General features: G+C 37.3%; 1 long non-coding RNA gene across 2 annotated transcripts; it reads right to left on the reverse strand.

Annotated features, from left to right (window-relative positions):
- Positions 1-25,276: 25,276 nt before the first annotated feature.
- LOC308386065 lies at positions 25,277-26,337 on the reverse strand. 2 transcript variants are annotated; one of them, XR_013969706.1, is made up of 4 exons: positions 26,127-26,337; positions 25,836-25,874; positions 25,541-25,660; positions 25,277-25,398 (listed from the first exon to the last, which is right to left on the reverse strand). It is a non-coding gene; the product is annotated as an uncharacterized lncRNA (long non-coding RNA). The 2 variants fall into 2 exon arrangements; XR_013969707.1 differs by having other exon boundaries at positions 25,766-25,874.
- Between the last annotated feature and the right edge of the window lie 45,752 nt (positions 26,338-72,089).

Here is a 72,089-nt window from a genome sequence, read left to right on the forward strand (position 1 = left end):
TGAATGGGAAACTCGCCTGAGACAAAGTATAGGTTTTCATTATGTGAATAATTTTAAAATCTTAGCTCAAACGGCTGCAAAACCTGTTTGCCCAGCACGGGGACATTGAGTTCTATAAGATAAAGTCATGAATAGTATATCTGAATCTTCCATCAAAAGTTACAGCGATTTATATGAAGTTGTTCAAAAACGCTTTATTTCGCCAAGACAATGCGTTTCTCACTGTTACATGCATTTGAATGGGAAACTCGCCTGAAACAAAGTATAGGTTTTCATTATGTGAATAATTTTAAAATCTTAGCTCAAACGGCTGCAAAACCTGTTTGCCCAGCACGGGGACATTGAGTTCTATAAGATAAAGCCATAAACATGTTTGTCTGAGTCTTCTATCAAAAGTTACAGCGATTTATATGAAGTTGTTCAAAAACGCTTTATTTCGCCAAGACAATGCGTTTCTCACTGTTACATGCATTTGAATGGGAAACTCGCCTGAAACAAAGTATAGGTTTTCATTATGTGAATAATTTTAAAATCTTAGCTCAAACGGCTGCAAAACCTGTTCTGTTTGCCCAGCACGGGGATATTGAGTTCTATAAGATAAAGCCATAAACATGTTTGTCTGAGTCTTCTATCAAAAGTTACAGCGATTTATATGAAGTTGTTCAAAAACGCTTTATTTCGCCAAGACAATGCGTTTCTCACTGTTACATGCATTTGAATGGGAAACTCGCCTGAAACAAAGTATAGGTTTTCATTATGTGAATAATTTTAAAATCTTAGCTCAAACGGCTGCAAAACCTGTTTGCCCAGCACGGGGATATTAAGTTCTATAAGATAAAGCCATAAACATGTTTGTCTGAGTCTTCCATCAAAAGTTACAGCGATTTATATGAAGTTGTTCAAAAACGCTTTATTTCGCCAAGACAATGCGTTTCTCACTGTTACATGCATTTGAATGGGAAACTCGCCTGAAACAAAGTATAGGTTTTCATTATGTGAATAATTTTAAAATCTTAGCTCAAACGGCTGCAAAACCTGTTTGCCCAGCACGGGGATATTGAGTTCTATAAGATAAAGCCATAAACATGTTTGTCTGAGTCTTCTATCAAAAGTTACAGCGATTTATATGAAGTTGTTCAAAAACGCTTTATTTCGCCAAGACAATGCGTTTCTCACTGTTACATGCATTTGAATGGGAAACTCGCCTGAGACAAAGTATAGGTTTTCATTATGTGAATAATTTTAAAATCTTAGCTCAAACGGCTGCAAAACCTGTTCTGTTTGCCCAGCACGGGGACATTGAGTTCTATAAGATAAAGCCATAAACATGTTTGTCTGAGTCTTCTATCAAAAGTTACAGCGATTTATATGAAGTTGTTCAAAAACGCTTTATTTCGCCAAGACAATGCGTTTCTCACTGTTACATGCATTTGAATGGGAAACTCGCCTGAAACAAAGTATAGGTTTTCATTATGTGAATAATTTTAAAATCTTAGCTCAAACGGCTGCAAAACCTGTTTGCCCAGCACGGGGATATTGAGTTCTATAAGATAAAGCCATAAACATGTTTGTCTGAGTCTTCTATCAAAAGTTACAGCGATTTATATGAAGTTGTTAAAAAACGCTTTATTTCGCCAAGACAATGCGTTTCTCACTGTTACATGCATTTGAATGGGAAACTCGCCTGAGACAAAGTATAGGTTTTCATTATGTGAATAATTTTAAAATCTTAGCTCAAACGGCTGCAAAACCTGTTTGCCCAGCACGGGGACATTGAGTTCTATAAGATAAAGTCATGAATAGTATATCTGAATCTTCCATCAAAAGTTACAGCGATTTATATGAAGTTGTTCAAAAACGCTTTATTTCGCCAAGACAATGCGTTTCTCACTGTTACATGCATTTGAATGGGAAACTCGCCTGAAACAAAGTATAGGTTTTCATTATGTGAATAATTTTAAAATCTTAGCTCAAACGGCTGCAAAACCTGTTTGCCCAGCACGGGGACATTGAGTTCTATAAGATAAAACCATAAACATGTTTGTCTGAGTCTTCTATCAAAAGTTACAGCGATTTATATGAAGTTGTTCAAAAACGCTTTATTTCGCCAAGACAATGCGTTTCTCACTGTTACATGCATTTGAATGGGAAACTCGCCTGAAACAAAGTATAGGTTTTCATTATGTGAATAATTTTAAAATCTTAGCTCAAACGGCTGCAAAACCTGTTTGCCCAGCACGGGGATATTAAGTTCTATAAGATAAAGCCATAAACATGTTTGTCTGAGTCTTCCATCAAAAGTTACAGCGATTTATATGAAGTTGTTCAAAAACGCTTTATTTCGCCAAGACAATGCGTTTCTCACTGTTACATGCATTTGAATGGGAAACTCGCCTGAAACAAAGTATAGGTTTTCATTATGTGAATAATTTTAAAATCTTAGCTCAAACGGCTGCAAAACCTGTTTGCCCAGCACGGGGATATTGAGTTCTATAAGATAAAGCCATAAACATGTTTGTCTGAGTCTTCTATCAAAAGTTACAGCGATTTATATGAAGTTGTTCAAAAACGCTTTATTTCGCCAAGACAATGCGTTTCTCACTGTTACATGCATTTGAATGGGAAACTCGCCTGAAACAAAGTATAGGTTTTCATTATGTGAATAATTTTAAAATCTTAGCTCAAACGGCTGCAAAACCTGTTCTGTTTGCCCAGCACGGGGATATTGAGTTCTATAAGATAAAGCCATAAACATGTTTGTCTGAGTCTTCTATCAAAAGTTACAGCGATTTATATGAAGTTGTTCAAAAACGCTTTATTTCGCCAAGACAATGCGTTTCTCACTGTTACATGCATTTGAATGGGAAACTCGCCTGAAACAAAGTATAGGTTTTCATTATGTGAATAATTTTAAAATCTTAGCTCAAACGGCTGCAAAACCTGTTTGCCCAGCACGGGGATATTAAGTTCTATAAGATAAAGCCATAAACATGTTTGTCTGAGTCTTCCATCAAAAGTTACAGCGATTTATATGAAGTTGTTCAAAAACGCTTTATTTCGCCAAGACAATGCGTTTCTCACTGTTACATGCATTTGAATGGGAAACTCGCCTGAGACAAAGTATAGGTTTTCGTTATGTGAATAATTTTAAAATCTTAGCTCAAACGGCTGCAAAACCTGTTTGCCCAGCACGGGGACATTGAGTTCTATAAGATAAAGTCATGAATACGTATATCTGAATCTTCCATCAAAAGTTACAGCGATTTATATGAAGTTGTTCAAAAACGCTTTATTTCGCCAAGACAATGCGTTTCTCACTGTTACATGCATTTGAATGGGAAACTCGCCTGAAACAAAGTATAGGTTTTCATTATGTGAATAATTTTAAAATCTTAGCTCAAACGGCTGCAAAACCTGTTCTGTTTGCCCAGCACGGGGATATTGAGTTCTATAAGATAAAGCCATAAACATGTTTGTCTGAGTCTTCTATCAAAAGTTACAGCGATTTATATGAAGTTGTTCAAAAATGCTTTATTTCGCCAAGACAATGCGTTTCTCACTGTTACATGCATTTGAATGGGAAACTCGCCTGAAACAAAGTATAGGTTTTCATTATGTGAATAATTTTAAAATCTTAGCTCAAACGGCTGCAAAACCTGTTCTGTTTGCCCAGCACGGGGACATTGAGTTCTATAAGATAAAGCCATAAACATGTTTGTCTGAGTCTTCTATCAAAAGTTACAGCGATTTATATGAAGTTGTTCAAAAACGCTTTATTTCGCCAAGACAATGCGTTTCTCACTGTTACATGCATTTGAATGGGAAACTCGCCTGAAACAAAGTATAGGTTTTCATTATGTGAATAATTTTAAAATCTTAGCTCAAACGGCTGCAAAACCTGTTTGCCCAGCACGGGGATATTGAGTTCTATAAGATAAAGTCATGAATACGTATATCTGAATCTTCTATCAAAAGTTACAGCTATTTATATGAAGTTGTACAAAAACGCTTTATTTCGCCAAGACAATGCGTTTCTCACTGTTACATGCATTTGAATGGGAAACTCGCCTGAAACAAAGTATAGGTTTTCATTATGTGAATAATTTTAAAATCTTAGCTCAAACGGCTGCAAAACCTGTTCTGTTTGCCCAGCACGGGGATATTGAGTTCTATAAGATAAAGCCATAAACATGTTTGTCTGAGTCTTCTATCAAAAGTTACAGCGATTTATATGAAGTTGTTCAAAAACGCTTTATTTCGCCAAGACAATGCGTTTCTCACTGTTACATGCATTTGAATGGGAAACTCGCCTGAAACAAAGTATAGGTTTTCATTATGTGAATAATTTTAAAATCTTAGCTCAAACGGCTGCAAAACCTGTTTGCCCAGCACGGGGATATTGAGTTCTATAAGATAAAGTCATGAATACGTATATCTGAATCTTCTATCAAAAGTTACAGCTATTTATATGAAGTTGTACAAAAACGCTTTATTTCGCCAAGACAATGCGTTTCTCACTGTTACATGCATTTGAATGGGAAACTCGCCTGAAACAAAGTATAGGTTTTCATTATGTGAATAATTTTAAAATCTTAGCTCAAACGGCTGCAAAACCTGTTCTGTTTGCCCAGCACGGGGATATTGAGTTCTATAAGATAAAGCCATAAACATGTTTGTCTGAGTCTTCTATCAAAAGTTACAGCGATTTATATGAAGTTGTTCAAAAACGCTTTATTTCGCCAAGACAATGCGTTTCTCACTGTTACATGCATTTGAATGGGAAACTCGCCTGAGACAAAGTATAGGTTTTCATTATGTGAATAATTTTAAAATCTTAGCTCAAACGGCTGCAAAACCTGTTCTGTTTGCCCAGCACGGGGACATTGAGTTCTATAAGATAAAGCCATAAACATGTTTGTCTGAGTCTTCTATCAAAAGTTACAGCGATTTATATGAAGTTGTTCAAAAACGCTTTATTTCGCCAAGACAATGCGTTTCTCACTGTTACATGCATTTGAATGGGAAACTCGCCTGAAACAAAGTATAGGTTTTCATTATGTGAATAATTTTAAAATCTTAGCTCAAACGGCTGCAAAACCTGTTTGCCCAGCACGGGGACATTGAGTTCTATAAGATAAAGCCATAAACATGTTTGTCTGAGTCTTCTATCAAAAGTTACAGCGATTTATATGAAGTTGTTCAAAAACGCTTTATTTCGCCAAGACAATGCGTTTCTCACTGTTACATGCATTTGAATGGGAAACTCGCCTGAAACAAAGTATAGGTTTTCATTATGTGAATAATTTTAAAATCTTAGCTCAAACGGCTGCAAAACCTGTTCTGTTTGCCCAGCACGGGGATATTGAGTTCTATAAGATAAAGCCATAAACATGTTTGTCTGAGTCTTCTATCAAAAGTTACAGCGATTTATATGAAGTTGTTCAAAAACGCTTTATTTCGCCAAGACAATGCGTTTCTCACTGTTACATGCATTTGAATGGGAAACTCGCCTGAAACAAAGTATAGGTTTTCATTATGTGAATAATTTTAAAATCTTAGCTCAAACGGCTGCAAAACCTGTTTGCCCAGCACGGGGACATTGAGTTCTATAAGATAAAGTCATGAATACGTATATCTGAATCTTCCATCAAAAGTTACAGCGATTTATATGAAGTTGTTCAAAAACGCTTTATTTCGCCAAGACAATGCGTTTCTCACTGTTACATGCATTTGAATGGGAAACTCGCCTGAAACAAAGTATAGGTTTTCATTATGTGAATAATTTTAAAATCTTAGCTCAAACGGCTGCAAAACCTGTTCTGTTTGCCCAGCACGGGGATATTGAGTTCTATAAGATAAAGCCATAAACATGTTTGTCTGAGTCTTCTATCAAAAGTTACAGCGATTTATATGAAGTTGTTCAAAAACGCTTTATTTCGCCAAGACAATGCGTTTCTCACTGTTACATGCATTTGAATGGGAAACTCGCCTGAAACAAAGTATAGGTTTTCATTATGTGAATAATTTTAAAATCTTAGCTCAAACGGCTGCAAAACCTGTTTGCCCAGCACGGGGATATTGAGTTCTATAAGATAAAGTCATGAATACGTATATCTGAATCTTCTATCAAAAGTTACAGCTATTTATATGAAGTTGTACAAAAACGCTTTATTTCGCCAAGACAATGCGTTTCTCACTGTTACATGCATTTGAATGGGAAACTCGCCTGAAACAAAGTATAGGTTTTCATTATGTGAATAATTTTAAAATCTTAGCTCAAACGGCTGCAAAACCTGTTCTGTTTGCCCAGCACGGGGATATTGAGTTCTATAAGATAAAGCCATAAACATGTTTGTCTGAGTCTTCTATCAAAAGTTACAGCGATTTATATGAAGTTGTTCAAAAACGCTTTATTTCGCCAAGACAATGCGTTTCTCACTGTTACATGCATTTGAATGGGAAACTCGCCTGAAACAAAGTATAGGTTTTCATTATGTGAATAATTTTAAAATCTTAGCTCAAACGGCTGCAAAACCTGTTTGCCCAGCACGGGGACATTGAGTTCTATAAGATAAAGTCATGAATACGTATATCTGAATCTTCTATCAAAAGTTACAGCTATTTATATGAAGTTGTACAAAAACGCTTTATTTCGCCAAGACAATGCGTTTCTCACTGTTACATGCATTTGAATGGGAAACTCGCCTGAAACAAAGTATAGGTTTTCATTATGTGAATAATTTTAAAATCTTAGCTCAAACGGCTGCAAAACCTGTTCTGTTTGCCCAGCACGGGGATATTGAGTTCTATAAGATAAAGCCATAAACATGTTTGTCTGAGTCTTCTATCAAAAGTTACAGCGATTTATATGAAGTTGTTCAAAAACGCTTTATTTCGCCAAGACAATGCGTTTCTCACTGTTACATGCATTTGAATGGGAAACTCGCCTGAGACAAAGTATAGGTTTTCATTATGTGAATAATTTTAAAATCTTAGCTCAAACGGCTGCAAAACCTGTTCTGTTTGCCCAGCACGGGGATATTGAGTTCTATAAGATAAAGCCATAAACATGTTTGTCTGAGTCTTCTATCAAAAGTTACAGCGATTTATATGAAGTTGTTCAAAAACGCTTTATTTCGCCAAGACAATGCGTTTCTCACTGTTACATGCATTTGAATGGGAAACTCGCCTGAAACAAAGTATAGGTTTTCATTATGTGAATAATTTTAAAATCTTAGCTCAAACGGCTGCAAAACCTGTTCTGTTTGCCCAGCACGGGGATATTGAGTTCTATAAGATAAAGCCATAAACATGTTTGTCTGAGTCTTCTATCAAAAGTTACAGCGATTTATATGAAGTTGTTCAAAAACGCTTTATTTCGCCAAGACAATGCGTTTCTCACTGTTACATGCATTTGAATGGGAAACTCGCCTGAAACAAAGTATAGGTTTTCATTATGTGAATAATTTTAAAATCTTAGCTCAAACGGCTGCAAAACCTGTTTGCCCAGCACGGGGACATTGAGTTCTATAAGATAAAGTCATGAATACGTATATCTGAATCTTCTATCAAAAGTTACAGCTATTTATATGAAGTTGTACAAAAACGCTTTATTTCGCCAAGACAATGCGTTTCTCACTGTTACATGCATTTGAATGGGAAACTCGCCTGAAACAAAGTATAGGTTTTCATTATGTGAATAATTTTAAAATCTTAGCTCAAACGGCTGCAAAACCTGTTCTGTTTGCCCAGCACGGGGATATTGAGTTCTATAAGATAAAGCCATAAACATGTTTGTCTGAGTCTTCTATCAAAAGTTACAGCGATTTATATGAAGTTGTTCAAAAACGCTTTATTTCGCCAAGACAATGCGTTTCTCACTGTTACATGCATTTGAATGGGAAACTCGCCTGAGACAAAGTATAGGTTTTCATTATGTGAATAATTTTAAAATCTTAGCTCAAACGGCTGCAAAACCTGTTCTGTTTGCCCAGCACGGGGATATTGAGTTCTATAAGATAAAGCCATAAACATGTTTGTCTGAGTCTTCTATCAAAAGTTACAGCGATTTATATGAAGTTGTTCAAAAACGCTTTATTTCGCCAAGACAATGCGTTTCTCACTGTTACATGCATTTGAATGGGAAACTCGCCTGAAACAAAGTATAGGTTTTCATTATGTGAATAATTTTAAAATCTTAGCTCAAACGGCTGCAAAACCTGTTTGCCCAGCACGGGGACATTGAGTTCTATAAGATAAAGTCATGAATACGTATATCTGAATCTTCCATCAAAAGTTACAGCGATTTATATGAAGTTGTTCAAAAACGCTTTATTTCGCCAAGACAATGCGTTTCTCACTGTTACATGCATTTGAATGGGAAACTCGCCTGAAACAAAGTATAGGTTTTCATTATGTGAATAATTTTAAAATCTTAGCTCAAACGGCTGCAAAACCTGTTTGCCCAGCACGGGGACATTGAGTTCTATAAGATAAAGCCATAAACATGTTTGTCTGAGTCTTCTATCAAAAGTTACAGCGATTTATATGAAGTTGTTCAAAAACGCTTTATTTCGCCAAGACAATGCGTTTCTCACTGTTACATGCATTTGAATGGGAAACTCGCCTGAAACAAAGTATAGGTTTTCATTATGTGAATAATTTTAAAATCTTAGCTCAAACGGCTGCAAAACCTGTTTGCCCAGCACGGGGACATTGAGTTCTATAAGATAAAGCCATAAACATGTTTGTCTGAGTCTTCTATCAAAAGTTACAGCGATTTATATGAAGTTGTTCAAAAACGCTTTATTTCGCCAAGACAATGCGTTTCTCACTGTTACATGCATTTGAATGGGAAACTCGCCTGAAACAAAGTATAGGTTTTCATTATGTGAATAATTTTAAAATCTTAGCTCAAACGGCTGCAAAACCTGTTTGCCCAGCACGGGGACATTGAGTTCTATAAGATAAAGCCATAAACATGTTTGTCTGAGTCTTCTATCAAAAGTTACAGCGATTTATATGAAGTTGTTCAAAAACGCTTTATTTCGCCAAGACAATGCGTTTCTCACTGTTACATGCATTTGAATGGGAAACTCGCCTGAAACAAAGTATAGGTTTTCATTATGTGAATAATTTTAAAATCTTAGCTCAAACGGCTGCAAAACCTGTTCTGTTTGCCCAGCACGGGGACATTGAGTTCTATAAGATAAAGCCATAAACATGTTTGTCTGAGTCTTCTATCAAAAGTTACAGCGATTTATATGAAGTTGTTCAAAAACGCTTTATTTCGCCAAGACAATGCGTTTCTCACTGTTACATGCATTTGAATGGGAAACTCGCCTGAAACAAAGTATAGGTTTTCATTATGTGAATAATTTTAAAATCTTAGCTCAAACGGCTGCAAAACCTGTTTGCCCAGCACGGGGATATTGAGTTCTATAAGATAAAGCCATAAACATGTTTGTCTGAGTCTTCTATCAAAAGTTACAGCGATTTATATGAAGTTGTTAAAAAACGCTTTATTTCGCCAAGACAATGCGTTTCTCACTGTTACATGCATTTGAATGGGAAACTCGCCTGAGACAAAGTATAGGTTTTCATTATGTGAATAATTTTAAAATCTTAGCTCAAACGGCTGCAAAACCTGTTTGCCCAGCACGGGGACATTGAGTTCTATAAGATAAAGTCATGAATAGTATATCTGAATCTTCCATCAAAAGTTACAGCGATTTATATGAAGTTGTTCAAAAACGCTTTATTTCGCCAAGACAATGCGTTTCTCACTGTTACATGCATTTGAATGGGAAACTCGCCTGAAACAAAGTATAGGTTTTCATTATGTGAATAATTTTAAAATCTTAGCTCAAACGGCTGCAAAACCTGTTTGCCCAGCACGGGGACATTGAGTTCTATAAGATAAAGCCATAAACATGTTTGTCTGAGTCTTCTATCAAAAGTTACAGCGATTTATATGAAGTTGTTCAAAAACGCTTTATTTCGCCAAGACAATGCGTTTCTCACTGTTACATGCATTTGAATGGGAAACTCGCCTGAAACAAAGTATAGGTTTTCATTATGTGAATAATTTTAAAATCTTAGCTCAAACGGCTGCAAAACCTGTTCTGTTTGCCCAGCACGGGGATATTGAGTTCTATAAGATAAAGCCATAAACATGTTTGTCTGAGTCTTCTATCAAAAGTTACAGCGATTTATATGAAGTTGTTCAAAAACGCTTTATTTCGCCAAGACAATGCGTTTCTCACTGTTACATGCATTTGAATGGGAAACTCGCCTGAAACAAAGTATAGGTTTTCATTATGTGAATAATTTTAAAATCTTAGCTCAAACGGCTGCAAAACCTGTTTGCCCAGCACGGGGATATTAAGTTCTATAAGATAAAGCCATAAACATGTTTGTCTGAGTCTTCCATCAAAAGTTACAGCGATTTATATGAAGTTGTTCAAAAACGCTTTATTTCGCCAAGACAATGCGTTTCTCACTGTTACATGCATTTGAATGGGAAACTCGCCTGAAACAAAGTATAGGTTTTCATTATGTGAATAATTTTAAAATCTTAGCTCAAACGGCTGCAAAACCTGTTTGCCCAGCACGGGGATATTGAGTTCTATAAGATAAAGCCATAAACATGTTTGTCTGAGTCTTCTATCAAAAGTTACAGCGATTTATATGAAGTTGTTCAAAAACGCTTTATTTCGCCAAGACAATGCGTTTCTCACTGTTACATGCATTTGAATGGGAAACTCGCCTGAGACAAAGTATAGGTTTTCATTATGTGAATAATTTTAAAATCTTAGCTCAAACGGCTGCAAAACCTGTTCTGTTTGCCCAGCACGGGGACATTGAGTTCTATAAGATAAAGCCATAAACATGTTTGTCTGAGTCTTCTATCAAAAGTTACAGCGATTTATATGAAGTTGTTCAAAAACGCTTTATTTCGCCAAGACAATGCGTTTCTCACTGTTACATGCATTTGAATGGGAAACTCGCCTGAAACAAAGTATAGGTTTTCATTATGTGAATAATTTTAAAATCTTAGCTCAAACGGCTGCAAAACCTGTTTGCCCAGCACGGGGATATTGAGTTCTATAAGATAAAGCCATAAACATGTTTGTCTGAGTCTTCTATCAAAAGTTACAGCGATTTATATGAAGTTGTTAAAAAACGCTTTATTTCGCCAAGACAATGCGTTTCTCACTGTTACATGCATTTGAATGGGAAACTCGCCTGAGACAAAGTATAGGTTTTCATTATGTGAATAATTTTAAAATCTTAGCTCAAACGGCTGCAAAACCTGTTTGCCCAGCACGGGGACATTGAGTTCTATAAGATAAAGTCATGAATAGTATATCTGAATCTTCCATCAAAAGTTACAGCGATTTATATGAAGTTGTTCAAAAACGCTTTATTTCGCCAAGACAATGCGTTTCTCACTGTTACATGCATTTGAATGGGAAACTCGCCTGAAACAAAGTATAGGTTTTCATTATGTGAATAATTTTAAAATCTTAGCTCAAACGGCTGCAAAACCTGTTTGCCCAGCACGGGGACATTGAGTTCTATAAGATAAAACCATAAACATGTTTGTCTGAGTCTTCCATCAAAAGTTACAGCGATTTATATGAAGTTGTTCAAAAACGCTTTATTTCGCCAAGACAATGCGTTTCTCACTGTTACATGCATTTGAATGGGAAACTCGCCTGAAACAAAGTATAGGTTTTCATTATGTGAATAATTTTAAAATCTTAGCTCAAACGGCTGCAAAACCTGTTTGCCCAGCACGGGGATATTGAGTTCTATAAGATAAAGCCATAAACATGTTTGTCTGAGTCTTCTATCAAAAGTTACAGCGATTTATATGAAGTTGTTCAAAAACGCTTTATTTCGCCAAGACAATGCGTTTCTCACTGTTACATGCATTTGAATGGGAAACTCGCCTGAAACAAAGTATAGGTTTTCATTATGTGAATAATTTTAAAATCTTAGCTCAAACGGCTGCAAAACCTGTTCTGTTTGCCCAGCACGGGGATATTGAGTTCTATAAGATAAAGCCATAAACATGTTTGTCTGAGTCTTCTATCAAAAGTTACAGCGATTTATATGAAGTTGTTCAAAAACGCTTTATTTCGCCAAGACAATGCGTTTCTCACTGTTACATGCATTTGAATGGGAAACTCGCCTGAAACAAAGTATAGGTTTTCATTATGTGAATAATTTTAAAATCTTAGCTCAAACGGCTGCAAAACCTGTTTGCCCAGCACGGGGATATTAAGTTCTATAAGATAAAGCCATAAACATGTTTGTCTGAGTCTTCCATCAAAAGTTACAGCGATTTATATGAAGTTGTTCAAAAACGCTTTATTTCGCCAAGACAATGCGTTTCTCACTGTTACATGCATTTGAATGGGAAACTCGCCTGAGACAAAGTATAGGTTTTCGTTATGTGAATAATTTTAAAATCTTAGCTCAAACGGCTGCAAAACCTGTTTGCCCAGCACGGGGACATTGAGTTCTATAAGATAAAGTCATGAATACGTATATCTGAATCTTCCATCAAAAGTTACAGCGATTTATATGAAGTTGTTCAAAAACGCTTTATTTCGCCAAGACAATGCGTTTCTCACTGTTACATGCATTTGAATGGGAAACTCGCCTGAAACAAAGTATAGGTTTTCATTATGTGAATAATTTTAAAATCTTAGCTCAAACGGCTGCAAAACCTGTTCTGTTTGCCCAGCACGGGGATATTGAGTTCTATAAGATAAAGCCATAAACATGTTTGTCTGAGTCTTCTATCAAAAGTTACAGCGATTTATATGAAGTTGTTCAAAAACGCTTTATTTCGCCAAGACAATGCGTTTCTCACTGTTACATGCATTTGAATGGGAAACTCGCCTGAAACAAAGTATAGGTTTTCATTATGTGAATAATTTTAAAATCTTAGCTCAAACGGCTGCAAAACCTGTTCTGTTTGCCCAGCACGGGGACATTGAGTTCTATAAGATAAAGCCATAAACATGTTTGTCTGAGTCTTCTATCAAAAGTTACAGCGATTTATATGAAGTTGTTCAAAAACGCTTTATTTCGCCAAGACAATGCGTTTCTCACTGTTACATGCATTTGAATGGGAAACTCGCCTGAAACAAAGTATAGGTTTTCATTATGTGAATAATTTTAAAATCTTAGCTCAAACGGCTGCAAAACCTGTTTGCCCAGCACGGGGATATTGAGTTCTATAAGATAAAGTCATGAATACGTATATCTGAATCTTCTATCAAAAGTTACAGCTATTTATATGAAGTTGTACAAAAACGCTTTATTTCGCCAAGACAATGCGTTTCTCACTGTTACATGCATTTGAATGGGAAACTCGCCTGAAACAAAGTATAGGTTTTCATTATGTGAATAATTTTAAAATCTTAGCTCAAACGGCTGCAAAACCTGTTCTGTTTGCCCAGCACGGGGATATTGAGTTCTATAAGATAAAGCCATAAACATGTTTGTCTGAGTCTTCTATCAAAAGTTACAGTGATTTATATGAAGTTGTTCAAAAACGCTTTATTTCGCCAAGACAATGCGTTTCTCACTGTTACATGCATTTGAATGGGAAACTCGCCTGAGACAAAGTATAGGTTTTCATTATGTGAATAATTTTAAAATCTTAGCTCAAACGGCTGCAAAACCTGTTCTGTTTGCCCAGCACGGGGATATTGAGTTCTATAAGATAAAGCCATAAACATGTTTGTCTGAGTCTTCTATCAAAAGTTACAGCGATTTATATGAAGTTGTTCAAAAACGCTTTATTTCGCCAAGACAATGCGTTTCTCACTGTTACATGCATTTGAATGGGAAACTCGCCTGAAACAAAGTATAGGTTTTCATTATGTGAATAATTTTAAAATCTTAGCTCAAACGGCTGCAAAACCTGTTTGCCCAGCACGGGGATATTGAGTTCTATAAGATAAAGCCATAAACATGTTTGTCTGAGTCTTCTATCAAAAGTTACAGCGATTTATATGAAGTTGTTCAAAAACGCTTTATTTCGCCAAGACAATGCGTTTCTCACTGTTACATGCATTTGAATGGGAAACTCGCCTGAAACAAAGTATAGGTTTTCATTATGTGAATAATTTTAAAATCTTAGCTCAAACGGCTGCAAAACCTGTTTGCCCAGCACGGGGACATTGAGTTCTATAAGATAAAGCCATAAACATGTTTGTCTGAGTCTTCTATCAAAAGTTACAGCGATTTATATGAAGTTGTTCAAAAACGCTTTATTTCGCCAAGACAATGCGTTTCTCACTGTTACATGCATTTGAATGGGAAACTCGCCTGAAACAAAGTATAGGTTTTCATTATGTGAATAATTTTAAAATCTTAGCTCAAACGGCTGCAAAACCTGTTCTGTTTGCCCAGCACGGGGATATTGAGTTCTATAAGATAAAGCCATAAACATGTTTGTCTGAGTCTTCTATCAAAAGTTACAGCGATTTATATGAAGTTGTTCAAAAACGCTTTATTTCGCCAAGACAATGCGTTTCTCACTGTTACATGCATTTGAATGGGAAACTCGCCTGAAACAAAGTATAGGTTTTCATTATGTGAATAATTTTAAAATCTTAGCTCAAACGGCTGCAAAACCTGTTTGCCCAGCACGGGGACATTGAGTTCTATAAGATAAAGTCATGAATACGTATATCTGAATCTTCTATCAAAAGTTACAGCTATTTATATGAAGTTGTACAAAAACGCTTTATTTCGCCAAGACAATGCGTTTCTCACTGTTACATGCATTTGAATGGGAAACTCGCCTGAAACAAAGTATAGGTTTTCATTATGTGAATAATTTTAAAATCTTAGCTCAAACGGCTGCAAAACCTGTTCTGTTTGCCCAGCACGGGGATATTGAGTTCTATAAGATAAAGCCATAAACATGTTTGTCTGAGTCTTCTATCAAAAGTTACAGCGATTTATATGAAGTTGTTCAAAAACGCTTTATTTCGCCAAGACAATGCGTTTCTCACTGTTACATGCATTTGAATGGGAAACTCGCCTGAAACAAAGTATAGGTTTTCATTATGTGAATAATTTTAAAATCTTAGCTCAAACGGCTGCAAAACCTGTTCTGTTTGCCCAGCACGGGGATATTGAGTTCTATAAGATAAAGCCATAAACATGTTTGTCTGAGTCTTCTATCAAAAGTTACAGCGATTTATATGAAGTTGTTCAAAAACGCTTTATTTCGCCAAGACAATGCGTTTCTCACTGTTACATGCATTTGAATGGGAAACTCGCCTGAAACAAAGTATAGGTTTTCATTATGTGAATAATTTTAAAATCTTAGCTCAAACGGCTGCAAAACCTGTTCTGTTTGCCCAGCACGGGGACATTGAGTTCTATAAGATAAAGTCATGAATACGTATATCTGAATCTTCTATCAAAAGTTACAGCTATTTATATGAAGTTGTACAAAAACGCTTTATTTCGCCAAGACAATGCGTTTCTCACTGTTACATGCATTTGAATGGGAAACTCGCCTGAAACAAAGTATAGGTTTTCATTATGTGAATAATTTTAAAATCTTAGCTCAAACGGCTGCAAAACCTGTTCTGTTTGCCCAGCACGGGGATATTGAGTTCTATAAGATAAAGCCATAAACATGTTTGTCTGAGTCTTCTATCAAAAGTTACAGCGATTTATATGAAGTTGTTCAAAAACGCTTTATTTCGCCAAGACAATGCGTTTCTCACTGTTACATGCATTTGAATGGGAAACTCGCCTGAAACAAAGTATAGGTTTTCATTATGTGAATAATTTTAAAATCTTAGCTCAAACGGCTGCAAAACCTGTTCTGTTTGCCCAGCACGGGGATATTGAGTTCTATAAGATAAAGCCATAAACATGTTTGTCTGAGTCTTCTATCAAAAGTTACAGCGATTTATATGAAGTTGTTCAAAAACGCTTTATTTCGCCAAGACAATGCGTTTCTCACTGTTACATGCATTTGAATGGGAAACTCGCCTGAAACAAAGTATAGGTTTTCATTATGTGAATAATTTTAAAATCTTAGCTCAAACGGCTGCAAAACCTGTTTGCCCAGCACGGGGACATTGAGTTCTATAAGATAAAGTCATGAATACGTATATCTGAATCTTCTATCAAAAGTTACAGCTATTTATATGAAGTTGTACAAAAACGCTTTATTTCGCCAAGACAATGCGTTTCTCACTGTTACATGCATTTGAATGGGAAACTCGCCTGAAACAAAGTATAGGTTTTCATTATGTGAATAATTTTAAAATCTTAGCTCAAACGGCTGCAAAACCTGTTCTGTTTGCCCAGCACGGGGATATTGAGTTCTATAAGATAAAGCCATAAACATGTTTGTCTGAGTCTTCTATCAAAAGTTACAGCGATTTATATGAAGTTGTTCAAAAACGCTTTATTTCGCCAAGACAATGCGTTTCTCACTGTTACATGCATTTGAATGGGAAACTCGCCTGAAACAAAGTATAGGTTTTCATTATGTGAATAATTTTAAAATCTTAGCTCAAACGGCTGCAAAACCTGTTTGCCCAGCACGGGGACATTGAGTTCTATAAGATAAAGTCATGAATACGTATATCTGAATCTTCTATCAAAAGTTACAGCTATTTATATGAAGTTGTACAAAAACGCTTTATTTCGCCAAGACAATGCGTTTCTCACTGTTACATGCATTTGAATGGGAAACTCGCCTGAAACAAAGTATAGGTTTTCATTATGTGAATAATTTTAAACTCTTAGCTCAAACGGCTGCAAAACCTGTTCTGTTTGCCCAGCACGGGGATATTGAGTTCTATAAGATAAAGCCATAAACATGTTTGTCTGAGTCTTCTATCAAAAGTTACAGCGATTTATATGAAGTTGTTCAAAAACGCTTTATTTCGCCAAGACAATGCGTTTCTCACTGTTACATGCATTTGAATGGGAAACTCGCCTGAAACAAAGTATAGGTTTTCATTATGTGAATAATTTTAAAATCTTAGCTCAAACGGCTGCAAAACCTGTTCTGTTTGCCCAGCACGGGGACATTGAGTTCTATAAGATAAAGCCATAAACATGTTTGTCTGAGTCTTCTATCAAAAGTTACAGCGATTTATATGAAGTTGTTCAAAAACGCTTTATTTCGCCAAGACAATGCGTTTCTCACTGTTACATGCATTTGAATGGGAAACTCGCCTGAAACAAAGTATAGGTTTTCATTATGTGAATAATTTTAAAATCTTAGCTCAAACGGCTGCAAAACCTGTTCTGTTTGCCCAGCACGGGGATATTGAGTTCTATAAGATAAAGCCATAAACATGTTTGTCTGAGTCTTCTATCAAAAGTTACAGCGATTTATATGAAGTTGTTCAAAAACGCTTTATTTCGCCAAGACAATGCGTTTCTCACTGTTACATGCATTTGAATGGGAAACTCGCCTGAAACAAAGTATAGGTTTTCATTATGTGAATAATTTTAAAATCTTAGCTCAAACGGCTGCAAAACCTGTTTGCCCAGCACGGGGACATTGAGTTCTATAAGATAAAGTCATGAATACGTATATCTGAATCTTCTATCAAAAGTTACAGCTATTTATATGAAGTTGTACAAAAACGCTTTATTTCGCCAAGACAATGCGTTTCTCACTGTTACATGCATTTGAATGGGAAACTCGCCTGAAACAAAGTATAGGTTTTCATTATGTGAATAATTTTAAAATCTTAGCTCAAACGGCTGCAAAACCTGTTCTGTTTGCCCAGCACGGGGATATTGAGTTCTATAAGATAAAGCCATAAACATGTTTGTCTGAGTCTTCTATCAAAAGTTACAGCGATTTATATGAAGTTGTTCAAAAACGCTTTATTTCGCCAAGACAATGCGTTTCTCACTGTTACATGCATTTGAATGGGAAACTCGCCTGAGACAAAGTATAGGTTTTCATTATGTGAATAATTTTAAAATCTTAGCTCAAACGGCTGCAAAACCTGTTCTGTTTGCCCAGCACGGGGATATTGAGTTCTATAAGATAAAGCCATAAACATGTTTGTCTGAGTCTTCTATCAAAAGTTACAGCGATTTATATGAAGTTGTTCAAAAGCGCTTTATTTCGCCAAGACAATGCGTTTCTCACTGTTACATGCATTTGAATGGGAAACTCGCCTGAAACAAAGTATAGGTTTTCATTATGTGAATAATTTTAAAATCTTAGCTCAAACGGCTGCAAAACCTGTTTGCCCAGCACGGGGACATTGAGTTCTATAAGATAAAGCCATAAACATGTTTGTCTGAGTCTTCTATCAAAAGTTACAGCGATTTATATGAAGTTGTTCAAAAACGCTTTATTTCGCCAAGACAATGCGTTTCTCACTGTTACATGCATTTGAATGGGAAACTCGCCTGAAACAAAGTATAGGTTTTCATTATGTGAATAATTTTAAAATCTTAGCTCAAACGGCTGCAAAACCTGTTCTGTTTGCCCAGCACGGGGATATTGAGTTCTATAAGATAAAGCCATAAACATGTTTGTCTGAGTCTTCTATCAAAAGTTACAGCTATTTATATGAAGTTGTACAAAAACGCTTTATTTTGTCAAGACAGTGGGTTTTAGAGTCTTTATCATTAAATCTCTGGTTGCTTCATTTTTCTATCCTATATCAGATATTTTAAAGGTTAGCTTAGGTAAAGTTCCATTCTCATGGTGAGGCAAAGTGCTTTATGTGTGTGTGTGCGTGTCATGAACGGCTATAAAAGGCCTATAATTAAAGAACAAAGCGGGGTTTGAGTTTGAGTTGCGGCAGACTGTCACTACTTGTAAATGGAACACAGCCTTCCTACGGCGGACAGCTAATAACAGGAATCGGACGCGGTCCAGCCAAGTCCACAGCAACCACCATAGCAACCGCCTAGCATGACCTTAAAAACATATTCTGTCTTCATAACTATCAAAATCATGAAATGTTTTGCAAAGTGTGAAAGTGTTACAGCTGCAGAGAGCTATGGAAGCTGTTTACATAGCTAATAATATACGATGTAACCATGGAGACAGTCAGTCACGTTTTCTACAGTGAATAAGGTGATTGAGTGCACAGCGTCCACACTCTGCAGGGGGTAAAGACATTACTTCAATATTGTTTTATATTGATATATATTTGCCTTCTGTTGACCATCACCTCAGGTTCACCATTATAGTTTCAGCATACAAATGCACACTGTCTAAACACATTCAAAAACTCATGTCTCAGAGATAAGCACAGCTGTTCATGTTTGTCATTAGAGTTTTATTTGTAAGAAAATTATGAACTTCATATTGTGCATTAAATAAAAGAACATTTCACAACTCTGAGTCAACAGAAACAGGTAACAGAAATGTCTCTAATGTGTACAGTGTAGTGTAAGCATTAAAAGATCATAAAGGAAAAACTAACATTTATGTGAAACTAATTGTAATAAAAAATGAGCAGGTGCTTTATAGATTTAAAAGAAAGAATCTGAAAACAACACTTTTTTGGTCTAAGTGATCAAAGTAGAAAACAGAACTGATGTTCAAGAACAAACCGTAGCTGCACTAATATTACACATCTCGATCGTTGTACTGAACAGACATGTTGCTTTTAAAACCACATGCAGTGTGTGACCATGACTGTTCACTGAGACCATGAACGCCACTTCGCTGAAGCATTCTTCTTCTTCTTCTTGCCATTAAATTGGAAGCAGAAGCAGCACGAGCTGATTTGATCTACTGAAAGGAAAAAGCAGAACATCTGAGTTGAAACCAGTCAGCTGAAATCATTAAGACAGGAACAAATTCAATGCAGTGTCTCAAGTGGCTTAGCCTGTTACAACTGTTGATACAAGCTAAATACGGTTAACACACAGTGTCAGGGAGCTCCAGTGTGGGAACTAGTGGCTTTAGGTTTGTAGTCATTTAACTTTCATCCATTCATTCATTTAATTCAGGAGGAAGAAATGCCAGGTTGGTGCAGGCTGGTTACATGCATTTGGTCCCATGCTGTCTTTAATTAAATGACTTGGTTCATTTTATGGCTGGGCTGTATGTGGGGTTATATCATGTTATTTGGGCAGGAGTACCTGTCCCCTGTTAGACTTAGAAAGTTTCTCCATAAGTAGAGTTTCTAACTCTTCTAGCACATCTGTGGCTGACAGCTTTTTGGTGGCTCTTTTTACCCCACACTGGTTGTGAGTGTGTAAATAGCCCCACTAGTTATTTTGGGTTGCAGTTAACTAGGGAGGAAGGGGTGGGTATGCCATGATTAGGTGAATAACAATTATATGTGATACATAAATTTCACAATGCATGCATATATCTCTATCAATTAAACCTGGCCTGAGGGCTGCCATTTTTTACATTCAGTTATTTCTCTTAGAAATGTTGGAACTAAATAATGAATGTGTTACAGTTAAAGTGAAACACTGGTCAGTGTAAATGGCTCATTGGGACACAGAAACCTTTAAATTAAACCTGATATCTAGTGTCAAACAATATCAAAGCTGTAAAAGATGTTTACATTCAGAATTTATAAAACTATGATTGTAAATAAATTCAAACAAGTGAGCTTTTCTCTTTGTGCTGAATATCAACACTGTGGTTTCTTAGACTGTAAGCTTTACTTTAGTGCAACCAGTTGCAGAAGCTGCCACTCCAAATGTCTTTTGATAACAAGAAAAAAATACCTTTTCAGTACACGGCCTGAAGTTCTTCTCCGACATCTTCTGCAATCGGCTTTGTCTGCTGGTTTGAAGACAATAAACCATAAAAAAGATGATTTAGTCACTTTGTCTGTGTCATGCAGCTCGAATGTGTCGTGTAACGATGTTGAATAGCCGTCGTTATCCCTCTGCTGCGTCAGTAGGATTGTACTGTACAGCATCTCATTGATATGTGAGGAATGCTAATGTAACACGATAACAGACTTACATCATTAAAATATAAAGTGCAGGAGATATTTAGATATTTTTTATATTTATATTACATTTTATAGCTGACGGATATTACTAAATAGATAGAATTTACTAAATAGCTGGATGAACATGAAAAATATGTCTATAATAACAAATGACCATGAGAGCCAGTAGAATTAATTCAGCTGGACACTCAAAAGACGTCCTTAAATGCTCTTTAAGTGGCAGAACAGATGAACAAACAGTTAATCGCTTACTTGAGATGAAATCTGCTCAGCTACTTTGAAAACAGCTTCTAACTGGTTCCTCCTTTAACAGGATGACTGCTCAGGGGTAAGGCCATCATGCAATCCAGCAACCTTTATGGTTCTGCTTTGATTCACCAGGAACTATTAGGGAAACCTTCCAGCGCCTCCTGTGAAAGACACAGGCATAAACACACAAACATTTATTAACATGTTCCACAGTGTTCCAGTTTGATTTTCTTATCCTGTGGACAACAACGTACATGGATGCAGGTTTATTGTTAACTTTTGTAAGGTTTATTTAATGAACATATCCAGCTGCAGCTCCACTGTGATCCTGAACTGGATAAGCACTTAAGAAAATGTGTCAATAAATGGACAAACATCAACTTACTATATTTATCCAAACAGACGGGACCAATAATGCTTCGCTGAGTTAGAGACTTTAACAGACTCTTCTATGTAAGAATGTCTCGTGCTGATATACCTGCAATACTTGACAACAAAGGTTTTTCAGACTACATGTAGCTGTCCTCTATGTCAGCTAACACATTTACATTTATGTCACACTTATTTCTGCTTTCCCATTTTATAATTATTACTTACATTTTGATTAGATACCTTGAGTTTGTAAATGATCAGATTACATAATTGGAATACAATGTATCCAATTCAGGGTTGCGGGAGGATGAAGCCTATCCCAGCTGATACAGGACAAAGACAGGCTGCCAGTTTATTGCAGGGCTAATACAATATGTGTAACAGAAAATCCACTTAAATGTTTGATATTTCTTATAATAATCATAATTATGACTATTATTTAAAGGTTTCTTCATAAATACATTTTGATTTTTTATAACCCCTAAAATATAAACCTGAGCTGTTTCAGATTCTGACCTCTGACCTCAGTGACCTGGCTGTGTCCTCACTGCAGCTCCCTCTTGGAAGTACGTCTGCTTCTTGTCTTCCCCCAGTGTTGACTGCCTGATATCAAGATATCACGTACTGTAACTGAGGAACAAAAAAGGACAAACACTTGCATTCATTTAAAAGTACATTCATACAGAGATAATCTATGGAAACACACTAGTTCACAGTTTGGGAGGAACCAGTTCCTGTGAAACATTTCTGTATATGAACATCATGTGGAGAATGAATGAAATGAGTTCTTCAGGTGACTCAGCAGTCCCACACTGACAAATGAAATCTAGTTAAACTATTAAGCATATTTGCTCTTCTGAAATCTGTGTTAAACAACAACAAACATAAATTAGTAACAAAAACTACAGCTGAGTATAGGCTTTACAAACCACCAGCAGCCATAATGCTAAATTTTAATCTTCAAATGTTTCTGAGCTGTCTTCAACCTGCTTTTAGCACATTAAAGTCTCAATAAATAAAGTCAATGCAGACTCAATCCTAAATGTTCAGCACACAGAGACACAGAGGTACTGTTTAAAGTTTAGTGTTCACATAATGAAAACTTATACTTTGTTTCGTGCAAGAACTCCATTCAAATGCATGTAATAGTCAGAAACGCACTGTCTCGGCGAAATGAAGCCTTTTTGTACAACTTCATGAAGTTAGCTGTAACTTTTGATAAAAGGCTCAAAGCAGAGGGATAACGACGGCTATTCAACATCGTTACACGACACATTCGAGCTGCATGACGCAGACAAAGTGACTAAATCATCTTTTTTGTGGTTTATTGTCTTCAAACCAGCAGACAAAGCCGATTGCAGAAGATGTCGGAGAAGAACTTCAGGCCGTGTACTGAAAAGGTATTTTTTTCTTGTTATCAAAAGACATTTGGAGTGGCAGCTTCTGCAACTGGTTGCACTAAAGTAAAGCTTACAGTCTAAGAAACCACAGTGTTGATATTCAGCACAAAGAGAAAAGCTCACTTGTTTGAATTTATTTACAATCATAGTTTTATAAATTCTGAATGTAAACATCTTTTACAGCTTTGATATTGTTTGACACTAGATATCAGGTTTAATTTAAAGGTTTCTGTGTCCCAATGAGCCATTTACACTGACCAGTGTTTCACTTTAACTGTAACACATTCATTATTTAGTTCCAACATTTCTAAGAGAAATAACTGAATGTAAAAAATGGCAGCCCTCAGGCCAGGTTTAATTGATAGAGATATATGCATGCATTGTGAAATTTATGTATCACATATAATTGTTATTCACCTAATCATGGCATACCCACCCCTTCCTCCCTAGTTAACTGCAACCCAAAATAACTAGTGGGGCTATTTACACACTCACAACCAGTGTGGGGTAAAAAGAGCCACAGATGTGCTAGAAGAGTTAGAAACTCTACTTATGGAGAAACTTTCTAAGTCTAACAGGGGACAGGTACTCCTGCCCAAATAACATGATATAACCCCACATACAGCCCAGCCATAAAATGAACCAAGTCATTTAATTAAAGACAGCATGGGACCAAATGCATGTAACCAGCCTGCACCAATCTGGCATTTCTTCCTCCTGAATTAAATGAATCCTGAATTAAATGAATGAATGGATGAAAGTTAAATGACTACAAACCTAAAGCCACTAGTTCCCACACTGGAGCTCCCTGACACTGTGTGTTAACCGTATTTAGCTTGTATCAACAGTTGTAACAGGCTAAGCCACTTGAGACACTGCATTGAATTTGTTCCTGTCTTAATGATTTCAGCTGACTGGTTTCAACTCAGATGTTCTGCTTTTTCCTTTCAGTAGATCAAATCAGCTCGTGCTGCTTCTGCTTCCAATTTAATGGCAAGAAGAAGAAGAAGAATGCTTCAGCGAAGTGGCGTTCATGGTCTCAGTGAACAGTCATGGTCACACACTGCATGTGGTTTTAAAAGCAACATGTCTGTTCAGTACAACGATCGAGATGTGTAATATTAGTGCAGCTACGGTTTGTTCTTGAACATCAGTTCTGTTTTCTACTTTGATCACTTAGACCAAAAAAGTGTTGTTTTCAGATTCTTTCTTTTAAATCTATAAAGCACCTGCTCATTTTTTATTACAATTAGTTTCACATAAATGTTAGTTTTTCCTTTATGATCTTTTAATGCTTACACTACACTGTACACATTAGAGACATTTCTGTTACCTGTTTCTGTTGACTCAGAGTTGTGAAATGTTCTTTTATTTAATGCACAATATGAAGTTCATAATTTTCTTACAAATAAAACTCTAATGACAAACATGAACAGCTGTGCTTATTTCTGAGACATGAGTTTTTGAATGTGTTTAGACAGTGTGCATCTATAATCTGAAACTGTAATGGTGAACCTGAGGTGATGGTCAACAGAAGGCTAATATATATCAATATAAAACAATATTGAAGTAATGTCTTTACCCCCTGCAGAGTGTGGACGCTGTGCACTCAATCACCTTATTCACTGTAGTAAACATGCACCGCTAGCTCAAGTGACTGACTGTCTCCATGGTTACATCGTATATTATTAGCTATGTAAACAGCTTCCATAGATACCGCCATAGCTCTCTGCAGCTGTAACACTTTCACACTTTGCAAATCATTTCACGATTTTGATAGTTATGAAGACAGAATATGTTTTTAAGGTCATGCTAGGCGGTTGCTATGGTGGTTGCTGTGGACTTGGCTGGACCGCGTCCGATTCCTGTTATTAGCTGTCCGCCGTAGGAAGGCTGCGTTCCATTTACAAGTAGTGACAGTCTGCCGCAACTCGAACTCAAACCCCACTTTGTTCTTTAATTATAGGCCTTTTATAGCCGTTCATGACACGCACACACACACATAAAGCACTTTGCCTCACCATGAGAATGGAACTTTACCTAAGCTAACCTTTAAAATATCTGATATAGGATAGAAAAAATGAAGCAACCAGAGATTTAATGATGAAGACTCTGGGTTCTGTAGTGACCTGAATGACTCTTTGCATACAATTTATTGAAGAGGACTTTAGAATGCACTTTACATTTAGACTGTTGCTGTTTAATTTTTTACATTGTTGCGGTGTTATGTCATGAATAAAGTTCACCTGCTGGGGGTTTGATGGATCAGATCATCATAATCAATGGGTCCTGAGGTGGGCGGGACTGTCTCTGGTGATGTCACCATGAAGGAACAGCATCTGGCACGTGTTGCTGAAACATCCCAGTACACTGGTGTAGTTTCCTCTCCAGCTGTTTGACATTTGACACTTCAACATTAAGGGGAAGCAGAAGAAACAGTGTTAGGTCAGGTGACCACATGGTTTCTAAAGTAACTGACAGGAAGTAACCAGGCCGTTAGAAATGGATGGCATGTGTTTATAGTTACTGGAGTTGGGTAACTCTACTTACCAAAAGCAGAAGCACACAGATGAAGGATCAGATGCTGAATGTTGCAGGAACATGCTCGTGCGGTGGTCATTCAGTGCTGCTCCGGCAGGTTAGACAGTCCAAGACTGATATACTGCCCATCTGAGAGTTTGAAAACACACATGCAAAGATTTATTTTGTATTACAGTCAAAGTTGGATGTTCATTTTTGTCCTTTAAAAATGTTTGTGTATTTGAAAGCGCTAACATTTAAGGATGACTTGGATCGTCTCCTTTAAAGGGGAGACAAGTGTATCCACTGATCCACGTCACTTTACCTGGATGATGACTCCTCTCCCCCTCACTCAGAAACGCTCCTAATATAACCAAGCAAATAAATAATATTGAAGATTTACTTACATCATTACAAAAACAGGAAAAACATCTCCCTTTGATTCTATTTCTCCATTCCTGCTGAACATCAGGCAACAAATATCTCAATAAATCACAGTAAAATGTAAAGCACATGTTTTCTCTGCTTTGTCTAACCTCTGCAGAGCCTCTGTCAAGAAAAACATATCTGTAAGCATAAAACAAATATACATTTCATAACACGTCACTGGACAAACCTCGGTCAGTTGATTTCCTCTGTGCAGTGCAGACGAACATCAGTCAGCAAGTCAAGGTGGTGAGATGGACTGGTGTCCTTTGTGACTCTGCTGGTTCTTCTGAGGAAATACCACCGTCTCTCCACACCGTCACCATCTGTGAGCACAAACTGCTGCTCTGCTCTGCCAGCATGTAGGAAATCACATATCACACACACAGGGGTGAAGAAACATTAGAACTCAACTTTGGATACTTTAGATCTAAACAGATCAAAGTAGCTCTTAGCTTCAACAATCAGTGAACAGACAAACAATGATACCATACTGATTCTGTATGAATACAATATGGTATTTTCAATACAGGTGTCAAATTAATTTACTAAAACTAATACAGATATATGTTGTTGTTTTTTTTTGATAAATTCGTTTGCTAAATTATAAGAATATATATTTTTTCATTTAACAATTGCAACTGAAAGAAATTAAATATTGAACAAAAATATATTGTCACATTCTGAGCATGCTCAGCATGCTGACAGACTTGAAGTTGCTACAGATTTTAAGAAGTGATAATTATAGGGAAAAAACTTCTCTTTTTCATCCGTTTAATCAAACATTTGATGCCTTAGATGTCTCAGTCCTATAGCATTCTGCAACTACAACTAAGCTGAAGCTTGGATTTGGCTGCAGGTGCCCTGTACATCCTTCTCAACATGTGGGTACCATTTAATCACACTTCTTCCTGAGCTTTGCTTCATCACAAGACCAAAGGTGGCATCCCGTGTCACGGTCATATCATCATCCAGAAGAAACATTTGAAGAAACATCATGGAGAAGAAACATTTACGCGCCTCCCGGTTTTGTTTTCTGATCCTGCAAAAAGACTGAGGACAACAAAGCCCAGAGAACACGAGATACACAACATCCAACATTCAGACTCAACAGCCTCCATAAATGAAGAGCACCAGGTTGGTTCAGTTATAGTAGATGTCATGGAATTTTTTAAATAAAGTCTGCAACACAGAAAGAGCTGTGATCATGCTATTTATTACTGTGCACAGGAGAGCAAACACACATCAAACATCACAGTTCAGTCATGTCAGCTCTGCCACTTCGCGTGTCTCGCTATGAAACCTAACGGATCAATGGTTATGCTGTTTTGTGCCCTTGACGTTATCAGCACCTGTAAAGGGAGTTGTTTTCTCAAACTGCTGAAGTAAGTTCATCTAGTTTTAGAAACTTTCATTGAACAGTCTATAACAGTGTCACAACTAAGCATATGCATAAGCACTTAAATGCTTTAAATGAGAATAACATAAAATTTCTATTACAGGAGCTAGAGCCTGTCCCAGTAGTCATAGGTAGAGCACACCTGGACAGGTCACCAGTCTGTCAGAGGACTAACACAGATGCAGCCTGACTCAATCCTAAATGTTCAGCACACAGAGACACAGAGGTGCCGTTTAAAGTTTAGTGTTAACTTGAGTCACTGATCATTTGCAGTATTACAGAGTCTGGCAGTCTTTGCATGATGTCCACGTCACTGTAAGTTTCTAGCTGACTCTCAGGTGTGACAGGTGTGCCAGCAGGAAAGAGTAATAATAGCCTGCATCCTGAGGTTTTTCATGCAGGATTAAAGGAGCCAGGCTTTGTTCACACAGCTAGGATTGTATTTTACACTGACCCTGGGTCACTTTATTAACTAGTAACTTCGTCAGTCATGACAGAAGCTAATATTTCTGTGCTAACATCGTTTAAACAGTAACAGCTTTACTCCAATATAAGCTAACGTTTACACCGTAACTTTAAGCTAGCACCATAAAGACGGTAAAACACGTAATAACATCTACAAATGCATCTTAAAGCTGTTATATTAGCACTCGGTGTATTACTAACATAACCACATTAACATTATTGACACTCGCTGGTCTGACTTTTAATAGTCATTCTATAAATGCTGTCCGTTTAAACGGTCTTACCTGTACACACTGCTGTATCCACCGGATTGCAGCCAGAGTGGATTCTGGAGTCTTCCCACGCTCCTGTTAGTGATCCTCCATCTGGATGGATGATAACAACCTTCTGAACAATCTAGCAGGAGATGGTCCATATCTAGGGGATATGGACTGATAACAGCCGAAGCGGGTGAATAAAGTCACCCAGTCGCTAGCTGTGCGATTACCCAGCATACACCAGCACAATATTAGGCACAGCACCACCATAGACATTTTCAGTGGTTTTGAATGCAGGACATGGTTATCTTACCTTGTAAAATGCATGACAATAAAACAGCTAACCACCATAAAATGGTATTGTGTATGTATGTATGTGCATGTGTGTGTGTGTGTGTGTGTGTGTGAGAGAGAGAGAGAGAGAGAGAGAGAGAGAGAGAGAGGGGGGGGGGGAGAGATCAAAGGCGTGTGCTTATGTTTTTTCTTGATCAAGAGTGTGCCTCCTCTCTCTTATTGGATGTATGGTATAGCATGTTTATTCAGGTGCACCTTTGAAGTCTATGAGAATACTTTGCAGCCTGGTCTGAGTGGTCATTTCTGCACAGACACAATGAAGCGTGCACTCAGTTTAGAGGAGGCTGTTGCTGCAGTTTTGCACTCTCCACAAGCAGTGGAGATACTTCTGACAGCGAAGAAGAATTTTTGCCAGGCACCGAGGAGCTTTGCAGCTCATGTGCGGAGGAGGAGAAGGAGAAGGAGGAAGAAGAGCAGGAGGAAGAGACAAGACTGGAGGATGGCCAGTGGAGATCTAAAAATGGAGAAATCATGTGGCAACCCACACAAGAGGTCCTGCCATTTTTTCCTCCCCCCATTTTAACCCCAGGACCAACCCATTATGCAATTCGTATAGGATCAGCAGCCCTGTGAGCACTTTCCATCTTTTTTTTGCAGAGGACATTATGCAGCTAATCCTGCATTTCACCAACCTGCAGGGGCAACAGGTCAGTAAAAGACTGGAAGGACATAGATGAGGCTTACATGGGGCTTGTGATGCTGGCTGGCCTGTACAGGTCTCAACATGAAACGACAACAAGCCTGTGAAATGGGGAGACAGGGCTCTTCTGTTTCATGCTACCATGTCAAAAAAAAAAGAAAAAAGATTTGAGCAAATTAATTGGGCAGTAAGATTCGATGATCGTCTCTCCCGTCCAGGTCGCTACAGGGGGGGCAAGGCTGTGGTTTCCTACATCCCCAAGCAAAGAAAAAAGGTTGTCTTATTGAGCACCAGGCACCGTGAGCTACAAGTCCAGGACTCTGGGAAGAGAAAGCCCCACATCATCCTGGATTATAACAAATGCAAAGGGACTGTGGATCATTTGGACCAGGTAAGCACAATTATAAGTAATTTATTTGCCAAATTGTTTACCGTTTCTCATTGTTATAACTGATAAAGTCAGATAATGTGATTATAATAGTTTTGATATGAGATGATAGTTTTAGACTATGATAGTTTTGATAGTTACAGTAAGGAGGGGGGTCCAGTTTGACGCCCACAGGCAGGAAGAATCTCTTGCTTATGGCTGTATAAATCTGTTCATGTCACCTGATCATTTCTTTTTGTTTTGCAGGTTTGTGGCAACTACTCCTGCCGTAGAAGGACACGTAGGTGGCCCATGTGTCTGTTCTACCACATGATCGAGGTAAGCTGCTATAATGCTTTCATTCAAGACAGCTGTAACTTTTGATAGAAGACGCATATAAACATATTTATGGCTTTATCTTATAAAGTTCGATATCCCCGTGTTGAGCAAACAGGTTTTGCAGCTGTTTGATCTAAGTTTTTCAAGTTATTCACAAAATGAATACCTATACTTTGTTTCGTGCAACAACTCCATTCAAATGCATGTAATAGTCAGAAACGCACTGTCTTGGCGAAATAAAGCGTTTACAACTTCATGAAGACAGCTCTAACTTTTGATAGGAGACTCAGATATGCGTATTTATGGCTTTATCTTATCGCATTCAATATCCCCGTGTTGAGCAAACAGTTTTAAAGCTATGTGAGCTAAGATTTTCAAGTTATTCACAAGATGAAAACCTATACTTTGTTTCGTGCGAGAACTCCATTCAAATGCATGTAATAGTCAGAAACGCACGGTCTCGGCGAAATAAAGTGTTTTTGTACAGCTTGAAGTTACCTGTAACTTTTGATAGAAGGCTTAGAGACACACATCAATATGGCTTTGCCTTATACAATTCAGCATCTCCGTGCTGGGGAAACAGGTTTTGCAGCTGTTTGAGCCAAGAGCTTCCAGTTATTGAAAAAATGAAAGCCTATACTTTGTTTCGTGCGAGAACTCCATTCAAATGCATGTAAAAGTCAGAAACGCACTGTCTCGGCGAAATAAAGGGTTTACAACTTCATGAAGACAGCTGTAACTTTTGATAGGAAACTCAGATATACGTATTTATGGCTTTATCTTATAGAATTCAATATCCCCGTTGAGCAAACAGTTTTAAAGCTATGTGAGCTAAGATTTTTAAGTTATTCACAAAATAAAAAGCTATACTTTGTTTCGTGTGAGAACTCCATTTATGTTACGCCCCTAATCTAGGCGTGTAGGGACGCACATAAGGTTGGAGGAGAGAGATACAAATCCCCGCCCTGGTTCCCAAGCCAAACATCCAAACCAGTTGTGAGTAAAAAAAAGGTGATTTTATTTAAGGACAAGAAGCATAGCTCCAGGGTGAGCCCAGGCCAAAATAATAAACAAAACCAACTAAGACCCACCAGAAAAGACTAATTAAACCCTAGGAAAGAAAAAGAACAAACAAATGACAGAGCTATCCCTCGCTCCCTGACCAAGAAAACAGGAGAAAACGATTCCAAAAGAAAAGGCAGCTCACCCCTTCCGCTTCAGCCCACGAGTGCCTAAGCTCTCAGCTAATGCACTAGGAGCGGCTTTTACAATTCACCCTCACACAAATACACAAGATAAGCACAGGCTGGGAAAACCATGGTCAGGACCGCGACGGCTGTCAGGCTACTCACTCGTTGCACACACTCTCTCCCTCTCTCCCCTCTGGAGCTGTCAGAGCGGCTTTTTGAACGTGGTCACCTGTTCCATGGTCCAATCAGCTGCTCACTACTCTTCATTAGGGGAGGGACCTGTAAAGTGTCTTAAACACAGGAAAGAGACACATGTCTCGCATGTAATAGTCAGAAACGCACTATCTTTGCAAAATAAAGCCTTTTTGTACAACTTCATGAAGTTAGCTGTAACTTTTGATAGAAGATTCAGATTTACGTAGTTATGGCTTTATCTTATAATATTCAGTATCCCCGTGTTGAGCAAACAGGTTTGAGCTAAGATTTTCGAGTTATTCACATAATGAAAACCTATACTTTGTTTCGTGCGAGAACTGCATTCAAATAGTCAGAAACGCACTGTCTCGGCGAAATAAAGTGTTTTTGTACAGCTTCATGAAGACAGCTGTAACTTTTGATAGAAGGCTCAGATTTATGTATTTATGGTTTTATCTTATAGAATTCAATATCCCCGTGCTGGGAAAACAGATTTTGCAGCTGTTTGAGCTAAGATTTCCAAGTTATTCACATAATGAAAACCTATACTTTGTTTCGGTCGAGTTTCCCATTCAAATGCATGTAACAGTGAGAAACGCACTGTCTTGGCGAAAGAAAGCGTTTTTGTACAACTTCATATAAATAGCTGTAACTTTTGATAGAAGACTCGGATACACATGTTTATGGCTTTATCTTATAGAACTCAAGGTTCCCGTGCTGGGAAAAAAGGATTTGCAGCTGTTTGAGCTAAGATTTTCAAGTTATACACATAATGAAAACCTATACTTTGTTTCGGTCGAGTTCCCCATTCAAATGCATGTAACAGTGAGAAACGCACTGTCTTGGCGAAAGAAAGCGTTTTTGTACAACTTCATATAAATAGCTGTAACTTTTGATAGAAGACTCAGACAAACATGTTTATGGCTTTATCTTATAGAACTCAAGGTCCCGTGCTGGGAAAACAGGATTTGCAGCTGTTTGAGCTAAGATTTTCAAGTTATACACATAATGAAAACCTATACTTTGTTTCGGTCGAGTTCCCCATTCAAATGCATGTAACAGTGAGAAACGCACTGTCTTGGCGAAAGAAAGCGTTTTTGTACAACTTCATATAAATAGCTGTAACTTTTGATAGAAGACTCAGACAAACATGTTTATGGCTTTATCTTATAGAACTCAAGGTCCCCGTGCTGGGAAAACAGGATTTGCAGCTGTTTGAGCTAAGATTTCCAAGTTATACACATAATGAAAACCTATACTTTGTTTCGGTCGAGTTCCCCATTCAAATGCATGTAACAGTGAGAAACGCACTGTCTTGGCGAAAGAAAGCGTTTTTGTACAACTTCATATAAATAGCTGTAACTTTTGATAGAAGACTCGGATACACATGTTTATGGCTTTATCTTATAGAACTCAAGGTCCCCGTGCTGGGAAAACAGGTTTTGCAGCCGTTTGAGCTAAGATTTCCAAGTTATACACATAATGAAAACCTATACTTTGTTTCGGTCGAGTTCCCCATTCAAATGTATGTAACAGTGAGAAACGCACTGTCTTGGCGAAATAAAGCGTTTTTGTACAACTTCATATAAATAGCTGTAACTTTTGATAGAAGACTCAGACAAACATGTTTATGGCTTTATCTTATATAACTCAAGATCCCCGTGCTGGGAAAACAGGTTTTGCAGCTGTTTGAGCTAAGATTTTCAAGTTATACACATAATGAAAACCTATACTTTGTTTCGGTCGAGTTCCCCATTCAAATGCATGTAACAGTGAGAAACGCACTGTCTTGGCGAAAGAAAGCGTTTTTGTACAACTTCAATTAAATCGCTGTAACTTTTGATAGAAGACTCGGATACACATGTTTATGGCTTTATCTTATAGAACTCAAGGTCCCCGTGCTGGGAAAACAGGTTTTGCAGCTGTTTGAGCTAAGATTTTCAAGTTATACACATAATGAAAACCTATACTTTGTTTCGGTCGAGTTCCCCATTCAAATGCATGTAACAGTGAGAAACGCACTGTCTTGGCGAAAGAAAGCGTTTTTGTACAACTTCATATAAATAGCTGTAACTTTTGATAGAAGACTCAGACAAACATGTTTATGGCTTTATCTTATAGAACTCAAGGTCCCTGTGCTGGGAAAACAGGTTTTGCAGCTGTTTGAGCTAAGATTTCCAAGTTATACACATAATGAAAACCTATACTTTGTTTCGGTCGAGTTCCCCATTCAAATGCATGTAACAGTGAGAAACGCACTGTCTTGGCGAAATAAAGCGTTTTTGTACAACTTCATATAAATAGCTGTAACTTTTGATAGAAGACTCAGACAAACATGTTTATGGCTTTATCTTATAGAACTCAAGGTCCCTGTGCTGGGAAAACAGGTTTTGCAGCTGTTTGAGCTAAGATTTCCAAGTTATACACATAATGAAAACCTATACTTTGTCTCAGGCGAGTTTCCCATTCAAATGCATGTAACAGTGAGAAACGCACTGTCTTGGCGAAATAAAGCGTTTTTGTACAACTTCATATAAATAGCTGTAACTTTTGATAGAAGACTCAGACAAACATGTTTATGGCTTTATCTTATAGAACTCAAGGTCCCCGTGCTGGGAAAACAGAACAGGTGTTGCAGCCGTTTGAGCTAAGATTTTAAAATTATTCACATAATGAAAACCTATACTTTGTTTCGGGCGAGTTCCCCATTCAAATGCGGTCAACAGTGAGAAACGCATTGTCTTGGCGAAAGAAAGCGTTTTTGTACAACTTCATATAAATAGCTGTAACTTTTGATAGAAGACTCGGATACACATGTTTATGGCTTTATCTTATAGAACTCAAGGTCCCCGTGCTGGGAAAACAGGATTTGCAGCTGTTTGAGCTAAGATTTCCAAGTTATACACATAATGAAAACCTATACTTTGTTTCGGTCGAGTTCCCCATTCAAATGCATGTAACAGTGAGAAACGCACTGTCTTGGCGAAAGAAAGCGTTTTTGTACAACTTCATATAAATAGCTGTAACTTTTGATAGAAGACTCGGATACACATGTTTATGGCTTTATCTTATAGAACTCAAGGTCCCCGTGCTGGGAAAACAGGTTTTGCAGCCGTTTGAGCTAAGATTTCCAAGTTATACACATAATGAAAACCTATACTTTGTTTCGGTCGAGTTCCCCATTCAAATGTATGTAACAGTGAGAAACGCACTGTCTTGGCGAAATAAAGCGTTTTTGTACAACTTCATATAAATAGCTGTAACTTTTGATAGAAGACTCAGACAAACATGTTTATGGCTTTATCTTATATAACTCAAGATCCCCGTGCTGGGAAAACAGGTTTTGCAGCTGTTTGAGCTAAGATTTTCAAGTTATACACATAATGAAAACCTATACTTTGTTTCGGTCGAGTTCCCCATTCAAATGCATGTAACAGTGAGAAACGCACTGTCTTGGCGAAAGAAAGCGTTTTTGTACAACTTCAATTAAATCGCTGTAACTTTTGATAGAAGACTCGGATACACATGTTTATGGCTTTATCTTATAGAACTCAAGGTCCCCGTGCTGGGAAAACAGGTTTTGCAGCTGTTTGAGCTAAGATTTTCAAGTTATACACATAATGAAAACCTATACTTTGTTTCGGTCGAGTTCCCCATTCAAATGCATGTAACAGTGAGAAACGCACTGTCTTGGCGAAAGAAAGCGTTTTTGTACAACTTCATATAAATAGCTGTAACTTTTGATAGAAGACTCAGACAAACATGTTTATGGCTTTATCTTATAGAACTCAAGGTCCCTGTGCTGGGAAAACAGGTTTTGCAGCTGTTTGAGCTAAGATTTCCAAGTTATACACATAATGAAAACCTATACTTTGTTTCGGTCGAGTTCCCCATTCAAATGCATGTAACAGTGAGAAACGCACTGTCTTGGCGAAATAAAGCGTTTTTGTACAACTTCATATAAATAGCTGTAACTTTTGATAGAAGACTCAGACAAACATGTTTATGGCTTTATCTTATAGAACTCAAGGTCCCTGTGCTGGGAAAACAGGTTTTGCAGCTGTTTGAGCTAAGATTTCCAAGTTATACACATAATGAAAACCTATACTTTGTCTCAGGCGAGTTTCCCATTCAAATGCATGTAACAGTGAGAAACGCACTGTCTTGGCGAAATAAAGCGTTTTTGTACAACTTCATATAAATAGCTGTAACTTTTGATAGAAGACTCAGACAAACATGTTTATGGCTTTATCTTATAGAACTCAAGGTCCCCGTGCTGGGAAAACAGAACAGGTGTTGCAGCCGTTTGAGCTAAGATTTTAAAATTATTCACATAATGAAAACCTATACTTTGTTTCGGGCGAGTTCCCCATTCAAATGCGGTCAACAGTGAGAAACGCATTGTCTTGGCGAAAGAAAGCGTTTTTGTACAACTTCATATAAATAGCTGTAACTTTTGATAGAAGACTCGGATACACATGTTTATGGCTTTATCTTATAGAACTCAAGGTCCCCGTGCTGGGAAAACAGAACAGGTGTTGCAGCTGTTTGAGCTAAGATTTCCAAGTTATACACATAATGAAAACCTATACTTTGTTTCGGGCGAGTTCCCCATTCAAATGCATGTAACAGTGAGAAACGCACTGGCTTGGCGAAAGAAAGCGTTTTTGTACAACTTCATATAAATAGCTGTAACTTTTGATAGAAGACTCAGACAAACATGTTTATGGCTTTATCTTATAGAACTCAAGGTCCCCGTGCTGGGAAAACAGGTTTTGCAGCTGTTTGAGCTAAGATTTTCAAGTTATACACATAATGAAAACCTATACTTTGTTTCGGTCGAGTTCCCCATTCAAATGCATGTAACAGTGAGAAACGCACTGTCTTGGCGAAAGAAAGCGTTTTTGTACAACTTCAATTAAATAGCTGTAACTTTTGATAGAAGACTCGGATACACATGTTTATGGCTTTATCTTATAGAACTCAAGGTCCCCGTGCTGGGAAAACAGAACAGGTGTTGCAGCCGTTTGAGCTAAGATTTTAAAATTATTCACATAATGAAAACCTATACTTTGTTTCGGGCGAGTTCCCCATTCAAATGCGGGCAACAGTGAGAAACGCACTGTCTTGGCGAAAGAAAGCGTTTTTGTACAACTTCATATAAATAGCTGTAACTTTTGATAGAAGACTCGGATACACATGTTTATGGCTTTATCTTATAGAACTCAAGGTCCCCGTGCTGGGAAAACAGAACAGGTGTTGCAGCCGTTTGAGCTAAGATTTTAAAATTATTCACATAATGAAAACCTATACTTTGTTTCAGGCGAGTTTCCCATTCAAATGCATGTAACAGTGAGAAACGCATTGTCTTGGCGAAATAAAGCGTTTTTGAACAACTTCATATAAATCGCTGTAACTTTTGATAGAAGACTCAGAAAAACATGTTTATGGCTTTATCTTATAGAACTCAAGGTCCCCGTGCTGAGAAAACAGAACAGGTGTTGCAGCTGTTTGAGCTAAGATTTTCAAGTTATACACATAATGAAAACCTATACTTTGTTTCGGTCAAGTTCCCCATTCAAATGCATGTAACAGTGAGAAACGCACTGTCTTGGCGAAATAAAGCGTTTTTGTACAACTTCATATAAATAGCTGTAACTTTTGATAGAAGACTCAGACAAACATGTTTATGGCTTTATCTTATAGAACTCAAGGTCCCTGTGCTGGGAAAACAGCTTTTGCAGCTGTTTGAGCTAAGATTTCCAAGTTATACACATAATGAAAACCTATACTTTGTTTCGGTCGAGTTCCCCATTCAAATGCATGTAACAGTGAGAAACGCACTGTCTTGGCGAAAGAAAGCGTTTTTGTACAACTTCATATAAATAGCTGTAACTTTTGATAGAAGACTCAGACAAACATGTTTATGGCTTTATCTTATAGAACTCAAGGTCCCTGTGCTGGGAAAACAGGTTTTGCAGCTGTTTGAGCTAAGATTTCCAAGTTATACACATAATGAAAACCTATACTTTGTTTCGGTCGAGTTCCCCATTCAAATGCATGTAACAGTGAGAAACGCACTGTCTTGGCGAAATAAAGCGTTTTTGTACAACTTCATATAAATAGCTGTAACTTTTGATAGAAGACTCAGACAAACATGTTTATGGCTTTATCTTATAGAACTCAAGGTCCCTGTGCTGGGAAAACAGGTTTTGCAGCTGTTTGAGCTAAGATTTCCAAGTTATACACATAATGAAAACCTATACTTTGTCTCAGGCGAGTTTCCCATTCAAATGCATGTAACAGTGAGAAACGCACTGTCTTGGCGAAATAAAGCGTTTTTGTACAACTTCATATAAATAGCTGTAACTTTTGATAGAAGACTCAGACAAACATGTTTATGGCTTTATCTTATAGAACTCAATATCCCCGTGCTGGGAAAACAGAACAGGTGTTGCAGCCGTTTGAGCTAAGATTTTAAAATTATTCACATAATGAAAACCTATACTTTGTTTCGGGCGAGTTCCCCATTCAAATGCGGTCAACAGTGAGAAACGCATTGTCTTGGCGAAAGAAAGCGTTTTTGTACAACTTCATATAAATAGCTGTAACTTTTGATAGAAGACTCGGATACACATGTTTATGGCTTTATCTTATAGAACTCAAGGTCCCCGTGCTGGGAAAACAGAACAGGTGTTGCAGCTGTTTGAGCTAAGATTTCCAAGTTATACACATAATGAAAACCTATACTTTGTTTCGGGCGAGTTCCCCATTCAAATGCATGTAACAGTGAGAAACGCACTGGCTTGGCGAAAGAAAGCGTTTTTGTACAACTTCATATAAATAGCTGTAACTTTTGATAGAAGACTCAGACAAACATGTTTATGGCTTTATCTTATAGAACTCAAGGTCCCCGTGCTGGGAAAACAGGTTTTGCAGCTGTTTGAGCTAAGATTTTCAAGTTATACACATAATGAAAACCTATACTTTGTTTCGGTCGAGTTCCCCATTCAAATGCATGTAACAGTGAGAAACGCACTGTCTTGGCGAAAGAAAGCGTTTTTGTACAACTTCAATTAAATAGCTGTAACTTTTGATAGAAGACTCGGATACACATGTTTATGGCTTTATCTTATAGAACTCAAGGTCCCCGTGCTGGGAAAACAGAACAGGTGTTGCAGCCGTTTGAGCTAAGATTTTAAAATTATTCACATAATGAAAACCTATACTTTGTTTCGGGCGAGTTCCCCATTCAAATGCGGGCAACAGTGAGAAACGCACTGTCTTGGCGAAAGAAAGCGTTTTTGTACAACTTCATATAAATAGCTGTAACTTTTGATAGAAGACTCGGATACACATGTTTATGGCTTTATCTTATAGAACTCAAGGTCCCCGTGCTGGGAAAACAGAACAGGTGTTGCAGCCGTTTGAGCTAAGATTTTAAAATTATTCACATAATGAAAACCTATACTTTGTCTCAGGCGAGTTTCCCATTCAAATGCATGTAACAGTGAGAAACGCATTGTCTTGGCGAAATAAAGCGTTTTTGAACAACTTCATATAAATCGCTGTAACTTTTGATAGAAGACTCAGAAAAACATGTTTATGGCTTTATCTTATAGAACTCAAGGTCCCCGTGCTGAGAAAACAGAACAGGTGTTGCAGCTGTTTGAGCTAAGATTTTCAAGTTATACACATAATGAAAACCTATACTTTGTTTCGGTCGAGTTCCCCATTCAAATGCATGTAACAGTGAGAAACGCACTGTCTTGGCGAAATAAAGCGTTTTTGTACAACTTCATATAAATAGCTGTAACTTTTGATAGAAGACTCAGACAAACATGTTTATGGCTTTATCTTATAGAACTCAAGGTCCCTGTGCTGGGAAAACAGCTTTTGCAGCTGTTTGAGCTAAGATTTCCAAGTTATACACATAATGAAAACCTATACTTTGTTTCGGTCGAGTTCCCCATTCAAATGCATGTAACAGTGAGAAACGCACTGTCTTGGCGAAATAAAGCGTTTTTGTACAACTTCATATAAATAGCTGTAACTTTTGATAGAAGACTCAGACAAACATGTTTATGGCTTTATCTTATAGAACTCAAGGTCCCTGTGCTGGGAAAACAGCTTTTGCAGCTGTTTGAGCTAAGATTTCCAAGTTATACACATAATGAAAACCTATACTTTGTTTCGGTCGAGTTCCCCATTCAAATGCATGTAACAGTGAGAAACGCACTGACTTGGCGAAATAAAGCGTTTTTGTACAACTTCATATAAATAGCTGTAACTTTTGATAGAAGACTCAGACAAACATGTTTATGGCTTTATCTTATAGAACTCAAGGTCCCCGTGCTAGGAAAACAGGTTTTGCAGCTGTTTGAGCTAAGATTTTCAAGTTATACACATAATGAAAACCTATACTTTGTTTCGGTCGAGTTCCCCATTCAAATGCATGTAACAGTGAGAAACGCATTGTCTTGGCGAAATAAAGCGTTTTTGTACAACTTCATATAAATAGCTGTAACTTTTGATAGAAGACTCAGACAAACATGTTTATGGCTTTATCTTATAGAACTCAAGGTCCCTGTGCTGGGAAAACAGCTTTTGCAGCTGTTTGAGCTAAGATTTCCAAGTTATACACATAATGAAAACCTATACTTTGTTTCGGTCGAGTTCCCCATTCAAATGCATGTAACAGTGAGAAACGCATTGTCTTGGCGAAATAAAGCGTTTTTGTACAACTTCATATAAATCGCTGTAACTTTTGATAGAAGACTCGGATACACATGTTTATGGCTTTATCTTATAGAACTCAAGGTCCCCGTGCTGGGAAAACAGGATTTGCAGCTGTTTGAGCTAAGATTTTAAAATTATTCACATAATGAAAACCTATACTTTGTCTCAGGCGAGTTTCCCATTCAAATGCATGTAACAGTGAGAAACGCACTGTCTTGGCGAAATAAAGCGTTTTTGTACAACTTCATATAAATAGCTGTAACTTTTGATAGAAGACTCAGACAAACATGTTTATGGCTTTATCTTATAGAACTCAAGGTCCCCGTGCTGGGAAAACAGGTTTTGCAGCTGTTTGAGCTAAGATTTTCAAGTTATACACATAATGAAAACCTATACTTTGTTTCGGTCGAGTTCCCCATTCAAATGCATGTAACAGTGAGAAACGCACTGTCTTGGCGAAAGAAAGCGTTTTTGTACAACTTCAATTAAATAGCTGTAACTTTTGATAGAAGACTCGGATACACATGTTTATGGCTTTATCTTATAGAACTCAAGGTCCCCGTGCTGGGAAAACAGAACAGGTGTTGCAGCCGTTTGAGCTAAGATTTTAAAATTATTCACATAATGAAAACCTATACTTTGTTTCGGGCGAGTTCCCCATTCAAATGCGGGCAACAGTGAGAAACGCACTGTCTTGGCGAAAGAAAGCGTTTTTGTACAACTTCATATAAATAGCTGTAACTTTTGATAGAAGACTCGGATACACATGTTTATGGCTTTATCTTATAGAACTCAAGGTCCCCGTGCTGGGAAAACAGAACAGGTGTTGCAGCCGTTTGAGCTAAGATTTTAAAATTATTCACATAATGAAAACCTATACTTTGTCTCAGGCGAGTTTCCCATTCAAATGCATGTAACAGTGAGAAACGCATTGTCTTGGCGAAATAAAGCGTTTTTGAACAACTTCATATAAATCGCTGTAACTTTTGATAGAAGACTCAGAAAAACATGTTTATGGCTTTATCTTATAGAACTCAAGGTCCCCGTGCTGAGAAAACAGAACAGGTGTTGCAGCTGTTTGAGCTAAGATTTTCAAGTTATACACATAATGAAAACCTATACTTTGTTTCGGTCGAGTTCCCCATTCAAATGCATGTAACAGTGAGAAACGCACTGTCTTGGCGAAATAAAGCGTTTTTGTACAACTTCATATAAATAGCTGTAACTTTTGATAGAAGACTCAGACAAACATGTTTATGGCTTTATCTTATAGAACTCAAGGTCCCTGTGCTGGGAAAACAGCTTTTGCAGCTGTTTGAGCTAAGATTTCCAAGTTATACACATAATGAAAACCTATACTTTGTTTCGGTCGAGTTCCCCATTCAAATGCATGTAACAGTGAGAAACGCACTGTCTTGGCGAAATAAAGCGTTTTTGTACAACTTCATATAAATAGCTGTAACTTTTGATAGAAGACTCAGACAAACATGTTTATGGCTTTATCTTATAGAACTCAAGGTCCCTGTGCTGGGAAAACAGCTTTTGCAGCTGTTTGAGCTAAGATTTCCAAGTTATACACATAATGAAAACCTATACTTTGTTTCGGTCGAGTTCCCCATTCAAATGCATGTAACAGTGAGAAACGCACTGACTTGGCGAAATAAAGCGTTTTTGTACAACTTCATATAAATAGCTGTAACTTTTGATAGAAGACTCAGACAAACATGTTTATGGCTTTATCTTATAGAACTCAAGGTCCCCGTGCTAGGAAAACAGGTTTTGCAGCTGTTTGAGCTAAGATTTTCAAGTTATACACATAATGAAAACCTATACTTTGTTTCGGTCGAGTTCCCCATTCAAATGCATGTAACAGTGAGAAACGCATTGTCTTGGCGAAATAAAGCGTTTTTGTACAACTTCATATAAATAGCTGTAACTTTTGATAGAAGACTCAGACAAACATGTTTATGGCTTTATCTTATAGAACTCAAGGTCCCTGTGCTGGGAAAACAGCTTTTGCAGCTGTTTGAGCTAAGATTTCCAAGTTATACACATAATGAAAACCTATACTTTGTTTCGGTCGAGTTCCCCATTCAAATGCATGTAACAGTGAGAAACGCATTGTCTTGGCGAAATAAAGCGTTTTTGTACAACTTCATATAAATCGCTGTAACTTTTGATAGAAGACTCGGATACACATGTTTATGGCTTTATCTTATAGAACTCAAGGTCCCCGTGCTGGGAAAACAGGATTTGCAGCTGTTTGAGCTAAGATTTTAAAATTATTCACATAATGAAAACCTATACTTTGTCTCAGGCGAGTTTCCCATTCAAATGCATGTAACAGTGAGAAACGCACTGTCTTGGCGAAATAAAGCGTTTTTGTACAACTTCATATAAATAGCTGTAACTTTTGATAGAAGACTCGGATACACATGTTTATGGCTTTATCTTATAGAACTCAAGGTCCCCGTGCTGGGAAATCAGGATTTGCAGCTGTTTGAGCTAAGATTTCCAAGTTATACACATAATGAAAACCTATACTTTGTTTCGGTCGAGTTCCCCATTCAAATGCATGTAACAGTGAGAAACGCACTGTCTTGGCGAAATAAAGCGTTTTTGTACAACTTCATATAAATCGCTGTAACTTTTGATAGAAGACTCAGACAAACATGTTTATGGCTTTATCTTATAGAACTCAAGGTCCCTGTGCTGGGAAAACAGGTTTTGCAGCTGTTTGAGCTAAGATTTCCAAGTTATACACATAATGAAAACCTATACTTTGTTTCGGTCGAGTTCCCCATTCAAATGCATGTAACAGTGAGAAACGCACTGACTTGGCGAAATAAAGCATTTTTGTACAACTTCATATAAATAGCTGTAACTTTTGATAGAAGACTCAGACAAACATGTTTATGGCTTTATCTTATAGAACTCAAGGTCCCTGTGCTGGGAAAACAGCTTTTGCAGCTGTTTGAGCTAAGATTTCCAAGTTATACACATAATGAAAACCTATACTTTGTTTCGGGCGAGTTCCCCATTCAAATGCGGTCAACAGTGAGAAACGCACTGTCTTGGCGAAAGAAAGCGTTTTTGTACAACTTCATATAAATAGCTGTAACTTTTGATAGAAGACTCAGACAAACATGTTTATGGCTTTATCTTATAGAACTCAAGGTCCCTGTGCTGGGAAAACAGCTTTTGCAGCTGTTTGAGCTAAGATTTCCAAGTTATACACATAATGAAAACCTATACTTTGTTTCGGTCGAGTTCCCCATTCAAATGCATGTAACAGTGAGAAACGCAAGAGACAAGTCTTAGCTCAAATGGCTGCAAACCCTGTTCTGTTTTCCCAGCACGGGGACCTTGAGTTCTATAAGATAAAGCCATAAACATGTGTATCCGAGTCTTCTATCAAAAGTTACAGCGATTTATATGAAGTTGTACAAAAACGCTTTATTTCGCCAAGACAATGCGTTTCTCACTGTTACATGCATTTGAATGGGGAACTTGACCGAAACAAAGTATAGGTTTTCATTATGTGTATAACTTGAAAATCTTAGCTCAAACAGCTGCAAAGCCTATTTTCCCAGCACGGGGACCTTGAGTTCTATAAGATAAAGCCATAAACATGTTTGTCTGAGTCTTCTATCAAAAGTTACAGCTATTTATATGAAGTTGTACAAAAACGCTTTCTTTCGCCAAGACAGTGCGTTTCTCACTGTTACATGCATTTGAATGGGGAACTCGACCGAAACAAAGTATAGGTTTTCATTATGTGTATAACTTGAAAATCTTAGCTCAAACAGCTGCAAAACCTGTTTGCCCAGAACGGGGACCTTAAGTTCTATAAGATAAAGCCATAAACATGTGTATCTGAGTCTTCTATCAAAAGTTACAGCGATTTATATGAAGTTGTACAAAAACGCTTTATTTCGCCAAGACAATGCGTTTCTCACTGTTACATGCATTTGAATGGGGAACTTGACCGAAACAAAGTATAGGTTTTCATTATGTGTATAACTTGAAAATCTTAGCTCAAACAGCTGCAAATCCTGTTTTCCCAGCACGGGGACCTTGAGTTCTATAAGATAAAGCCATAAACATGTTTGTCTGAGTCTTCTATCAAAAGTTACAGCGATTTATATGAAGTTGTTCAAAAACGCTTTATTTCGCCAAGACAATGCGTTTCTCACTGTTACATGCATTTGAATGGGAAACTCGCCTGAGACAAAGTATAGGTTTTCATTATGTGAATAATTTTAAAATCTTAGCTCAAACAGCTGCAAAACCTGTTTGCCCAGCACGGGGACCTTGAGTTCTATAAGATAAAGCCATAAACATGTGTATCCGAGTCTTCTATCAAAAGTTACAGCGATTTATATGAAGTTGTACAAAAACGCTTTATTTCGCCAAGACAGTGCGTTTCTCACTGTTACATGCATTTGAATGGGAACTCGACCGAAACAAAGTATAGGTTTTCATTATGTGTATAACTTGAAAATCTTAGCTCAAACAGCTGCAAATCCTGTTTTCCCAGCACGGGGACCTTGAGTTCTATAAGATAAAGCCATAAACATGTGTATCCGAGTCTTCTATCAAAAGTTACAGCTATTTATATGAAGTTGTACAAAAACGCTTTATTTCGCCAAGACAGTGCATTTCTCACTGTTACATGCATTTGAATGGGGAACTTGACCGAAACAAAGTATAGGTTTTCATTATGTGTATAACTTGGAAATCTTAGCTCAAACAGCTTCAAATCCTGTTTTCCCAGCACGGGGACCTTGAGTTCTATAAGATAAAGCCATAAACATGTGTGTCCGAGTCTTCTATCAAAAGTTACAGCGATTTATATGAAGTTGTACAAAAACGCTTTATTTCGCCAAGACAGTGCGTTTCTCACTGTTACATGCATTTGAATGGGGAACTTGACCGAAACAAAGTATAGGTTTTCATTATGTGTATAACTTGAAAATCTTAGCTCAAACAGCTGCAAATCCTGTTTTCCCAGCACGGGGACCTTGAGTTCTATAAGATAAAGCCATAAACATGTTTGTCTAAGTCTTCTATCAAAAGTTACAGCGATTTATATGAAGTTGTTCAAAAACGCTTTATTTCGCCAAGACAATGCGTTTCTCACTGTTACATGCATTTGAATGGGAAACTCGCCTGAGACAAAGTATAGGTTTTCATTATGTGAATAATTTTAAAATCTTAGCTCAAACAGCTGCAAAACCTGTTTGCCCAGCACGGGGACCTTGAGTTCTATAAGATAAAGCCATAAACATGTGTATCCGAGTCTTCTATCAAAAGTTACAGCTATTTATATGAAGTTGTACAAAAACGCTTTCTTTCGCCAAGACAGTGCGTTTCTCACTGTTACATGCATTTGAATGGGAACTCGACCGAAACAAAGTATAGGTTTTCATTATGTGTATAACTTGAAAATCATAGCTCAAACAGCTGCAAATCCTGTTTTCCCAGCACGGGGACCTTGAGTTCTATAAGATAAAGCCATAAACATGTGTATCCGAGTCTTCTATCAAAAGTTACAGCGATTTATATGAAGTTGTACAAAAACGCTTTATTTCGCCAAGACAATGCGTTTCTCACTGTTACATGCATTTGAATGGGAAACTCGCCTGAGACAAAGTATAGGTTTTCATTATGTGAATAATTTTAAAATCTTAGCTCAAACGGCTGCAAAACCTGTTCTGTTTGCCCAGCACGGGGACCTTGAGTTCTATAAGATAAAGCCATAAACATGTGTATCCGAGTCTTCTATCAAAAGTTACAGCTATTTATATGAAGTTGTACAAAAACGCTTTCTTTCGCCAAGACAGTGCGTTTCTCACTGTTACATGCATTTGAATGGGAACTCGACCGAAACAAAGTATAGGTTTTCATTATGTGTATAACTTGAAAATCTTAGCTCAAACAGCTGCAAATCCTGTTTTCCCAGCACGGGGACCTTGAGTTCTATAAGATAAAGCCATAAACATGTTTGTCTGAGTCTTCTATCAAAAGTTACAGCTATTTATATGAAGTTGTACAAAAACGCTTTCTTTCGCCAAGTCAGTGCGTTTCTCACTGTTACATGCATTTGAATGGGGAACTCGACCAAAACAAAGTATAGGTTTTCATTATGTGTATAACTTGAAAATCTTAGCTCAAACAGCTGCAAAACCTGTTTTCCCAGCACGGGGACCTTGAGTTCTATAAGATAAAGCCATAAACATGTGTATCCGAGTCTTCTATCAAAAGTTACAGCGATTTATATGAAGTTGTACAAAAACGCTTTATTTCGCCAAGACAGTGCGTTTCTCACTGTTACATGCATTTGAATGGGGAACTTGACCAAAACAAAGTATAGGTTTTCATTATGTGTATAACTTGAAAATCTTAGCTCAAACAGCTGCAAATCCTGTTTTCCCAGCACGGGGACCTTGAGTTCTATAAGATAAAGCCATAAACATGTTTGTCTAAGTCTTCTATCAAAAGTTACAGCGATTTATATGAAGTTGTTCAAAAATGCTTTATTTCGCCAAGACAATGCGTTTCTCACTGTTACATGCATTTGAATGGGAAACTCGCCTGAGACAAAGTATAGGTTTTCATTATGTGAATAATTTTAAAATCTTAGCTCAAACAGCTGCAAAACCTGTTTGCCCAGCACGGGGACCTTGAGTTCTATAAGATAAAGCCATAAACATGTGTATCCGAGTCTTCTATCAAAAGTTACAGCTATTTATATGAAGTTGTACAAAAACGCTTTCTTTCGCCAAGACAGTGCGTTTCTCACTGTTACATGCATTTGAATGGGAACTCGACCGAAACAAAGTATAGGTTTTCATTATGTGTATAACTTGAAAATCTTAGCTCAAACAGCTGCAAATCCTGTTTTCCCAGCACGGGGACCTTGAGTTCTATAAGATAAAGCCATAAATATGTTTGTCCGAGTCTTCTATCAAAAGTTACAGCTATTTATATGAAGTTGTACAAAAACGCTTTATTTCGCCAAGACAGTGCGTTTCTCACTGTTACATGCATTTGAATGGGGAACTCGACCGAAACAAAGTATAGGTTTTCATTATGTGTATAACTTGAAAATCTTAGCTCAAACAGCTGCAAAACCTGTTTGCCCAGCACGGGGACCTTGAGTTCTATAAGATAAAGCCATAAACATGTGTATCTGAGTCTTCTATCAAAAGTTACAGCGATTTATATGAAGTTGTACAAAAACGCTTTATTTCGCCAAGACAATGCGTTTCTCACTGTTACATGCATTTGAATGGGGAACTTGACCGAAACAAAGTATAGGTTTTCATTATGTGTATAACTTGAAAATCTTAGCTCAAATGGCTGCAAATCCTGTTTTCCCAGCACGGGGACCTTGAGTTCTATAAGATAAAGCCATAAACATGTGTATCCGAGTCTTCTATCAAAAGTTACAGCTATTTATATGAAGTTGTACAAAAACGCTTTATTTCGCCAAGACAGTGCGTTTCTCACTGTTACATGCATTTGAATGGGGAACTTGACCGAAACAAAGTATAGGTTTTCATTATGTGTATAACTTGAAAATCTTAGCTCAAACAGCTGCAAATCCTGTTTTCCCAGCACGGGGACCTTGAGTTCTATAAGATAAAGCCATAAACATGTTTGTCTGAGTCTTCTATCAAAAGTTACAGCGATTTATATGAAGTTGTTCAAAAACGCTTTATTTCGCCAAGACAATGCGTTTCTCACTGTTACATGCATTTGAATGGGAAACTCGCCTGAAACAAAGTATAGGTTTTCATTATGTGAATAATTTTAAAATCTTAGCTCAAACGGCTGCAAAACCTGTTCTGTTTGCCCAGCACGGGGATATTGAGTTCTATAAGATAAAGCCATAAACATGTGTATCCGAGTCTTCTATCAAAAGTTACAGCGATTTATATGAAGTTGTACAAAAACGCTTTATTTCGCCAAGACAATGCGTTTCTCACTGTTACATGCATTTGAATGGGGAACTTGACCGAAACAAAGTATAGGTTTTCATTATGTGTATAACTTGAAAATCTTAGCTCAAACAGCTGCAAAACCTGTTTGCCCAGCACGGGGACCTTGAGTTCTATAAGATAAAGCCATAAACATGTGTATCTGAGTCTTCTATCAAAAGTTACAGCGATTTATATGAAGTTGTACAAAAACGCTTTATTTCGCCAAGACAATGCGTTTCTCACTGTTACATGCATTTGAATGGGGAACTTGACCGAAACAAAGTATAGGTTTTCATTATGTGTATAACTTGAAAATCTTAGCTCAAACAGCTGCAAAACCTGTTTGCCCAGCACGGGGACCTTGAGTTCTATAAGATAAAGCCATAAACATGTGTATCTGAGTCTTCTATCAAAAGTTACAGCGATTTATATGAAGTTGTACAAAAACGCTTTATTTCGCCAAGACAATGCGTTTCTCACTGTTACATGCATTTGAATGGGGAACTTGACCGAAACAAAGTATAGGTTTTCATTATGTGTATAACTTGAAAATCTTAGCTCAAACAGCTGCAAAACCTGTTTGCCCAGCACGGGGACCTTGAGTTCTATAAGATAAAGCCATAAACATGTGTATCTGAGTCTTCTATCAAAAGTTACAGCGATTTATATGAAGTTGTACAAAAACGCTTTATTTCGCCAAGACAATGCGTTTCTCACTGTTACATGCATTTGAATGGGGAACTTGACCGAAACAAAGTATAGGTTTTCATTATGTGTATAACTTGAAAATCTTAGCTCAAACAGCTGCAAAACCTGTTTGCCCAGCACGGGGACCTTGAGTTCTATAAGATAAAGCCATAAACATGTGTATCTGAGTCTTCTATCAAAAGTTACAGCGATTTATATGAAGTTGTACAAAAACGCTTTATTTCGCCAAGACAATGCGTTTCTCACTGTTACATGCATTTGAATGGGGAACTTGACCGAAACAAAGTATAGGTTTTCATTATGTGTATAACTTGAAAATCTTAGCTCAAACAGCTGCAAAACCTGTTTGCCCAGCACGGGGACCTTGAGTTCTATAAGATAAAGCCATAAACATGTGTATCTGAGTCTTCTATCAAAAGTTACAGCGATTTATATGAAGTTGTACAAAAACGCTTTATTTCGCCAAGACAATGCGTTTCTCACTGTTACATGCATTTGAATGGGGAACTTGACCGAAACAAAGTATAGGTTTTCATTATGTGAATAATTTTAAAATCTTAGCTCAAACGGCTGCAAAACCTGTTCTGTTTGCCCAGCACGGGGATATTGAGTTCTATAAGATAAAGCCATAAACATGTGTATCCGAGTCTTCTATCAAAAGTTACAGCGATTTATATGAAGTTGTACAAAAACGCTTTATTTCGCCAAGACAGTGCGTTTCTCACTGTTACATGCATTTGAATGGGGAACTTGACCGAAACAAAGTATAGGTTTTCATTATGTGTATAACTTGAAAATCTTAGCTCAAACAGCTGCAAATCCTGTTTTCCCAGCACGGGGACCTTGAGTTCTATAAGATAAAGCCATAAACATGTTTGTCTAAGTCTTCTATCAAAAGTTACAGCGATTTATATGAAGTTGTTCAAAAACGCTTTATTTCGCCAAGACAATGCGTTTCTCACTGTTACATGCATTTGAATGGGAAACTCGCCTGAGACAAAGTATAGGTTTTCATTATGTGAATAATTTTAAAATCTTAGCTCAAACAGCTGCAAAACCTGTTTGCCCAGCACGGGGACCTTGAGTTCTATAAGATAAAGCCATAAACATGTGTATCCGAGTCTTCTATCAAAAGTTACAGCGATTTATATGAAGTTGTACAAAAACGCTTTATTTCGCCAAGACAGTGCGTTTCTCACTGTTACATGCATTTGAATGGGGAACTTGACCAAAACAAAGTATAGGTTTTCATTATGTGTATAACTTGAAAATCTTAGCTCAAACAGCTGCAAATCCTGTTTTCCCAGCACGGGGACCTTGAGTTCTATAAGATAAAGCCATAAATATGTTTGTCCGAGTCTTCTATCAAAAGTTACAGCTATTTATATGAAGTTGTACAAAAACGCTTTATTTCGCCAAGACAGTGCGTTTCTCACTGTTACATGCATTTGAATGGGAAACTCGCCTGAGACAAAGTATAGGTTTTCATTATGTGAATAATTTTAAAATCTTAGCTCAAACGGCTGCAAAACCTGTTCTGTTTGCCCAGCACGGGGATATTGAGTTCTATAAGATAAAGCCATAAACATGTGTATCCGAGTCTTCTATCAAAAGTTACAGCTATTTATATGAAGTTGTACAAAAACGCTTTCTTTCGCCAAGACAGTGCGTTTCTCACTGTTACATGCATTTGAATGGGAACTCGACCGAAACAAAGTATAGGTTTTCATTATGTGTATAACTTGAAAATCATAGCTCAAACAGCTGCAAATCCTGTTTTCCCAGCACGGGGACCTTGAGTTCTATAAGATAAAGCCATAAACATGTTTGTCTGAGTCTTCTATCAAAAGTTACAGCTATTTATATGAAGTTGTACAAAAACGCTTTCTTTCGCCAAGTCAGTGCGTTTCTCACTGTTACATGCATTTGAATGGGGAACTCGACCAAAACAAAGTATAGGTTTTCATTATGTGTATAACTTGAAAATCTTAGCTCAAACAGCTGCAAAACCTGTTTTCCCAGCACGGGGACCTTGAGTTCTATAAGATAAAGCCATAAACATGTGTATCCGAGTCTTCTATCAAAAGTTACAGCGATTTATATGAAGTTGTACAAAAACGCTTTATTTCGCCAAGACAATGCGTTTCTCACTGTTACATGCATTTGAATGGGGAACTTGACCGAAACAAAGTATAGGTTTTCATTATGTGTATAACTTGAAAATCTTAGCTCAAACAGCTGCAAAACCTGTTTGCCCAGCACGGGGACCTTGAGTTCTATAAGATAAAGCCATAAACATGTGTATCTGAGTCTTCTATCAAAAGTTACAGCGATTTATATGAAGTTGTACAAAAACGCTTTATTTCGCCAAGACAATGCGTTTCTCACTGTTACATGCATTTGAATGGGGAACTTGACCGAAACAAAGTATAGGTTTTCATTATGTGTATAACTTGAAAATCTTAGCTCAAACAGCTGCAAAACCTGTTTGCCCAGCACGGGGACCTTGAGTTCTATAAGATAAAGCCATAAACATGTGTATCTGAGTCTTCTATCAAAAGTTACAGCGATTTATATGAAGTTGTACAAAAACGCTTTATTTCGCCAAGACAATGCGTTTCTCACTGTTACATGCATTTGAATGGGGAACTTGACCGAAACAAAGTATAGGTTTTCATTATGTGTATAACTTGAAAATCTTAGCTCAAACAGCTGCAAAACCTGTTTGCCCAGCACGGGGACCTTGAGTTCTATAAGATAAAGCCATAAACATGTGTATCTGAGTCTTCTATCAAAAGTTACAGCGATTTATATGAAGTTGTACAAAAACGCTTTATTTCGCCAAGACAATGCGTTTCTCACTGTTACATGCATTTGAATGGGGAACTTGACCGAAACAAAGTATAGGTTTTCATTATGTGAATAATTTTAAAATCTTAGCTCAAACGGCTGCAAAACCTGTTCTGTTTGCCCAGCACGGGGATATTGAGTTCTATAAGATAAAGCCATAAACATGTGTATCCGAGTCTTCTATCAAAAGTTACAGCGATTTATATGAAGTTGTACAAAAACGCTTTATTTCGCCAAGACAGTGCGTTTCTCACTGTTACATGCATTTGAATGGGGAACTTGACCGAAACAAAGTATAGGTTTTCATTATGTGTATAACTTGAAAATCTTAGCTCAAACAGCTGCAAATCCTGTTTTCCCAGCACGGGGACCTTGAGTTCTATAAGATAAAGCCATAAACATGTTTGTCTAAGTCTTCTATCAAAAGTTACAGCGATTTATATGAAGTTGTTCAAAAACGCTTTATTTCGCCAAGACAATGCGTTTCTCACTGTTACATGCATTTGAATGGGAAACTCGCCTGAGACAAAGTATAGGTTTTCATTATGTGAATAATTTTAAAATCTTAGCTCAAACAGCTGCAAAACCTGTTTGCCCAGCACGGGGACCTTGAGTTCTATAAGATAAAGCCATAAACATGTGTATCCGAGTCTTCTATCAAAAGTTACAGCGATTTATATGAAGTTGTACAAAAACGCTTTATTTCGCCAAGACAGTGCGTTTCTCACTGTTACATGCATTTGAATGGGGAACTTGACCAAAACAAAGTATAGGTTTTCATTATGTGTATAACTTGAAAATCTTAGCTCAAACAGCTGCAAATCCTGTTTTCCCAGCACGGGGACCTTGAGTTCTATAAGATAAAGCCATAAATATGTTTGTCCGAGTCTTCTATCAAAAGTTACAGCTATTTATATGAAGTTGTACAAAAACGCTTTATTTCGCCAAGACAGTGCGTTTCTCACTGTTACATGCATTTGAATGGGAAACTCGCCTGAGACAAAGTATAGGTTTTCATTATGTGAATAATTTTAAAATCTTAGCTCAAACGGCTGCAAAACCTGTTCTGTTTGCCCAGCACGGGGATATTGAGTTCTATAAGATAAAGCCATAAACATGTGTATCCGAGTCTTCTATCAAAAGTTACAGCTATTTATATGAAGTTGTACAAAAACGCTTTCTTTCGCCAAGACAGTGCGTTTCTCACTGTTACATGCATTTGAATGGGAACTCGACCGAAACAAAGTATAGGTTTTCATTATGTGTATAACTTGAAAATCATAGCTCAAACAGCTGCAAATCCTGTTTTCCCAGCACGGGGACCTTGAGTTCTATAAGATAAAGCCATAAACATGTTTGTCTGAGTCTTCTATCAAAAGTTACAGCTATTTATATGAAGTTGTACAAAAACGCTTTCTTTCGCCAAGTCAGTGCGTTTCTCACTGTTACATGCATTTGAATGGGGAACTCGACCAAAACAAAGTATAGGTTTTCATTATGTGTATAACTTGAAAATCTTAGCTCAAACAGCTGCAAAACCTGTTTTCCCAGCACGGGGACCTTGAGTTCTATAAGATAAAGCCATAAACATGTGTATCCGAGTCTTCTATCAAAAGTTACAGCGATTTATATGAAGTTGTACAAAAACGCTTTATTTCGCCAAGACAGTGTGTTTCTCACTGTTACATGCATTTGAATGGGGAACTTGACCGAAACAAAGTATAGGTTTTCATTATGTGTATAACTTGAAAATCTTAGCTCAAACAGCTGCAAATCCTGTTTTCCCAGCACGGGGACCTTGAGTTCTATAAGATAAAGCCATAAACATGTTTGTCTAAGTCTTCTATCAAAAGTTACAGCGATTTATATGAAGTTGTTCAAAAACGCTTTATTTCGCCAAGACAATGCGTTTCTCACTGTTACATGCATTTGAATGGGAAACTCGCCTGAGACAAAGTATAGGTTTTCATTATGTGAATAATTTTAAAATCTTAGCTCAAACAGCTGCAAAACCTGTTTGCCCAGCACGGGGACCTTGAGTTCTATAAGATAAAGCCATAAACATGTGTATCCGAGTCTTCTATCAAAAGTTACAGCTATTTATATGAAGTTGTACAAAAACGCTTTCTTTCGCCAAGACAGTGCGTTTCTCACTGTTACATGCATTTGAATGGGAACTCGACCGAAACAAAGTATAGGTTTTCATTATGTGTATAACTTGAAAATCTTAGCTCAAACAGCTGCAAATCCTGTTTGCCCAGCACGGGGACCTTGAGTTCTATAAGATAAAGCCATAAACATGTGTATCTGAGTCTTCTATCAAAAGTTACAGCGATTTATATGAAGTTGTACAAAAACGCTTTATTTCGCCAAGACAATGCGTTTCTCACTGTTACATGCATTTGAATGGGGAACTTGACCGAAACAAAGTATAGGTTTTCATTATGTGAATAATTTTAAAATCTTAGCTCAAACGGCTGCAAAACCTGTTCTGTTTGCCCAGCACGGGGATATTGAGTTCTATAAGATAAAGCCATAAACATGTGTATCCGAGTCTTCTATCAAAAGTTACAGCTATTTATATGAAGTTGTACAAAAACGCTTTCTTTCGCCAAGACAGTGCGTTTCTCACTGTTACATGCATTTGAATGGGAACTCGACCGAAACAAAGTATAGGTTTTCATTATGTGTATAACTTGAAAATCTTAGCTCAAACAGCTGCAAATCCTGTTTTCCCAGCACGGGGACCTTGAGTTCTATAAGATAAAGCCATAAACATGTTTGTCTAAGTCTTCTATCAAAAGTTACAGCGATTTATATGAAGTTGTTCAAAAACGCTTTATTTCGCCAAGACAATGCGTTTCTCACTGTTACATGCATTTGAATGGGAAACTCGCCTGAGACAAAGTATAGGTTTTCATTATGTGAATAATTTTAAAATCTTAGCTCAAACAGCTGCAAAACCTGTTTGCCCAGCACGGGGACCTTGAGTTCTATAAGATAAAGCCATAAACATGTGTATCCGAGTCTTCTATCAAAAGTTACAGCGATTTATATGAAGTTGTACAAAAACGCTTTATTTCGCCAAGACAGTGCGTTTCTCACTGTTACATGCATTTGAATGGGGAACTTGACCAAAACAAAGTATAGGTTTTCATTATGTGTATAACTTGAAAATCTTAGCTCAAACAGCTGCAAATCCTGTTTTCCCAGCACGGGGACCTTGAGTTCTATAAGATAAAGCCATAAATATGTTTGTCCGAGTCTTCTATCAAAAGTTACAGCTATTTATATGAAGTTGTACAAAAACGCTTTATTTCGCCAAGACAGTGCGTTTCTCACTGTTACATGCATTTGAATGGGAAACTCGCCTGAGACAAAGTATAGGTTTTCATTATGTGAATAATTTTAAAATCTTAGCTCAAACGGCTGCAAAACCTGTTCTGTTTGCCCAGCACGGGGATATTGAGTTCTATAAGATAAAGCCATAAACATGTGTATCCGAGTCTTCTATCAAAAGTTACAGCTATTTATATGAAGTTGTACAAAAACGCTTTCTTTCGCCAAGACAGTGCGTTTCTCACTGTTACATGCATTTGAATGGGAACTCGACCGAAACAAAGTATAGGTTTTCATTATGTGTATAACTTGAAAATCATAGCTCAAACAGCTGCAAATCCTGTTTTCCCAGCACGGGGACCTTGAGTTCTATAAGATAAAGCCATAAACATGTTTGTCTGAGTCTTCTATCAAAAGTTACAGCTATTTATATGAAGTTGTACAAAAACGCTTTCTTTCGCCAAGTCAATGCGTTTCTCACTGTTACATGCATTTGAATGGGGAACTCGACCAAAACAAAGTATAGGTTTTCATTATGTGTATAACTTGAAAATCTTAGCTCAAACAGCTGCAAAACCTGTTTGCCCAGCACGGGGACCTTGAGTTCTATAAGATAAAGCCATAAACATGTGTATCCGAGTCTTCTATCAAAAGTTACAGCTATTTATATGAAGTTGTACAAAAACGCTTTATTTCGCCAAGTCAGTGCGTTTCTCACTGTTACATGCATTTGAATGGGGAACTCGACCAAAACAAAGTATAGGTTTTCATTATGTGTATAACTTGAAAATCTTAGCTCAAACAGCTGCAAAGCCTATTTTCCCAGCACGGGGACCTTGAGTTCTATAAGATAAAGCCATAAACATGTTTGTCTGAGTCTTCTATCAAAAGTTACAGCTATTTATATGAAGTTGTACAAAAACGCTTTCTTTCGCCAAGACAGTACGTTTCTCACTGTTACATGCATTTGAATGGGGAACTCGACCGAAACAAAGTATAGGTTTTCATTATGTGTATAACTTGAAAATCATAGCTCAAACAGCTGCAAATCCTATTTTCCCAGCACGGGGACCTTGAGTTCTATAAGATAAAGCCATAAACATGTTTGTCTGAGTCTTCTATCAAAAGTTACAGCTATTTATATGAAGTTGTACAAAAATGCTTTCTTTCGCCAAGTCAATGCGTTTCTCACTGTTACATGCATTTGAATGGGGAACTCGACCAAAACAAAGTATAGGTTTTCATTATGTGTATAACTTGAAAATCTTAGCTCAAACAGCTGCAAAACCTGTTTGCCCAGCACGGGGACCTTGAGTTCTATAAGATAAAGCCATAAACATGTGTATCCGAGTCTTCTATCAAAAGTTACAGCTATTTATATGAAGTTGTACAAAAACGCTTTCTTTCGCCAAGTCAGTGCGTTTCTCACTGTTACATGCATTTGAATGGGGAACTCGACCAAAACAAAGTATAGGTTTTCATTATGTGTATAACTTGAAAATCTTAGCTCAAACAGCTGCAAAGCCTATTTTCCCAGCACGGGGACCTTGAGTTCTATAAGATAAAGCCATAAACATGTTTGTCTGAGTCTTCTATCAAAAGTTACAGCTATTTATATGAAGTTGTACAAAAACGCTTTCTTTCGCCAAGACAGTACGTTTCTCACTGTTACATGCATTTGAATGGGGAACTCGACCGAAACAAAGTATAGGTTTTCATTATGTGTATAACTTGAAAATCTTAGCTCAAACAGCTGCAAAACCTGTTTGCCCAGCACGGGGACCTTGAGTTCTATAAGATAAAGCCATAAACATGTGTATCTGAGTCTTCTATCAAAAGTTACAGCGATTTATATGAAGTTGTACAAAAACGCTTTATTTCGCCAAGACAATGCGTTTCTCACTGTTACATGCATTTGAATGGGGAACTTGACCGAAACAAAGTATAGGTTTTCATTATGTGTATAACTTGAAAATCTTAGCTCAAACAGCTGCAAAACCTGTTTGCCCAGCACGGGGACCTTGAGTTCTATAAGATAAAGCCATAAACATGTGTATCCGAGTCTTCTATCAAAAGTTACAGCTATTTATATGAAGTTGTACAAAAACGCTTTCTTTTGCCAAGACAGTACGTTTCTCACTGTTACATGCATTTGAATGGGGAACTCGACCGAAACAAAGTATAGGTTTTCATTATGTGTATAACTTGAAAATCATAGCTCAAACAGCTGCAAATCCTGTTTTCCCAGCACGGGGACCTTGAGTTCTATAAGATAAAGCCATAAACATGTTTGTCTGAGTCTTCTATCAAAAGTTACAGCTATTTATATGAAGTTGTACAAAAACGCTTTCTTTCGCCAAGTCAATGCGTTTCTCACTGTTACATGCATTTGAATGGGGAACTCGACCAAAACAAAGTATAGGTTTTCATTATGTGTATAACTTGAAAATCTTAGCTCAAACAGCTGCAAAACCTGTTTGCCCAGCACGGGGACCTTGAGTTCTATAAGATAAAGCCATAAACATGTGTATCCGAGTCTTCTATCAAAAGTTACAGCTATTTCTATGAAGTTGTACAAAAACGCTTTCTTTCGCCAAGTCAGTGCGTTTCTCACTGTTACATGCATTTGAATGGGGAACTCGACCAAAACAAAGTATAGGTTTTCATTATGTGTATAACTTGAAAATCTTAGCTCAAACAGCTGCAAAGCCTATTTTCCCAGCACGGGGACCTTGAGTTCTATAAGATAAAGCCATAAACATGTTTGTCTGAGTCTTCTATCAAAAGTTACAGCTATTTATATGAAGTTGTACAAAAACGCTTTCTTTCGCCAAGACAGTACGTTTCTCACTGTTACATGCATTTGAATGGGGAACTCGACCGAAACAAAGTATAGGTTTTCATTATGTGTATAACTTGAAAATCATAGCTCAAACAGCTGCAAATCCTATTTTCCCAGCACGGGGACCTTGAGTTCTATAAGATAAAGCCATAAACATGTTTGTCTGAGTCTTCTATCAAAAGTTACAGCTATTTATATGAAGTTGTACAAAAACGCTTTCTTTCGCCAAGTCAATGCGTTTCTCACTGTTACATGCATTTGAATGGGGAACTCGACCAAAACAAAGTATAGGTTTTCATTATGTGTATAACTTGAAAATCTTAGCTCAAACAGCTGCAAATCCTGGTTTGCCCAGCACGGGGACCTTGAGTTCTATAAGATAAAGCCATAAACATGTGTATCCGAGTCTTCTATCAAAAGTTACAGCGATTTATATGAAGTTGTACAAAAACGCTTTATTTCGCCAAGACAGTGCGTTTCTCACTGTTACATGCATTTGAATGGGGAACTTGACCAAAACAAAGTATAGGTTTTCATTATGTGTATAACTTGAAAATCTTAGCTCAAACAGCTGCAAATCCTGTTTTCCCAGCACGGGGACCTTGAGTTCTATAAGATAAAGCCATAAATATGTTTGTCCGAGTCTTCTATCAAAAGTTACAGCTATTTATATGAAGTTGTACAAAAACGCTTTATTTCGCCAAGACAGTGCGTTTCTCACTGTTACATGCATTTGAATGGGAAACTCGCCTGAGACAAAGTATAGGTTTTCATTATGTGAATAATTTTAAAATCTTAGCTCAAACGGCTGCAAAACCTGTTCTGTTTGCCCAGCACGGGGATATTGAGTTCTATAAGATAAAGCCATAAACATGTGTATCCGAGTCTTCTATCAAAAGTTACAGCTATTTATATGAAGTTGTACAAAAACGCTTTCTTTCGCCAAGACAGTGCGTTTCTCACTGTTACATGCATTTGAATGGGAACTCGACCGAAACAAAGTATAGGTTTTCATTATGTGTATAACTTGAAAATCATAGCTCAAACAGCTGCAAATCCTGTTTTCCCAGCACGGGGACCTTGAGTTCTATAAGATAAAGCCATAAACATGTTTGTCTGAGTCTTCTATCAAAAGTTACAGCTATTTATATGAAGTTGTACAAAAACGCTTTCTTTCGCCAAGTCAATGCGTTTCTCACTGTTACATGCATTTGAATGGGGAACTCGACCAAAACAAAGTATAGGTTTTCATTATGTGTATAACTTGAAAATCTTAGCTCAAACAGCTGCAAAACCTGTTTGCCCAGCACGGGGACCTTGAGTTCTATAAGATAAAGCCATAAACATGTGTATCCGAGTCTTCTATCAAAAGTTACAGCTATTTATATGAAGTTGTACAAAAACGCTTTATTTCGCCAAGTCAGTGCGTTTCTCACTGTTACATGCATTTGAATGGGGAACTCGACCAAAACAAAGTATAGGTTTTCATTATGTGTATAACTTGAAAATCTTAGCTCAAACAGCTGCAAAGCCTATTTTCCCAGCACGGGGACCTTGAGTTCTATAAGATAAAGCCATAAACATGTTTGTCTGAGTCTTCTATCAAAAGTTACAGCTATTTATATGAAGTTGTACAAAAACGCTTTCTTTCGCCAAGACAGTACGTTTCTCACTGTTACATGCATTTGAATGGGGAACTCGACCGAAACAAAGTATAGGTTTTCATTATGTGTATAACTTGAAAATCATAGCTCAAACAGCTGCAAATCCTATTTTCCCAGCACGGGGACCTTGAGTTCTATAAGATAAAGCCATAAACATGTTTGTCTGAGTCTTCTATCAAAAGTTACAGCTATTTATATGAAGTTGTACAAAAATGCTTTCTTTCGCCAAGTCAATGCGTTTCTCACTGTTACATGCATTTGAATGGGGAACTCGACCAAAACAAAGTATAGGTTTTCATTATGTGTATAACTTGAAAATCTTAGCTCAAACAGCTGCAAAACCTGTTTGCCCAGCACGGGGACCTTGAGTTCTATAAGATAAAGCCATAAACATGTGTATCCGAGTCTTCTATCAAAAGTTACAGCTATTTATATGAAGTTGTACAAAAACGCTTTCTTTCGCCAAGTCAGTGCGTTTCTCACTGTTACATGCATTTGAATGGGGAACTCGACCAAAACAAAGTATAGGTTTTCATTATGTGTATAACTTGAAAATCTTAGCTCAAACAGCTGCAAAGCCTATTTTCCCAGCACGGGGACCTTGAGTTCTATAAGATAAAGCCATAAACATGTTTGTCTGAGTCTTCTATCAAAAGTTACAGCTATTTATATGAAGTTGTACAAAAACGCTTTCTTTCGCCAAGACAGTACGTTTCTCACTGTTACATGCATTTGAATGGGGAACTCGACCGAAACAAAGTATAGGTTTTCATTATGTGTATAACTTGAAAATCTTACCTCAAACAGCTGCAAAACCTGTTTGCCCAGCACGGGGACCTTGAGTTCTATAAGATAAAGCCATAAACATGTGTATCTGAGTCTTCTATCAAAAGTTACAGCGATTTATATGAAGTTGTACAAAAACGCTTTATTTCGCCAAGACAATGCGTTTCTCACTGTTACATGCATTTGAATGGGGAACTTGACCGAAACAAAGTATAGGTTTTCATTATGTGTATAACTTGAAAATCTTAGCTCAAACAGCTGCAAAACCTGTTTGCCCAGCACGGGGACCTTGAGTTCTATAAGATAAAGCCATAAACATGTGTATCCGAGTCTTCTATCAAAAGTTACAGCTATTTATATGAAGTTGTACAAAAACGCTTTCTTTTGCCAAGACAGTACGTTTCTCACTGTTACATGCATTTGAATGGGGAACTCGACCGAAACAAAGTATAGGTTTTCATTATGTGTATAACTTGAAAATCATAGCTCAAACAGCTGCAAATCCTGTTTTCCCAGCACGGGGACCTTGAGTTCTATAAGATAAAGCCATAAACATGTTTGTCTGAGTCTTCTATCAAAAGTTACAGCTATTTATATGAAGTTGTACAAAAACGCTTTCTTTCGCCAAGTCAATGCGTTTCTCACTGTTACATGCATTTGAATGGGGAACTCGACCAAAACAAAGTATAGGTTTTCATTATGTGTATAACTTGAAAATCTTAGCTCAAACAGCTGCAAAACCTGTTTGCCCAGCACGGGGACCTTGAGTTCTATAAGATAAAGCCATAAACATGTGTATCCGAGTCTTCTATCAAAAGTTACAGCTATTTCTATGAAGTTGTACAAAAACGCTTTCTTTCGCCAAGTCAGTGCGTTTCTCACTGTTACATGCATTTGAATGGGGAACTCGACCAAAACAAAGTATAGGTTTTCATTATGTGTATAACTTGAAAATCTTAGCTCAAACAGCTGCAAAGCCTATTTTCCCAGCACGGGGACCTTGAGTTCTATAAGATAAAGCCATAAACATGTTTGTCTGAGTCTTCTATCAAAAGTTACAGCTATTTATATGAAGTTGTACAAAAACGCTTTCTTTCGCCAAGACAGTACGTTTCTCACTGTTACATGCATTTGAATGGGGAACTCGACCGAAACAAAGTATAGGTTTTCATTATGTGTATAACTTGAAAATCATAGCTCAAACAGCTGCAAATCCTATTTTCCCAGCACGGGGACCTTGAGTTCTATAAGATAAAGCCATAAACATGTTTGTCTGAGTCTTCTATCAAAAGTTACAGCTATTTATATGAAGTTGTACAAAAACGCTTTCTTTCGCCAAGTCAATGCGTTTCTCACTGTTACATGCATTTGAATGGGGAACTCGACCAAAACAAAGTATAGGTTTTCATTATGTGTATAACTTGAAAATCTTAGCTCAAACAGCTGCAAATCCTGGTTTGCCCAGCACGGGGACCTTGAGTTCTATAAGATAAAGCCATAAACATGTGTATCCGAGTCTTCTATCAAAAGTTACAGCGATTTATATGAAGTTGTACAAAAACGCTTTATTTCGCCAAGACAATGCGTTTCTCACTGTTACATGCATTTGAATGGGGAACTTGACCGAAACAAAGTATAGGTTTTCATTATGTGTATAACTTGAAAATCTTAGCTCAAACAGCTGCAAATCCTGTTTGCCCAGCACGGGGACCTTGAGTTCTATAAGATAAAGCCATAAACATGTGTATCCGAGTCTTCTATCAAAAGTTACAGCTATTTATATGAAGTTGTACAAAAACGCTTTATTTCGCCAAGACAGTGCGTTTCTCACTGTTACATGCATTTGAATGGGGAACTTGACCGAAACAAAGTATAGGTTTTCATTATGTGTATAACTTGAAAATCTTAGCTCAAACAGCTGCAAATCCTGTTTTCCCAGCACGGGGACCTTGAGTTCTATAAGATAAAGCCATAAACATGTTTGTCTGAGTCTTCTATCAAAAGTTACAGCGATTTATATGAAGTTGTTCAAAAACGCTTTATTTCGCCAAGACAATGCGTTTCTCACTGTTACATGCATTTGAATGGGAAACTCGCCTGAAACAAAGTATAGGTTTTCATTATGTGAATAATTTTAAAATCTTAGCTCAAACGGCTGCAAAACCTGTTCTGTTTGCCCAGCACGGGGATATTGAGTTCTATAAGATAAAGCCATAAACATGTGTATCCGAGTCTTCTATCAAAAGTTACAGCGATTTATATGAAGTTGTACAAAAACGCTTTATTTCGCCAAGACAGTGCGTTTCTCACTGTTACATGCATTTGAATGGGGAACTTGACCAAAACAAAGTATAGGTTTTCATTATGTGTATAACTTGAAAATCTTAGCTCAAACAGCTGCAAAGCCTATTTTCCCAGCACGGGGACCTTGAGTTCTATAAGATAAAGCCATAAACATGTTTGTCTGAGTCTTCTATCAAAAGTTACAGCTATTTATATGAAGTTGTACAAAAACGCTTTCTTTCGCCAAGACAGTGCGTTTCTCACTGTTACATGCATTTGAATGGGGAACTCGACCGAAACAAAGTATAGGTTTTCATTATGTGTATAACTTGAAAATCTTAGCTCAAACAGCTGCAAAACCTGTTTGCCCAGCACGGGGACCTTGAGTTCTATAAGATAAAGCCATAAACATGTGTATCTGAGTCTTCTATCAAAAGTTACAGCGATTTATATGAAGTTGTACAAAAACGCTTTATTTCGCCAAGACAATGCGTTTCTCACTGTTACATGCATTTGAATGGGGAACTTGACCGAAACAAAGTATAGGTTTTCATTATGTGTATAACTTGAAAATCTTAGCTCAAACAGCTGCAAAACCTGTTTGCCCAGCACGGGGACCTTGAGTTCTATAAGATAAAGCCATAAACATGTGTATCTGAGTCTTCTATCAAAAGTTACAGCGATTTATATGAAGTTGTACAAAAACGCTTTATTTCGCCAAGACAATGCGTTTCTCACTGTTACATGCATTTGAATGGGGAACTTGACCGAAACAAAGTATAGGTTTTCATTATGTGTATAACTTGAAAATCTTAGCTCAAACAGCTGCAAAACCTGTTTGCCCAGCACGGGGACCTTGAGTTCTATAAGATAAAGCCATAAACATGTGTATCTGAGTCTTCTATCAAAAGTTACAGCGATTTATATGAAGTTGTACAAAAACGCTTTATTTCGCCAAGACAATGCGTTTCTCACTGTTACATGCATTTGAATGGGGAACTTGACCGAAACAAAGTATAGGTTTTCATTATGTGAATAATTTTAAAATCTTAGCTCAAACGGCTGCAAAACCTGTTCTGTTTGCCCAGCACGGGGATATTGAGTTCTATAAGATAAAGCCATAAACATGTGTATCCGAGTCTTCTATCAAAAGTTACAGCTATTTATATGAAGTTGTACAAAAACGCTTTCTTTCGCCAAGTCAATGCGTTTCTCACTGTTACATGCATTTGAATGGGGAACTCGACCAAAACAAAGTATAGGTTTTCATTATGTGTATAACTTGAAAATCTTAGCTCAAACAGCTGCAAAACCTGTTTGCCCAGCACGGGGACCTTGAGTTCTATAAGATAAAGCCATAAACATGTGTATCCGAGTCTTCTATCAAAAGTTACAGCTATTTATATGAAGTTGTACAAAAACGCTTTCTTTCGCCAAGTCAGTGCGTTTCTCACTGTTACATGCATTTGAATGGGGAACTCGACCAAAACAAAGTATAGGTTTTCATTATGTGTATAACTTGAAAATCTTAGCTCAAACAGCTGCAAAGCCTATTTTCCCAGCACGGGGACCTTGAGTTCTATAAGATAAAGCCATAAACATGTTTGTCTGAGTCTTCTATCAAAAGTTACAGCTATTTATATGAAGTTGTACAAAAACGCTTTCTTTCGCCAAGACAGTACGTTTCTCACTGTTACATGCATTTGAATGGGGAACTCGACCGAAACAAAGTATAGGTTTTCATTATGTGTATAACTTGAAAATCATAGCTCAAACAGCTGCAAATCCTGTTTTCCCAGCACGGGGACCTTGAGTTCTATAAGATAAAGCCATAAACATGTTTGTCTGAGTCTTCTATCAAAAGTTACAGCTATTTATATGAAGTTGTACAAAAACGCTTTCTTTCGCCAAGTCAATGCGTTTCTCACTGTTACATGCATTTGAATGGGGAACTCGACCAAAACAAAGTATAGGTTTTCATTATGTGTATAACTTGAAAATCTTAGCTCAAACAGCTGCAAAACCTGTTTGCCCAGCACGGGGACCTTGAGTTCTATAAGATAAAGCCATAAACATGTGTATCCGAGTCTTCTATCAAAAGTTACAGCTATTTATATGAAGTTGTACAAAAACGCTTTCTTTCGCCAAGTCAGTGCGTTTCTCACTGTTACATGCATTTGAATGGGGAACTCGACCAAAACAAAGTATAGGTTTTCATTATGTGTATAACTTGAAAATCTTAGCTCAAACAGCTGCAAAGCCTATTTTCCCAGCACGGGGACCTTGAGTTCTATAAGATAAAGCCATAAACATGTTTGTCTGAGTCTTCTATCAAAAGTTACAGCTATTTATATGAAGTTGTACAAAAACGCTTTCTTTCGCCAAGACAGTACGTTTCTCACTGTTACATGCATTTGAATGGGGAACTCGACCGAAACAAAGTATAGGTTTTCATTATGTGTATAACTTGAAAATCTTAGCTCAAACAGCTGCAAAACCTGTTTGCCCAGCACGGGGACCTTGAGTTCTATAAGATAAAGCCATAAACATGTGTATCTGAGTCTTCTATCAAAAGTTACAGCGATTTATATGAAGTTGTACAAAAACGCTTTATTTCGCCAAGACAATGCGTTTCTCACTGTTACATGCATTTGAATGGGGAACTTGACCGAAACAAAGTATAGGTTTTCATTATGTGTATAACTTGAAAATCTTAGCTCAAACAGCTGCAAAACCTGTTTGCCCAGCACGGGGACCTTGAGTTCTATAAGATAAAGCCATAAACATGTGTATCCGAGTCTTCTATCAAAAGTTACAGCTATTTATATGAAGTTGTACAAAAACGCTTTCTTTCGCCAAGACAGTGCGTTTCTCACTGTTACATGCATTTGAATGGGGAACTTGACCGAAACAAAGTATAGGTTTTCATTATGTGTATAACTTGAAAATCTTAGCTCCAACAGCTGCAAATCCTGTTTTCCCAGCACGGGGACCTTGAGTTCTATAAGATAAAGCCATAAACATGTTTGTCTGAGTCTTCTATCAAAAGTTACAGCGATTTATATGAAGTTGTTCAAAAACGCTTTATTTCGCCAAGACAATGCGTTTCTCACTGTTACATGCATTTGAATGGGGAACTTGACCGAAACAAAGTATAGGTTTTCATTATGTGTATAACTTGAAAATCTTAGCTCAAACAGCTGCAAAACCTGTTTGCCCAGCACGGGGACCTTGAGTTCTATAAGATAAAGCCATAAACATGTTTGTCTGAGTCTTCTATCAAAAGTTACAGCTATTTATATGAAGTTGTACAAAAACGCTTTCTTTCGCCAAGACAGTACGTTTCTCACTGTTACATGCATTTGAATGGGGAACTCGACCGAAATAAAGTATAGGTTTTCATTATGTGTATAACTTGAAAATCTTAGCTCAAACAGCTGCAAAACCTGTTTGCCCAGCACGGGGACCTTGAGTTCTATAAGATAAAGCCATAAACATGTGTATCTGAGTCTTCTATCAAAAGTTACAGCGATTTATATGAAGTTGTACAAAAACGCTTTATTTCGCCAAGACAATGCGTTTCTCACTGTTACATGCATTTGAATGGGGAACTTGACCGAAACAAAGTATAGGTTTTCATTATGTGTATAACTTGAAAATCTTAGCTCAAACAGCTGCAAAACCTGTTTGCCCAGCACGGGGACCTTGAGTTCTATAAGATAAAGCCATAAACATGTGTATCCGAGTCTTCTATCAAAAGTTACAGCTATTTATATGAAGTTGTACAAAAACGCTTTCTTTCGCCAAGACAGTGCGTTTCTCACTGTTACATGCATTTGAATGGGGAACTTGACCGAAACAAAGTATAGGTTTTCATTATGTGTATAACTTGAAAATCTTAGCTCCAACAGCTGCAAATCCTATTTTCCCAGCACGGGGACCTTGAGTTCTATAAGATAAAGCCATAAACATGTTTGTCTGAGTCTTCTATCAAAAGTTACAGCGATTTATATGAAGTTGTTCAAAAACGCTTTATTTCGCCAAGACAATGCGTTTCTCACTGTTACATGCATTTGAATGGGGAACTTGACCGAAACAAAGTATAGGTTTTCATTATGTGTATAACTTGAAAATCATAGCTCAAACAGCTGCAAATCCTGTTTTCCCAGCACGGGGACCTTGAGTTCTATAAGATAAAGCCATAAACATGTGTATCCGAGTCTTCTATCAAAAGTTACAGCTATTTATATGAAGTTGTACAAAAACGCTTTCTTTCGCCAAGTCAGTGCGTTTCTCACTGTTACATGCATTTGAATGGGGAACTCGACCAAAACAAAGTATAGGTTTTCATTATGTGTATAACTTGAAAATCTTAGCTCAAACAGCTGCAAAGCCTATTTTCCCAGCACGGGGACCTTGAGTTCTATAAGATAAAGCCATAAACATGTTTGTCTGAGTCTTCTATCAAAAGTTACAGCTATTTATATGAAGTTGTACAAAAACGCTTTCTTTCGCCAAGACAGTACGTTTCTCACTGTTACATGCATTTGAATGGGGAACTCGACCGAAACAAAGTATAGGTTTTCATTATGTGTATAACTTGAAAATCATAGCTCAAACAGCTGCAAATCCTGTTTTCCCAGCACGGGGACCTTGAGTTCTATAAGATAAAGCCATAAACATGTTTGTCTGAGTCTTCTATCAAAAGTTACAGCTATTTATATGAAGTTGTACAAAAACGCTTTCTTTCGCCAAGTCAATGCGTTTCTCACTGTTACATGCATTTGAATGGGGAACTCGACCAAAACAAAGTATAGGTTTTCATTATGTGTATAACTTGAAAATCTTAGCTCAAACAGCTGCAAAACCTGTTTGCCCAGCACGGGGACCTTGAGTTCTATAAGATAAAGCCATAAACATGTGTATCCGAGTCTTCTATCAAAAGTTACAGCTATTTATATGAAGTTGTACAAAAACGCTTTCTTTCGCCAAGTCAGTGCGTTTCTCACTGTTACATGCATTTGAATGGGGAACTCGACCAAAACAAAGTATAGGTTTTCATTATGTGTATAACTTGAAAATCTTAGCTCAAACAGCTGCAAAGCCTATTTTCCCAGCACGGGGACCTTGAGTTCTATAAGATAAAGCCATAAACATGTTTGTCTGAGTCTTCTATCAAAAGTTACAGCTATTTATATGAAGTTGTACAAAAACGCTTTCTTTCGCCAAGACAGTACGTTTCTCACTGTTACATGCATTTGAATGGGGAACTCGACCGAAACAAAGTATAGGTTTTCATTATGTGTATAACTTGAAAATCTTAGCTCAAACAGCTGCAAAACCTGTTTGCCCAGCACGGGGACCTTGAGTTCTATAAGATAAAGCCATAAACATGTTTATCTGAGTCTTCTATCAAAAGTTACAGCGATTTATATGAAGTTGTACAAAAACGCTTTATTTCGCCAAGACAATGCGTTTCTCACTGTTACATGCATTTGAATGGGGAACTTGACCGAAACAAAGTATAGGTTTTCATTATGTGTATAACTTGAAAATCTTAGCTCAAACAGCTGCAAAACCTGTTTGCCCAGCACGGGGACCTTGAGTTCTATAAGATAAAGCCATAAACATGTGTATCCGAGTCTTCTATCAAAAGTTACAGCTATTTATATGAAGTTGTACAAAAACGCTTTCTTTCGCCAAGACAGTGCGTTTCTCACTGTTACATGCATTTGAATGGGGAACTTGACCGAAACAAAGTATAGGTTTTCATTATGTGTATAACTTGAAAATCTTAGCTCCAACAGCTGCAAATCCTGTTTTCCCAGCACGGGGACCTTGAGTTCTATAAGATAAAGCCATAAACATGTTTGTCTGAGTCTTCTATCAAAAGTTACAGCGATTTATATGAAGTTGTTCAAAAACGCTTTATTTCGCCAAGACAATGCGTTTCTCACTGTTACATGCATTTGAATGGGGAACTTGACCGAAACAAAGTATAGGTTTTCATTATGTGTATAACTTGAAAATCTTAGCTCAAACAGCTGCAAAACCTGTTTGCCCAGCACGGGGACCTTGAGTTCTATAAGATAAAGCCATAAACATGTTTGTCTGAGTCTTCTATCAAAAGTTACAGCTATTTATATGAAGTTGTACAAAAACGCTTTCTTTCGCCAAGACAGTACGTTTCTCACTGTTACATGCATTTGAATGGGAAACTCGACCGAAACAAAGTATAGGTTTTCATTATGTGTATAACTTGAAAATCTTAGCTCAAACAGCTGCAAAACCTGTTTGCCCAGCACGGGGACCTTGAGTTCTATAAGATAAAGCCATAAACATGTGTATCTGAGTCTTCTATCAAAAGTTACAGCGATTTATATGAAGTTGTACAAAAACGCTTTATTTCGCCAAGACAATGCGTTTCTCACTGTTACATGCATTTGAATGGGGAACTTGACCGAAACAAAGTATAGGTTTTCATTATGTGTATAACTTGAAAATCTTAGCTCAAACAGCTGCAAAACCTGTTTGCCCAGCACGGGGACCTTGAGTTCTATAAGATAAAGCCATAAACATGTGTATCCGAGTCTTCTATCAAAAGTTACAGCTATTTATATGAAGTTGTACAAAAACGCTTTCTTTCGCCAAGACAGTGCGTTTCTCACTGTTACATGCATTTGAATGGGGAACTTGACCGAAACAAAGTATAGGTTTTCATTATGTGTATAACTTGAAAATCTTAGCTCAAACAGCTGCAAATCCTGTTTTCCCAGCACGGGGACCTTGAGTTCTATAAGATAAAGCCATAAACATGTTTGTCTGAGTCTTCTATCAAAAGTTACAGCGATTTATATGAAGTTGTTCAAAAACGCTTTATTTCGCCAAGACAGTGCGTTTCTCACTGTTACATGCATTTGAATGGGGAACTTGACCGAAACAAAGTATAGGTTTTCATTATGTGAATAATTTTAAAATCTTAGCTCAAACAGCTGCAAATCCTGTTTTCCCAGCATGGGGACCTTGAGTTCTATAAGATAAAGCCATAAACATGTGTGTCCGAGTCTTCTATCAAAAGTTACAGCGATTTATATGAAGTTGTACAAAAACGCTTTATTTCGCCAAGACAGTGCGTTTCTCACTGTTACATGCATTTGAATGGGGAACTTGACCGAAACAAAGTATAGGTTTTCATTATGTGTATAACTTGAAAATCTTAGCTCAAACAGCTGCAAAACCTGTTTGCCCAGCACGGGGACCTTGAGTTCTATAAGATAAAGCCATAAACATGTGTATCTGAGTCTTCTATCAAAAGTTACAGCGATTTATATGAAGTTGTACAAAAACGCTTTATTTCGCCAAGACAATGCGTTTCTCACTGTTACATGCATTTGAATGGGGAACTTGACCGAAACAAAGTATAGGTTTTCATTATGTGTATAACTTGAAAATCTTAGCTCAAACAGCTGCAAAACCTGTTTGCCCAGCACGGGGACCTTGAGTTCTATAAGATAAAGCCATAAACATGTGTATCCGGGTCTTCTATCAAAAGTTACAGCTATTTATATGAAGTTGTACAAAAACGCTTTCTTTCGCCAAGACAGTGCGTTTCTCACTGTTACATGCATTTGAATGGGGAACTTGACCGAAACAAAGTATAGGTTTTCATTATGTGTATAACTTGAAAATCTTAGCTCCAACAGCTGCAAATCCTGTTTTCCCAGCACGGGGACCTTGAGTTCTATAAGATAAAGCCATAAACATGTTTGTCTGAGTCTTCTATCAAAAGTTACAGCGATTTATATGAAGTTGTTCAAAAACGCTTTATTTCGCCAAGACAATGCGTTTCTCACTGTTACATGCATTTGAATGGGGAACTTGACCGAAACAAAGTATAGGTTTTCATTATGTGTATAACTTGAAAATCTTAGCTCAAACAGCTGCAAAACCTGTTTGCCCAGCACGGGGACCTTGAGTTCTATAAGATAAAGCCATAAACATGTTTGTCTGAGTCTTCTATCAAAAGTTACAGCTATTTATATGAAGTTGTACAAAAACGCTTTCTTTCGCCAAGACAGTACGTTTCTCACTGTTACATGCATTTGAATGGGAAACTCGACCGAAACAAAGTATAGGTTTTCATTATGTGTATAACTTGAAAATCTTAGCTCAAACAGCTGCAAAACCTGTTTGCCCAGCACGGGGACCTTGAGTTCTATAAGATAAAGCCATAAACATGTGTATCTGAGTCTTCTATCAAAAGTTACAGCGATTTATATGAAGTTGTACAAAAACGCTTTATTTCGCCAAGACAATGCGTTTCTCACTGTTACATGCATTTGAATGGGGAACTTGACCGAAACAAAGTATAGGTTTTCATTATGTGTATAACTTGAAAATCTTAGCTCAAACAGCTGCAAAACCTGTTTGCCCAGCACGGGGACCTTGAGTTCTATAAGATAAAGCCATAAACATGTGTATCCGAGTCTTCTATCAAAAGTTACAGCTATTTATATGAAGTTGTACAAAAACGCTTTCTTTCGCCAAGACAGTGCGTTTCTCACTGTTACATGCATTTGAATGGGGAACTTGACCGAAACAAAGTATAGGTTTTCATTATGTGTATAACTTGAAAATCTTAGCTCAAACAGCTGCAAATCCTGTTTTCCCAGCACGGGGACCTTGAGTTCTATAAGATAAAGCCATAAACATGTTTGTCTGAGTCTTCTATCAAAAGTTACAGCGATTTATATGAAGTTGTTCAAAAACGCTTTATTTCGCCAAGACAGTGCGTTTCTCACTGTTACATGCATTTGAATGGGGAACTTGACCGAAACAAAGTATAGGTTTTCATTATGTGAATAATTTTAAAATCTTAGCTCAAACAGCTGCAAATCCTGTTTTCCCAGCATGGGGACCTTGAGTTCTATAAGATAAAGCCATAAACATGTGTGTCCGAGTCTTCTATCAAAAGTTACAGCGATTTATATGAAGTTGTACAAAAACGCTTTATTTCGCCAAGACAGTGCGTTTCTCACTGTTACATGCATTTGAATGGGGAACTTGACCGAAACAAAGTATAGGTTTTCATTATGTGTATAACTTGAAAATCTTAGCTCAAACAGCTGCAAATCCTGTTTTCCCAGCACGGGGACCTTGAGTTCTATAAGATAAAGCCATAAACATGTTTGTCTAAGTCTTCTATCAAAAGTTACAGCGATTTATATGAAGTTGTTCAAAAACGCTTTATTTCGCCAAGACAATGCGTTTCTCACTGTTACATGCATTTGAATGGGAAACTCGCCTGAGACAAAGTATAGGTTTTCATTATGTGAATAATTTTAAAATCTTAGCTCAAACAGCTGCAAAACCTGTTTGCCCAGCACGGGGACCTTGAGTTCTATAAGATAAAGCCATAAACATGTGTATCCGAGTCTTCTATCAAAAGTTACAGCGATTTATATGAAGTTGTACAAAAACGCTTTATTTCGCCAAGACAGTGCGTTTCTCACTGTTACATGCATTTGAATGGGAACTCGACCGAAACAAAGTATAGGTTTTCATTATGTGTATAACTTGAAAATCTTAGCTCAAACAGCTGCAAATCCTGTTTTCCCAGCACGGGGACCTTGAGTTCTATAAGATAAAGCCATAAACATGTGTGTCCGAGTCTTCTATCAAAAGTTACAGCGATTTATATGAAGTTGTACAAAAACGCTTTATTTCGCCAAGACAGTGCGTTTCTCAC

The sequence above is a fragment of the Rhamphochromis sp. 'chilingali' genome (genome assembly GCF_963969265.1).
Source record: "Rhamphochromis sp. 'chilingali' genome assembly, chromosome: 18".
Taxonomy (NCBI): domain Eukaryota; kingdom Metazoa; phylum Chordata; class Actinopteri; order Cichliformes; family Cichlidae; genus Rhamphochromis; species Rhamphochromis sp. 'chilingali'.